This window comes from Cynocephalus volans, chromosome 5 (genome assembly GCF_027409185.1).
Source record: "Cynocephalus volans isolate mCynVol1 chromosome 5, mCynVol1.pri, whole genome shotgun sequence".
Classification (NCBI taxonomy): domain Eukaryota; kingdom Metazoa; phylum Chordata; class Mammalia; order Dermoptera; family Cynocephalidae; genus Cynocephalus; species Cynocephalus volans.
Genome location: NC_084464.1, coordinates 133237064 through 133309152, shown reverse-complemented (window position 1 = coordinate 133309152; position 72089 = coordinate 133237064). Strand labels below are relative to the sequence as shown.

At 38.4% G+C, this 72089-nt stretch overlaps 2 protein-coding genes and 1 long non-coding RNA gene across 4 annotated transcripts; 2 read left to right on the top strand and 1 right to left on the bottom strand.

The window, feature by feature from the left end:
• Window positions 1-17537: 17537 nt before the first annotated feature.
• On the top strand, window positions 17538-29988 carry LOC134378030 (vascular non-inflammatory molecule 3-like). Its single transcript, XM_063096942.1, has 7 exons — window positions 17538-17750; window positions 17864-17994; window positions 21422-21614; window positions 26741-27032; window positions 27802-28175; window positions 29016-29189; window positions 29860-29988. Exons 1-7 carry the CDS (start codon window positions 17538-17540, stop codon window positions 29986-29988), a joined length of 1506 nt encoding a protein of 501 aa, XP_062953012.1.
• Window positions 27207-61983, bottom strand: LOC134378034 (uncharacterized). 2 transcript variants are annotated; one of them, XR_010023603.1, is made up of 3 exons: window positions 61888-61983; window positions 29049-29172; window positions 27207-28025 (listed from the first exon to the last, which is right to left on the bottom strand). It is a non-coding gene; the product is annotated as an uncharacterized LOC134378034 (long non-coding RNA). The 2 variants fall into 2 exon arrangements; XR_010023602.1 differs by lacking the exon at window positions 27207-28025 and having other exon boundaries at window positions 28927-29172.
• On the top strand, window positions 33106-68024 carry LOC134378032 (pantetheinase-like). Its single transcript, XM_063096945.1, has 9 exons — window positions 33106-33643; window positions 35424-35593; window positions 35830-36079; window positions 37401-37531; window positions 55301-55493; window positions 56179-56470; window positions 56924-57285; window positions 66499-66669; window positions 67698-68024. The coding sequence occupies exons 3-9, from the start codon at window positions 35870-35872 to the stop codon at window positions 67803-67805; spliced, it is 1467 nt and encodes a 488-aa protein (XP_062953015.1). The 5' UTR covers window positions 33106-33643; window positions 35424-35593; window positions 35830-35869; the 3' UTR covers window positions 67806-68024.
• The last annotated feature ends 4065 nt before the right edge of the window (window positions 68025-72089 follow it).

Here is a 72089-nt window from a genome sequence, read left to right as displayed (position 1 = left end):
GTGAGAAAACAGGTTGCCTATACTTGTCACAGGCACTTCTGCCTCAGAATGAGTCTTTGCTGCTTTGATTTCCACTTCCCACAATGTCATCTGCCATGCAGCTCCAGGAAGAAATGACTAACTGCTCCTTCTATGGCATGTTTTGTCCCATTCTGGGAAGTAGACCAGCTTGTCCCTTCTCAGACCTCCTAAGCACATATCTGTTTCCCTCTCTAATATACTAATATACTGATTTCTCTCTTCATGTTTAGAATCTGCTCAGTTTCACAACTAACTTTGAAGCTTCTTGAGGGAAGAGTGTGATATATACCTCTCTAATTCCTGATGATTTTGACTTTTCATTAACAGTTACATTCAACTGCTAAAACTCAAATTTTGGGCCCTCTTGAATTGCTCTAATTTTCATTAAATATAAAATAACCTGCCAAGCCTATTCCTCCCTCCCCAAGCAGGAGCAATTTGATCAACCTTTATATCTGGGATGGTTTCAAAATCATTAGTTTGCTTGCAATGTATATTTTAATAAAGCTGACTGTACTTTTCCCTTCTTTTCTTTAGGTGATAAAAGATGGGCGTTTGGTAAACAAAAATGGACCATCTGGGCCTATTCTAACAGTGTCACTGTTTGGGAGGTGGTACACAAAGGACTCGTTTTACAAGTCATGTGGGACCAGCAATTCAGCAGTAACTTACCTACTAATATCCACATTATTAATGGTTGTAACTTGGCAAAATGTTGTAATGGTATAAGACATCTCTTTATCACATTCATTTTTGTATCATATATTTTGCTAAATATGTTTATCAGGTTCCCAAGTTTACTAAGAAACTTTGAAGAGCTATCTCAGTAGTATAGACTGATGATTCCTAAATATATATTTTTCTCATCAAGGATTATTTCAAAGTAGTATAGTAATTTTGTCCTTTTTTTGGCTACTCTGAAATGTTGCAGTGTAGTGTAATGGAAAGAGCATGGGTGTACAAGTAAGATAAATGAGAATCAAACCCCAGCTCCAGCTTTATCTGCTGTAAGACCTCATGTGTGCTTTTTTGTGTGAGAAGACAGAAAGTGAGGAGTTGCAGGGCCATTGTAAAAATAGCCATGCCCATGAAGAGAACAGTGATGATGGAAATTGAGAAGTTTATGACTGAATTTCCTTTCACATTAAAGACAATTTGAACTCACCTAGTTTTCTGTGCTAATGATTAGGTGAAATTTTGCTTTCTAATCAGATGGCAATGTTGAAATTTATCTTAACAATGAAAGTTGTTTGGAGATGTGCTAGAAGAAATGATATATATTCCACATTTATATTGAAAAAGACCTGGCCCAGTGCATTCATAGCCCCACTGGAAGACTATGGTATGATTTAACAGGCACAAATCCCATAACTCAAAGACTATGACTGTTAATGGTAATACTATTTTCAATATCAGGCAGTCTACTTTTTTCAAGACACATATATACCATACTACTTGAAGTATAATAGTGCATCTGCTAGTGATCATTTACTACAGATATTACTAAAATTAAAAAGATGACTTCTAATTTTCAGATTTTTTTTCTGATTTTTATCTCCAAAATTATTTGTAAGTCCAACTTGTGTGTGTGTGTGTGTGTGTGTGTGTGTGTGTGTGTGTGTGTGTGTGTGTGTGTGTGTGTGTGTGTGTGTGGCTGTACATTATGGGGATGCAAATGCTTGACCTTGGTGTTATCAGCACCATGCTCTACCCAACTGAGCTAACCAGCCAGCCTTAAGTCTAACATTCTTACATTAAAAAATCACAATTGAGGCATTTAGGTTTTGTTTTTATATATTGTCATAAATCTACTTATGGATTCAATTTGAATATTCTACTAAAATGCACGAGAAATTAAGACTACTTCTATAATCTAGTGGAACTATTAAGAGAAGGAATATGGAAGTGAAACATGTTTTGTGTTTAATTTTGAGAAGAGCATATGTGGCGTGGTCCATGCCAAGGCGGGGTCTTGAAAAGAATAGCTTGGGCTGCCCTTTCCAAGTTGGCAAGGCCCCGGAGGGAGAGCTGCTGGCAGGGCCACGGCTACCAGCACTTGCTTTCACTGTAAAGATCTCCGCCTTGGTATAGTGGTGCTGCTTTTGCTTTCTCTTTTGATGTTTTGGTCAGTGTGGCAGTTTCCTGAGTTTCCAAAAGATGCAAAAAAGGACACACAAACAGTTGTTGTCATAAAATTAGATTATCCCACAAAAGATCCGGGAAGATTGAACAATTCCAAATTGTCCCTTTCGAGTCAATTTATTACACCAACGGATATTTTAAAAACACCTTATGAATAGCCATGAGCAATTGTTTTTACCAAAGAAATTAATAAACAATAGAAATCCCCATCCTCTACCCACCATCTGGGTAAATGGTTATAAGGATTATAAAATGGGAAAAGGAAAAATTTGGTACCCTCCTAGGGGCCGTCCTAAATATGACTTAAGTTGGCAAACGTCATTTACAGGGGATTACATTAATGGTAAGAGAATGGTTGGAATTAATGGAAAAAGATACTATAGAAAAAATTAAGTTTATGAGAAAGTATGCGTAGAAACCCTGTTACTCATTGGTGTCCTAAGTTAAATAAAAACATCTTAGTAAGATATTGGGATGCACAACTTTCCCTCCTAAAAATAAAGATTATAGATAGAATTTAGAATGCACCTGGTTTTGTGAGAGATGGTGCTGTGCACTTTGACACTTTACATTGGGCCACACAGCCACTATATTAAGTACATGCATGATAAAGCTGTTCAAATATCCTTTATTCCTTTTCCAAATGAACAATAGGTTCATGCCTATAGAAATATGAGAATCATTAAATCAAAGTTAAAAATATATATAAGGTTTGTTTAACATTTTGAAACCGCAATCGCTGCCGTCTCAATTTTGAGTCAGACATATAATTTATGCTTGCTGGTAGTAATAAGTTTAAGGTTAATACGAGGGCAAGAAGAAAAGAAACAAAATGGTGAGAAACGTCAAGAACAGCGAGTCACGGACTAATTGACCACAACAGATACAATCACCAGAAAGAACTGGCTGACCACCGAGTTTTATTTAACCTTGTGGATTATTAGTTTTATGAGAATTGACGTAATTTTAAGAAAAGTTTCCGTTTAACTATTGGTTTAATAATTTTAAAGGTTTATGTAGTTAAAATGCCCACATTAAGCCCCCCGTGTTGTGTAACAAATAAAAATGCTGTTTTCAGTCTGAAGGCTGCTTCAGCTGCTTTAGCTGCTTTGGCTGCGACAGCGCTGACAGCCCGCAGGGTGAGAACGTGCTTCAAAGGAACCGAGGTCTCTGCCTGTGTTTGTTATTTTTGCCGTCTCCTCATCCCTTTTTCAAGGACCCCCAACTCAACTGGAGCTGGTCTCCGGCACATATGTGTTTCCTGTGTCCAACATTGAAACATCAAAGATCATAATTTTAAAGCTGTGATGAATATACATCTATATATATAGTCCAAATAACATAATCACCAAAATGTGTGTTCTTCTGTCTTTTCATAAAATATGGAACATTTCAGATTTGCTGAGTTTTGTTTGAGGAAGTCAGATGTTGTGTAGTTGTTTTGCTGTTCCTGTTGAGACTCTTGAGCAATGATGTTTCACTTGCAGAAGTTTAGGTGTTGACTGGAAGTCTGCAGCTGACCTTAAACCCATTGGTTTGAGTAAGGTACAAGGAAGGAGCTTCTAAAAGAATCTAAGGGACAGTTTTTCCTTTGATTCAAGCTTAGAGCTTTCAGCTGAGCCTCAATTCATTAAAAAACAAAAAATGAAAGCATCAAGTTCCAAAGGAAATAAAGAGCACTTAGGCTCAATTGTAAAATTGCTTGCACCGCAACATTTTAACCCATCTGTCCACAGTTGTTTCACATGCAAATTTTATTTTACCAGACAACCTAAGCATAGTCTGATTTGGTCTTAATTTAGGGAAATGCATCTGAGGGAAAAGCTCTCTAGTTTTTAGTCTAACGTCAAAGTCCGGTTTCACCGATAACCAACCATCTTTTGTCTCACTTTCAAATTTTGTGTTAGTTCTCACATCCCCTGTGGTTCTCTCTGGAGGCAGTAAACAATGCTCTAGATATTATCTGTAATATACTCACAGCCTACCCTGAAATTACCACTGCCCCTACTTTCTGCTCTTATTCTTTCTTTGCATTTTGACCTGTTCTCGTGGTATTAGCTCATTTTGTCTACACATGTGATTTCCAGTGACATTCTTTCTTTTTGACCTCTTTCCTAAATTCTGTTTATTCTGACAATCTCTCCTAGACAGATGATAATATTCTAAAAGAAACTCGAAGGTGGATGTCTGCTTAGGTAAATATGGTTATCACACACACACACATACACACACACATGCATGCACTCTCAGTCGACCACAGCTACTTCTAATAAAGGCATTCCTGCAAAGACAATTGGATGTAGAAACAGTGACAACCATGGAGGATTTCTTGAGCATGCAGCTGGAGACAGAAAGTACTTGGAATGGGAAAGAAGATATTTCACCATCTTCTTAGAAAATTTTCAGGCCACTTGAAGATAAGTCAAAAGAGAAAAATAGTGAGGGTGAAATGGACAATTTCAATGTACTTGTTTTTAAGAGTCTTATGACATCTTATTTTATGTAAAGGTAAATTGAACACATTTATTACATTTATTTTATGTAAATGTGAATTGAACAACCCTGGTGACAGCTTTGATCAGTTATAAGCCTTTGCTTTTCTGCTCCTCTATGCACTTCTCATTTTGCATCTCCAAAAGTTAATTTTTTCCAAAATACTGTACCCTTCATCTATTCCTACTGAACTCTTGAATTTCAGTCCATTAGCTGGAGACTCAGGATTTCTTATACTAAGGTTATTATACATTATAATTGAAATTTTTGATATCATAATTAATAAATAATGAAAACATTCTGGGAAATTGCTAATTATAAGACTCATATGCATTGTTTGATGATAAGGTCCCTAGCAGAGTCACTGATTTTTTTTTTTTTTTTACCATTTATGAACAAAGAAAAAAGAGGCAGAAAAGGAGAACAATACTCTTTTTTATGATAAAGAAAAATGATAACTTTATATGTCTTTTAGAATTAGAAGTACAAATTTCAAATATAGTTATCCATGATGGCTAGTGCGCCAAAAAGTGTTTATATGTTAAAAGAAGACATAACAGACATATCTGAAGTCCAGAAGGCTTAAATGGGGGTTTTCATAGACAACTTTATGAGGACACTCCCTGGTTACCAATTATCGAACAGGATTTTACTTGCAATGTTTTTGGCATCCTACCTTAGTAGATATATTTCAATGGTTTTGTTGTTAGGGTTTTCATCACTTTATTCACCTGTATTTAGCCTGCCCTTACCTATAATTAAGAGGTTGACAATAGCAACTTCACGGTTACAGATAAGGTTCCATTTGCTAGAACTGAATCAGAAAAGGCAGAGCTAAAGAAATCTAAGATTTAATTTAAAATATAGGAAATGGTATATTTTAAAGAAAAACCTAAAATATTTTATTTCTACAAGAATTTATATCCATTATAAATTCTTACAACCCTCATGGCATTGGTATTAGTAACCTTATTTTACAGACAAGGACACTAAAGTTCAGGGATCAATGAGTTCTCGAAGGTCAAAACAACCAATAAGTAGAGAACTACTTACTAACTTATTATTTGACCTCATCCCAACTGACTCAAAACCCCGGCATGCATCTAAGAAACAATACTGCCTACAGACAAGTGGAAAACAGCTGCTTTTGTGCCCTGAGGAGCCCTTACACTTCATTCTTGGAAAAATCATCACATTTGATATATTTACCACTAAACTGAGCTTCTTCAGGACAGAAATCATGTTTACTCATCTTTGATGTATTTCTAATGTATAGCTCAGTGTCTGGAAAAATAGTGCTTGAATGAACTGAAAAAATGGCTAAGAACAGAGAAAAAGAGGCACTGCCCAGAATGGGTGTTGGCTCTGTATTTGGGACATGATAATTCTGTAGATCCTACTGGGTGAAATAAAAATCTTTTATTGTTCAGATCACACCTCCAATATGACCATGGATCGATTTAAATTTAAGCATCTTAGTGATATGTGGAGTATTATTGGTGAATTAGTGAGAGCATTGTCATTTGGAGATGACATGTAAGAAATTGTTACAATCACTCCTGCTGGGAGACGTGTAATATGAACATACAATCAACCATACAAAAAAAGAAGTAGGAAGCATGTAGTTGGAGGTCAGACATGTGCCTTATTGTAAAGTCCCAACTTGTGCCTCATAAACATATCACTGATTTGGAAGGAATCCAGATGTATTGGAAAAGGTGATAGAGTAATAGCATAAGAAGTTAAGTGGAAGAACAAAAGATGTAAGAAGAAATGAAAAAGGTATAAGGACAATAGACATTAAGGAGCCTGAGGATCTTCAAAATGAGAGTTGTTCTGCCTTCATTGAGTTGATTCTCCCAGAAAGAAGGTAAAAATGATCAAGGGAGTCAGGAGTTATACTCAAACTTTTTTTTTTAATGTGCATACCTATGGGGTGCAATGCTGATTTTTGATAATTGTGTAGAATGTGTGGTGGTTAGATCAGTATAGTTAGCTTATTCGTCATTACAATACATAGTCATTCTTTGTCTCTGTTGACCAATTCCTCATTAGTCCCCCTCCCTCCCCGTCCCCTCCCCTTTTCCACTTTGGTTTTCCAAAAGTTCAACGTGTTGCTGTAATTGTTGTTTCTTTCTTTCTCTCTGTCTCTTTTTGTTGTTCATTTGTTTACTTATGGATTCAGCTCCCAGTTATAAGTAAGAACATGTGGTATTTCTCTTTCTGCACCTGGGTTGTTTCACTTAGAATAATTTTCTCCAGTCTCATCCACGTTGCTGCAAATGGTACAATCTCATTCTTTTTTACGGCTGATCGGAAACTTTTATAGCTTCCTGCAGTGTCTGTTGTTTCTCTCTGCCAGGATTCCTCTCCCCTTCTTTCTCAAAGGCAACTCATTACATGTGGTTTGGTTGGGGATCATGCCTCCTGGCTCCAGGGTGTGTGTATGGCCCAGGTCTGCCAATCACAGACCAGACTTGCTGGGCCCAAGAACTGCAGGGCTGAGCACATGTCTGAAGACAGGTCAGTGAGAGTCCTCCCTGGGACTTTCGATTGAACAACTGGAAGAGAAGCATTCTCTTCTGTGAGGGCACAAGAGACGATTAAATCTGGGGCCCCTAGGAGCCAACTTCAAGGCAAATTGGAAAGAGTCTATGTCCAAGGTTTAGGACAAAAGAGATCAGAGCCAGTGAGCAATGAAGACATCATTTAAGCACCTGGATCCAGCCAGGTAAAACCAGTATTCTACTGGACTTTCCAGTTCTGTGAGCCAAGGGGTGTCATTTTGTTTACTCAATTGCTTAGAGTTGGGTTACCGTCACTTGGACATATGCACTTCCTTGTTTATCACCCTGATCCAATTCCACATAGTGAGTTGCTCACAACCTCTAAATGCAAAGGGCCTTCCTGCTTTTCTTCAGGAGGGGGCTGTTTTAAAGGCTTGGTACCACTCCTCTGCTAGTATTGGTCATTATAACCTCAAAAAACGGGGTGGGCAGCAGTAGCTCCATAGAGGACAATGCATAGCTTTTGTCCTACGGAGTTAAAGAGAGGAGGGAAGCTGTACTGGACCAAAAGGAAGAGCCTGACTCAGATTTAGAAATATCAAAGCCTGGTGGAGTTTCCTTATGAAGCATTCCCTTATGAAAAAACAAATGCATATCCCAAGTTATTTTTTAAAAATTAATGCAAATGTTTCTGACACACAGAAACTTATAGGTGATTGCATAACACACTCGCTCACGTACCCACTGCCCAGCTTATGCAATAAGACATCAGGAACAGAGCAGAAGCCTCTTGTGCCCCACTCCCCTCCATTGAATTTTCCCCCTTTCTTTGTCTCCTTCACAGTCAGGACATCACTGTCCTAAGATTTTCATGGATCGTTCCCATGGCTTCTTGGTACTTTACTACATATGTACATGTCCCTATTTAGTGCTATTTTGCATGTTTTTGAAATTTGTATATATGGTAAATTATACATATTCTTCATATTTTCTATGTTTATACTCAGCACTCTGAACTTAACCCACGTGAATAAGCATTGCTCTATATCCTCCATTTTCCCTGTTGTATGGTGCACAGTTTTATGGATGTGCTGATTATTAAGCTCTGGTCCCTCAGCTCCAAACTCACCCTAATCCTTGGGTAAACAAATGATGTTCTAACAAAGAAAATGTAGAAGCATTCCACCGTGATGCGATGTGGACACAGGCATGCTGTAATGGTCTCTCACCCAGCCACCTTCTTTGTGATGCCACCACTGGGACTAGGCAAACATGTTTTTCCTTTGCCGGCTGGATTCCTGTGAAGTTCTGCCAATAGGGTTCACTAGAGGGATACTGAAAGTTGGAAGAAGAAAGGGACCTGCTCCTGTTTGCTCACCTATCGGCATCTTCCTGAAATTAGTTATTGTACTTAGCAGCAGCAGTTTGTTCCAGTAGTAATTACCTCTAGTTTCCATTTTTTTCCCACCCTCTCAGAACCAGGATCATTGCTCTTTTTCAAAAGTACCAGTACCAACCGGTACCTCCTCAAGAAGGGTGCTGGAACCAGCACAGGGATGGGCATGAGAGCGGGGAGGCCAATGGCAGGGAAAGGGGGTGTTCCACAGATCATGCTGTATAATGAACCAGATTAGTCTGACATGTCCAGAGAGACATTGTCAAGATTAGGTGCTGAAAAGGGTGGGTGGATTGGAAGGACTCAAGAGTACTGAAAAGGAAACCTGAAATTTAGCTCCATAGCTATCGCAAGGAGCCTGGCTTCCACAGGCATTGAGTTTGGGGGTCTTAGCCCAGGACAATCCCCTGTGGTATCCCCCTGTCTCTCCTGTCCTGTCCCTGTCAGCCTCTGCCCTGGGTGAATCGGTGTTGGACTCTGGCTGAACACTTTGGTGTCCTCATCCACTGGAAATGAGCCAGTCTCTTTTGCAAGGTCCTTCTGATTGACAGGACATTTTGTTGAAAACAAGCACCTTGGTAACTAAAACCCTTTAAATAGAGATTAAGTTACTGTAAAAGCTTGGGTTTATTTTTGTAGAGTGTAATGGCTAACAATTAGAACACAGCAATGGGGCTTCTCTGTTGGAGTAATGTAAGTTATAATTACAAATAAACATGAAAACCTTTTTTTTACAAAAACAAGCAAACAAACAAAATAGTAGCACCTCAAGAGGTTTGAGTTCCAGCTCCATGGGAGCCCTCTGATGATCTGAGCTGTTGGCAGCAGCTGGAGAGCTCCCTTCCTTTGATGTCTGAGCCTTAGCTCCACAGGGTCCTCTGGCAAGTTTCTAGCTTCTCACACTGTCTTCTTCTTTGTTGGCTGACACTAGAAGTGGTAGCTGCTTCCTGCAGTTACTATCTCTGCATTACTCCAGTGTTCCTTCTTTGCCCTTAATTCATCAAACACTTAGTCAGCCAAATCTTTACATTAAATTTTCTTAAAATAGTTGGTGTGGATTCTGTTTTCCTGGCTTCCTCTTGCCTGAGATAGTGATTAAAGCATTATTTGTTTGTTCAAGCTCCTACTGATGAATGTGGTGAGCATGGGCAGGCCTTCTGTATGGAAATCATGGGTAAACAGATGATGTTCTAACAAAGAAAACATAGAAGCATTCAACCATGACACCCAGGCATGTTGTCGTGATCTCTCAACCAGCCATCAGGTAAAAGGCAGCCTGCCCATTGTGGGACTTTCTCTGAGGCGGTATGTTCTTCACTCCACGATGGCTACAAAAGTCATGAACTTAGCATCTGCCTCTGTGAAAACACAGGTTTGGTGGCCTTTTACATCCGTGAACGCATACCCTGTGGTGCTTATGTGATTTGTCAGTAATGAGCTGAACCAAGAAGCAATCTTCGCTGATTCTGAGTCATCAGTTTTAATGATAATTTGTCCCTGGACCTGGATTTGTGCTTTGGTCCAGTTCAACAGATGTTTAGATTTTCTACTTTTCTGATTATTTGTTTATTATAATTATTGTTACTATTATTTCCTATTATAAATAGAGCTTCTTTGAGCATCTTCGTATGCATTTCTTTGTGCATCTTAAGAAGTTAGAAGACTTCGGGGATGCCTCTTAGATGTCAGGCAAGCCCAGTGCTGGGCAGTGAGGATGAATAAAACAAAAGTTCTGTTTCTTAAAGATCTCAGTATAGAGGAGGAGACCGAGCGTCACCAACACCATCATCATTACCACTCATTGTCATAGAAACCAAATACCGAGCATTTAGAATATGCCTCACACTGTGCTAAGCATTTTCAAGCCTTTCATTTAATATAATAAAGTCATAGATTACGCTAGTGTTGTGATCAATGCAAGGACCAGGAATAGATCAATTCTACCTTGGAAAGCTAGGAAAATGTCATAGGCCAGCTGACTGAATTAATCAAGGCATTCTAGGTGGAGTCAGTCATGAATACAAAGACATAGAAGAACAGCATGCTTCAAGCAGAATCCAACTTATTGGGGAAGAGGAGAATGCAGGGAGGAAGGACAGGACAGACAGTGTAAAAAAAATGAGACTGGAGAGATAGGCAAGGGCCAAATGACTGAAGCACAAGCAAAGTCTGGACTTCATCCTAAAGCTGAGAGAGGGAGACCCATTGAAAAGTTTTAGACTCAAGTAGCCATGAGGGACTAAAGAGTTAAAATAAATAAATAAATTTGACGGTGACTTGGAGGATAGAGTGGAAAGGGAAATTCAAAAGGCAGATGGCCAAGAATAAGATAATTGTAATCATCCTTTCATGGTAGTGGAGACAGGAGAGCCCCTGGGAACATGCTTGAGAAAGAGCAAAAAGGTCAACACACCTGGAGCTGAGTGAACTCAGGGAAGAGTAGCAGGAGTTGTTGTTAGAAGTAATAAGAGGCCAGATCCTAGTGGGCCCTGCAGGCATTGTAAGAACCTGGCCTTTTGACATTGTTGGGGGGGAGGGGGGGAGGGAGAAGGGAGGGAGGTTTTGGTGATGGGGAGCAATAATCAGCCACAATGTATATCGACAAAATAAAACTTAAAAAAAAAAAAAAAAAAAAAAAAAGAAAGGGCTGCTCTATTCTCTTCACTAGAAAAATGAAGAGAATTGACACAATCTGACAAGCTGCAGGAACTTTCAAGCAGTGTGACATTTTAAACCAGATCAGTAAAGAAAATACCTAATTATTCCCATAACTGTCAAATGAGTACAGCAGCCACTCTAAACAGTGGTGAATAAGATCAATCTGAGAGCAAACAGGATCCATTAAACTGCTCGCATAATTCAATGTCCTGTAGAAATTTTTTTTCTTCCTTTTTTACTCTTCTTATGTATTGAAAGAGGTTTACTTTCTATCTTATCACCTCTTATGCACTGCACCTCTCCTTATGTCCAAGCCACTTTTGCCAAGACACTACCGTGCACTAACACATACACATACACGCTCACTCACTCTGGTTTTGATAACTCACAATGATAAAAGTCACAGTTGCTTTCTATTTCATAAGCTAAAGTGTTCTACCTAGATCTGTCATTTTTAATAAAAGCAGCAGGAGAATATTGCAGTCCATAATACATTTCATTTATTTACTTATATTTACTATAGTTATAGTTATTATATTATAGAATTTATGCATTGCTGTGGAGCATTTATTATACCTTTGATTCTACCATCACAATTCTCCTTTTGCTTTTATTCAAATTTGCTTAATGTTGTACTAATTTCTGACTGAAATGTGATATTTCTATAATTTTCTATGAAGTCTGTCAGTTCTTTTTCTCTCAGGTGGTGTCATTTCTTCCAACAAGGACCATTACTTTATTTAACGAGTCTGTTTTTTAAATGGGCATAAATTACTGTGATACCCTAAATCTATTTTTAGCTCTCAGAGTATAAAATTAATGACATATGCCGTGATTGGGTTACATTTTCTACAAGTGAACTCTGGGTGATCCAGCCAACATCTAATTCATTTGGCAGACTCTAGGGTTTTTTCCCCCTTAAAGTCAGCAACCATGTTGTTATCAATGATATTTCTAAAATACAAATATAATCATGTTATTACTGTCTTTATAAATTAAAAATAAACTCTCCATAACCCAGAAAAAAAAAAAAAAGAACTTGGCCTTTTACTCTGAGCACAGTAGGATGCCATTGAGAGGTTTTGAGCAACGACTGACACAATTAGTCTTCCATTTTTACTGGATCTTCTAACTGCTGTTGTGCAATAGTAGAAGAAGTAGTACAAAAACCAGGTGGGAGCATTTTGGAATAATCCAGGCTAGAGATGATGGTGGCTTGGACCACAGTGTAGTCGTGAAAGAACACCTGATTGAATACGCGTAGGGTGAAAGAGAAAGAGCCTGAACACCTAGAAGATTAGAGAAGCCATTAACTGAGATCTGAAAGACTCCAGGTGAAAGAGCATCAGGAGGAGAAGGTCAGAAGTTCCGATTTGTTTGTGTTGGTTTGAGATGCCTTTATATACCTAAGTGGAGATTGTGAGTAGACTGTTGCTGAACACCAGAGTCTGGAGCTCAGGGGAGAGAGGTCTGAGCTAGAGATAGAAATGTGTGAGTCATCATAATGTAGGTGGCATCTAAAGTTGTGAAATGGATGAAATCACCTAGGGAGCCAGTGTAGAAAGGAACAGAAGACTTCCAAGAATTGGGCCCTAGGAGAACTGGATATCGATATGCAGGAGAATGAAACTAGACCCATACCTTTCACCATACACTAAAGTCAACTCAAAATGGATTAAAGAATTAAATATACACCCTGAAACAATAAAACTTCTTAAAGAAAATATAGGAGAAACACTTCAGGAAGTAGGACTAGACACAGACTTCATGAATATGACCCCAAAAGCATGGGCAACCAAAGGAAAAATAAACAAATAGGATTATATCAAACTAAAGAGCTTCTGCACAGCAAAAGAAACAATTAACAGAATTAAAAGACAACCAACAGAGTGGGAGAAAATATTTGCAAAATATACATCTGACAAAGGATTAATATCCAAAATATATAAGGAACTCAAACAACTTTACAAGAAAAAAACAAGCAACCTAATTAAAAAATGGGCAAAAGAGCTAAGTAGGCATTTCTCTAAGGAAGATATACAAATGGCCAACAGATATATGAAAAAATGCTCAACATCACTCAGCATCCGGGAAATGCAAATCAAAACTACACTGAGATACCATCTCACCCCAGTTAGGATGGCTAAAATCCAAAAGACTCTGAACAATAAATGCTGGCGAGGTTGCGGAGAAAAAGGAACTCTCGTACATAGTTGGTGGGACTGCAAAATGGTGCCGCCTCTATGGAAAATGGTATGGAGGTTCCTCAAACAATTGCAGATAGATCTACCATATGACCCAGCTATCCCACTGCTGGGAATATACCCAGAGGAATGAAAATCATCAAGTCGAAGGTATACCTATTCCCCAATGTTCATCGCAGCACTCTTTGCAATAGCCAAGAGTTGGAACCAGCCCAAATGTCCATCATCGGATGAGTGGATACAGAAAATGTGGTATATCTACACAATGGAATACTACTCAGCTATAAAAACGAATGAAATACTGCCATTTGCAACAACATGGATGGACCTTGAGAGAATTATATTAAGTGAAACAAGTCAGGCACAGAAAGAGAAATACCACATGTTCTCACTTATTGGTGGGAGCTAAAAATAAATAAATAAATTCACACACACACACACAAAAAAAAAAAACCGGGGGGGGGGGGAAGACACAACAATTACAATTCCTTGAAGTTGACATGACAAGCGTAACAGAAAGGACATTGTTGGGTGGGAGGGGGGAGAGGGAGGAGGGAGGGAAGTTTCAGTAATGGGCCATGATAGTCAACCACATTGTATATTGACAAAATAAAATTTTTAAAAAATAATAATAATAAATAAAATTTTAAAAAAAAAAGAATTGGGCCCTACGGCATACCGGTGTTTAGAAGTCAGCAATGATGAGAAGGAACCAGGGGAAAATAAAAGAAGCCCACAAAAACAAAACAAATACAAAAACCAAAAAGGAGGAAGGAAAACCAGGGGATTATGGGAAGAAAGTGCATCAAGAATGCGACAGTGGCAGCCATGTCAAATTCTGCTAAGATGTCAAGTAAGGTGGAGCTGAGAATTGACCATTGGATTTAGTCATGTGGAGATCAACGGTAACCTTGACAGGGCAGTGAAGTCAGGGGGTAAAATCCTGTTGAGAGGAAAAGAATTGAGAGAGGGAGTATACACAACCCTGTGTAGGAATTCTGTTGTAAAATGGAGCTGGGAGATGGGAGAGGAACTGGAAGATGATGTCAGACTGTGAGTTTTTTCTTTTCAAGGTAGGAAATATAACAGGATATTTGTAGTTTATTGTATCCAACAGAGAGAGAAGAATTGAAGCACTAAGAGAGAACTTCTAGAGCAATGTCCTCGGGATCCAGCACAGAAGGATAGGGGATAGACTTAGATAGGGGCACGGCAGTCATTTGCAGTAAAGGGAGGGGAGGCTGGCAGGTGGGTTGATGCTTGGTGGGAATGCGTGGAGGTTTCTATCGAGTTGAATAAACAGTCCTGGAGTTCAGGATGGAGGTTGGAGCTAAAGATATAGAATAGTTATCAGTTGGTAGAAAGTAGTTGAACGTATAAAGCAGAAAAGGATCTGCTGTGGGGGAGAGAGGGCAGAGGAAGGATTGGAAGACAATTAACAACAATGTGACTACTGACCATAAGTGTATTAACAGTTCAGAGAAAGGAGTAGAAACAGGACTGGAGAGTTAAGGAACTTGAGCCAGAAGGGTGGGATTTGGTGAGGAATCATTCCAGGATCATGTTAAAATGTGGCAAGGAGAGTGATTTTAGCTAAGAACAGGAATGATGAAAGGCTCTGAGTGTCTGCCTTAATTTGATATACACTTGAATAACATCTTAATTGATGAAACCAATGGTGAAGGAAACTTAAATGGTTTATAGTATTGATTGCAGCTTAGGGTGGGAGGAGTGGGGTCAGAGAAACCAATGGATGGTCTGTAAGACTAATTTTTTCTCACATAGTCAGGACGGGAATGGAGAGGAGGTTTTACAATGAATATAGGAAATAAACACTTGGGGAGAGCCAATAATTCTTAGAGGTTTTCTTCCAGAGTCTTTTCTCCCCTTTAAAAATTTGTCCCTTACATATTTAAAGCAGAATTATATTTATTTTAATGCAAAACATCAGACTCTAAACTTCCTAACCCCACAATAATTTCAAACTGTCATTTAGATTATAAACAAAAATTAAAAACAAAAACAAACAAAAAAGAAAACCAAAAAACCCCACAAATACCATGTTTCAAATAATTTATTTCTGCCATCCTGATTCTTTATACATGTATGAAGCAAAGGCATTACTAACCACATTTGGTAACAAGATATTGAATCCAAGTTTCTTCTGATTTCAACATAATAAAAAATGGGTACATTTTCTGGAATTAAGGACTGGGAGAATGAAGGGGAATTCCCATGTGTTTCCTTCTGATCTATTCAGAAAGTCAAGTGAACCAAGACCAGAGTTAGAATTTCAACTCGAAATATAAAAATATTTTTCTTCTTCTCATCACAAAGCAATACACCTGTCCTTACAAAGTTTTCTTTTTGTCCTCAGATATTTTTTCTGAAGTGAATTTATGTCTGAAGGAAATCATTTCAGGGCATGAAGACACATAAAAACACACCAGGGGATCTGGGAGAAGACATATTTGGATAATAGAAAAGGTTATTGGAACTGAGGGATGTTGAACTGTAGGATTGAACCAAACAAAAAAGACACACATCTTCAAAACCTACAAGTTTCCCTAGATCAGGTGAGAGATAAGAATAAGAAAGAATCCTAAGAGAGAGAGAACCATCATTAATGATTCTAGAACAGAAGATTTAAACCTTAAAATAAACTCTTTACATTTTAAATCAACTTGTATTCAAATAGGGGGCTTCAATTCAAAACTAGGGCAGGAAATTGAGTTTAACAAATCAGAAAACATTTACAGAGCTTAGCACAGTATAAAATTTCATAAGAGCAGCAGAGAATTGTAACGTGGCCCCTGCTCTTAAGGAACTTAGAAGGATGGTATGTCTAAAAAAAAAAAATAAAAGAATTAAGAGAGAATTTAGAGTTCTTTGAATTATCTAATAGTCATATGGAAGCAGGATTGGAGTTACTGTTTTACGCTGTAGAAGATAAACAAAGTAAACTGCATGTCAACACAAAAAAAGAATGTTAGATTTGCAATGTTCAAACATGGAACTAGGTAATTTATAAGGAAACAATATCTATTGCTTACATTTTTGGAGTCTGGGAAGTCCAAAGTCCAGGGAACACATTTGGTGAGGGCCTTGTCCTGGTGGTGACTACAGAAACTCCGGTTATCACATGGTGAATTTAGTGAAGCAAAAAGATAGAGACTCTCACTTGCTCTCATTTTAAAACCTTCAGAACCTTGCATATGAACTAGGACATGGCCTTACAATGTGATCGCCTCTTCAAGGCCCCACCTTTCAATGATCATAGTAGGATTTCCCACCCTCTAAATACAGCCACAGTGGAGGCCAAGTTTCTAATACCTGGAACTTTGGAGGACACAATTTAAGCTTTAATGAGATTGGCGGGGGCAGGGGGAAGGCAGGGAGCATTCAGTCCATAGCACATGTTATAATCTGTCTATGTATTATGAAGTGTTCAGCTAAAGTTTCAATATTTCAGACCATTAGGCAGTTTTTCCAAGAGAAATTGTCAACCATGGTTTCTGCCAATATCCTCTAATACTGCAAAAATTGTGCCCAATCTTTAGCAAGTATATATCTTTCATGAACAATTGTGCCCAATCTTTAGCATATGTATATATATCCCCTCCTGTGTCATTTTGCGACCTCAGTTAAAACTAAGGCTTGTCTTACTCTCTGTTTTGTGTCTGTCACAGCCATGTATATAAATTCTCAACAAATTGTTGCTGTTGTGGCTCCCTTTTAGAACAGTTCAATATTGGCCCTATTAATGGAAGTATGGGCTTACCAAGAATATATATTTTATTAAAGGAATAGAGTTCAACTGCCAGCGTGTTTTGGATGGAAGTGGATTCATCTGGTAGGCTGGTTAATTCTGCTTTTAGAGTTGGCTTTTCCTCTGAACAGTGTCAACAATAGCACTGCACATTTGAGTCAATGCAGTTATGCACTTCTGGCTGTCAGTTTTCTTGCACAACATCCTTTCTCAGTGCTGTGTTGTGCAATACATTCATGAGAAAATATAAACAGCAGTCTCTGGCAGGGATTTAATGTAAAAGTTTTTCCAGTTATACAAAATATAAGAATCTGAGTTTGTTTTTCAAAGATCACTAAATTTTAGTAATGATTATATCACATTTTCCAAAATGTGTGGCCATTTCTGCCCTCTTTGTCCTGAGTGTTGGTGCACTGGATACTTTTATTGCTGCAGTGTATGAGCATGCTGTTATCTTACCAAACAGAACAGAAACACCTGTTTCAAAAGAAGAAGCTTTATTCCTGATGAACAAGAATATAGATGTTTTGGAGAAAGCAGTCAAGCTGGCAGCCAAGCAGGTATTGCCTTTTATGTACTGGCTGGGACATTAAAAAGGAGATTTGCAACTTGGTAAAAGTGTGGGTATTTGGAATTTTCAAGAAACTTTCTCGCTCCTATTTCTTTTGAGCAGGGTGCACATATCATTGTGACACCAGAAGATGGAATCTATGGTTGGGTATTCACCAGGGAGAGCATTTACCCTTATCTGGAGGATATACCAGACTCTGAAGTGAACTGGATTCCATGTAGAGATCCTCAAAGGTAATGTCTTTAATTCTTGAACAAAACATTGTGATATAGAAAAATACCAGTAGCAAGTTCACTAAGCCTGAGTAGTAATTTTGATGACAAATAGTCTATGGCATTGGACTTAGATGCTTCTAAAGTTTCATGATGTGTGTCATCTGGCATGTCTCTTGCTTGACAAGTGCCTTGAGATAATAATGACTGTTTAGTTATTTGTTGCAGTTTTCTTTAAAGAATTGCCTGTTTATATACAAAATTTATATTAAATGTATTTCATTGGCTTTCAATAATGTGGTAAAGTTGTAATATCTAGGACCGATGTTCCCAAATACAAGTAAGTCGGTTCATCCATAAATACCTGCCTCCTCATAGGAATGTTAAAAAAGATGAGAGAGTCTATGTTTCCAAAGAGTTTTGCTATCACTGTCATTTACAATGTAATCAATATGGTGAATGGAAATTACACAGGACTTGAAAAAGTACGCATTGTTTCTGAAACCACATTTTACCAACTCCTAGCTGATTGATGTGGGGCATGTAACCTAAATGCTTGACATTTCTGTTTATTTATCTGTAAAATAGAGTGTGTTAGTCTATTTTTATGTCACTATAACAGAATACTTGAAACTGGGTAATTTATAAAGAACAGAAGTTTATTTGGCTTAAGATTCTGGGACAGCTGCATCTGGCACAGGCCTCAGGCTGCTATTACTTGTGGTGGAAAATGGCAGAGCAGCCTGCAGGTGCAAGATCACAAGGCGAGAGGAAGCAAGAGAGAGAGGGGGGAGATGCCAGGGTCCTTTAAACAACCAGCTCTCACAGGAACTAAAAAAATGAGAACTCGCTCACTGCCTGCTCCTCCCAAGGGAGGGTATTAATGTATTCATAAGGGATCCATCACCTATGACCCAAACAGCTCCAAACGCTGATACATTGGGGATCAGAGTTCAACATGAGCTTTGTGGGGGACACCGTACCCAAACTCTGTCACAGAGATAACAAAATTTTCTCTCACAGAGTAGACATAAGTGTCTTACAGAGTAGACATAAAAGTCAAATACACATGGAATCTGTGCACTGTAGTGCTCTCTCCAATGTTAGCTGTCACTACTACCTTTTTTTTTTTTTTTAACAGAAGGATCTGAGTCTGAACTTTGGTTTCTGTCCCTAGAGAAATTTTAGTAATTATTAGTAGCTGTAGCTTAGGCATAACTTTCTTAAAGGAAATATGTATAATAAATAAGATAGATCTATGAAATAGATTACTTTAGGTGCAGGTAACTGTAAAAAAAAAGTACATACTTTTTAAAAGTTCATATGTAATTCCTTAAGTTAAATGATGAAACTGATGCATTAAAGAAGTAATTTAATTTGCAAATTTAGATTTGCATGCACCTGTTTAGAACTACATGCATTGTGCAAAAAGAGGAGCTTCTTTAATAATTCTGACCAGATGATATTGACTGGAAAGGCAAGTCCAATGCTACAACATTCGAGTTTTGCTATGTGAATCAAGCCTTATCCTGGGATTTTCACCGCTGGCAAAATATTCTCTAAATGTTGCATGGTCTGTGTTTACAGAAACCGTGTAACTATGACTCAACATCTACTTGCTTATAAGGCTTTTTCCAGAATAGAAAAGAATCATTATTTGCTGTAATTCGAGAGGCTTATACTAAAATATACTCTGTTTGGCAGGGCTGATAAAATTGATTTTCCTAGGGAAAAGATATTCATAAACCTGATAATTAGCCTTAGATGAATTACTTTAAATTGAAGGTAAGTGATTGGTGAAACTTTTACATTATGCAGTCTTACAGACACTTATTCAAATGGCAAACTTTCTGTGTTATAGAAAGGAGATAATCCAGTATTTAATATAATGGTAATATTGGATAGAAAGTCACAGTTTCTTCCCTAGTCACATTTATCCCTGAAAGAAATAACAGAGGGCCATGTAGTCATCCTTGTGTGTTTAAATACTATTTAGAATGCTAAAATGTCAAGCACTTCCATGGGCTTTTTTCATGAGAAACTAATAAGAAAAACTGAAGAACCTGAATTACTTGGCCAAGAAAAGAAAAACTAAACAAAGTACATGATAGACTTGTTGAAGATCTTAATGAATATGAATATTGATAGTATTTCCCTGTTTTTCCGAAGGAAAAAAAGATCTAAATCAGTAGATTATTAATCTGTCCTTTTTATTCAAAGATTAGCTCAACATCAGAGCAGAGGGGCTGAAAGATATGGAGAGAATCTGAACAACCTCTGAAAGCAATAAAGCCGTCACTACCTTGGGTTGCCTTTGTATAAGTACAAAACCCAAAATAACCATTTTTTAATTTATCAAGCACTCACTTGGTCCCAGGAGCTGTACCTGGTATACTATGCACATTATCTCACTCACTTTACGTAGTAAGTGTCACTATTTGCATTTTAAATATGAGGCAGAAGAAAGGAGTTTTTAGGTCTCATAATTGGTAATTAGATGGCTGAAATTAAAATAACCATTTCCAATAAGCCATGCTAACTGAATGGACTCTGAGGACTTGGATGTGCTGTATTACACTGATATTTTCGGTGACTAGTGAATCCATTTATTTGACAGTCTGGGCTGGTTGGTTAAAAGTTTTTATCTTATTTTCTGCTGAAATCTTCCTGCTTATGACTTCCTTTCATCTATATTCCGTACTCTATAGAACGTTCACATACATGATCCATCTCCTTCTAATTAAACCCTTGAAATCTTTGAAGCCAGCTGTCATCTTGTCACATTCCCTTCTTATTTCTAGGATAAATATCCCCAACGTGGATGGATTTGGCATTACATTGAAAACAATTTCATGTCTGTACGTATCTCAGGATTTTTCATGAAGGCCCGTGAGGCAGAAAGGAAGCTGTTACGTGCATCTGACAGATGAGGAGAGTAAGCCTGCCATCAAAGTGCTTGTTTGTTTGTTTCTATTCCCACTACATAATGTCACATTTGTTCTCTAGAGAGGATGATCTACATGGGACCAACTGTTTACTGCCACCTGGCATTTGTGCTTCCAGCCACACATCATATCAGCAAATTTGTAAGATTACGGCTTGAATTACAGAAACAGTCCTCCCCATTAGAAGATTCTGCCAAATTTCGAGCCCTTCATTGACCTTCCTGGGAGTTCTTTATAAGAGAAAACATTGCTTCTTCCCCTCCTCCTCTTCCCCTTCCCTCTTTTCTGTGCTTCTGTCTTGCACTGCTGTTTGGAGCCTGGCATATTTCAATAGGTCAGCTTTCATAAAGATGAGCACTCTGCTGCACGTTGAGTTTTTGGCCCTTTTCTGTTGATTCTTGACCTAGGGGTTATTGTGTTACAGGTAACAGCCAAATAAAATATCTCTTTGGTATTTTAGAAATCACTAAAATATAAGTTTGAGGCAATATCTGTTAAATTAGGTTTGGCTACACACCAGTGCAAGAAAGACTCAGCTGCCTGGCCAAGGACAACTCCATCTATGTTGTGGCAAATATTGGGGACAAGAAGCCATGCAATGCCAGTGACCCTCAATGTCCTCCCGATGGTCGTTACCAATACAACACGGATGTGGTGTTTGATTCTGAGGGTAGGCTGGTGGCACGCTACCATAAGGTGAGAATTACATGTGCTTTAGTTAAATTTGATTTACTTCTTCTGCTTGTTTGTAGTATGTATGTATGTTTGTTTGTTGAACACTAGGGAGAGAACTGTTGTAACTGTGTCTCTTAATTGTTATATTCTAGTTGAAAAGGGAATTTACTTTAATCCCATGAAAGAGTTCTGAGTTTGATTTAGTTATAAAACAGAATATGGCAGAATATTAAAATGAATGTGATAATAACTTCACAAAGACTTTAGTATTCTCTGAGAAAGGAGACATGCTTTGTTTCATCTATAATTTAATACCAGAGTTAGTTTTTTGGCCCAATTTGTTAACATTTCATACTAAGCCACCAATTATTCCATGAAGATTTTTTTTGATTGCAATGAAACAAAGCCCTAACTGAAATTGGCTTTTTAAAAAGGTGGGGGGATTCCCTTGCTTATGTACCTGAAAAAATATATATCCTAGAACGAATAGGTCTTGTTTCAAATGCCGTCTGTCCCTGAGAGGTTCAAAAGGTTCATCTATCCTTCCAGCTCTCATAGACCTTTGTTATAGCTTTTTCTCAAGGAAACTCTACTTTGGGTAGTATGGACATTTTCACAATGTTAATTCTTCCAATCCAAGAGCATGGGGTATCTTTCCATCTTCTTGTGTTCTCTTTAATTTCTCTCAACAGTGGTTTATAGTTCTCTTCGTAGAGATTTTTCACATCCTTGGTCAGCTTTATTCCTAAGCATTTTTTTTTTTTTTTTGGTGGCTATTGTAAATGGGTTAGCTTTCTTGATTTCTTTTTATGCATGTTCAGTGTTGGAGTATAGAAATGCTACTGATTTTGGGGTGTTGATTTTGTATCCTGCAACTTTGCTGAAATCATTTATGAACTCTAGGAGTTTTTTTTTTTATAGAAGCTTTAGGCTGTTCAATATATAGGATCATATCATCCACAAAAAGGGACAGCGTGACTTCATCCTTTCCAATCTGGATGCCCTTTATTTCCTTCTCTTCTCTGATTGCTCTGGCTAGTAATTCCAATACTATGTTGAATAGGAGTGGTGAGAGTGGGCATCCTTGTATAGTTCCTGTTTTTTAAGGGAAAAGCTTTTAGCTTTTGCCCATTCAGGATGATATTGGCAGTGGACTTAACATATATGACTTTAATAATGCTGAGATACTTTCCATCTATTCCTAACTTGTAGAGAGTCTTTATCATGAAATGATGTTGAATTTTGTTAAATGCTTTTTCAGCATCAATAGAGATGATCATGTGGTTTTGTCTTTGCTTTTATTAATGTGGTGTATCACATTTATTGATTTGCATATGTTGAACCAATCTTGCATCCCTAGGATGAATCGCACTTAATCGTGGTGTATAATTTTCTGTATGTGTTGCTGTATTCTGTTAGCTAGTATTTTATTGAGGATTTTTGCATCTATATTCATCAACGATATTGGGCTGTAGTTTTCTATTTTTGATGTATCTTTTTCTGGTTTTGGTATCAGGGTAATGTTTGCCTCATAGAATGAATTTGGGAGAATGGTCTCTGTTTCAATCTTTTGAAACAGTTTGTAGAGAATTGGTATCAGTTCTTCTTTGAAGATTTGGTAGAACTCTGCAGTGAACCCACCCGGTCCTGTGCTTTTCTTTGTTGGGAACCTTCTGATAAAAGCTTCAGTCTCTTTTATTGCTATTGATCTGTTCAGATATTCTATATCTTCTTGGTTCAGTTTTGGTAATTTGTATGCATCCAGAAATTTATCCATTTCCTCCAGATTTTCAAATTTGCTGGCATATAGATGTTTATAGTAGTCTCAAATGATTCCTTGCATTTCTGAGGTCTCAGTTGTAATGTCACCTTTTTCATTTCTAATTTTTGTTATTTGGGTCTTCTCTCTTCTTTTCTTAGTTAATCTTGCTAAAGGTTTGTCGATTTAATTTATCTTTTCAAAAAACCAACCTTTTGTTTCATTGATCTTTGGTATTGTTTTTCGAGATATAGCTTTTGCAGTATCCCACAGGGTTTGGTAAGATGTGTCATTATTTTCATTAGTTTCAAGAAATTTTTTGATTTTCTGTTTAATTTCTTCTTGGACCCACATGTCATTAAGTAGAATGTTGTTTAATTTCCATGTGTTTGTATAATTTTCAGAGTTTTGTTTATTATTGATTTCTAATTTTAACCCAATGTGATCAGAAAAAAATACATGGAATAATTCCAATTTTTTTGAATTTGTTAAGACTTGCTTTGTGACCTAACATGTGGTTTATCCTGGAGAATGTTCCATGTGCTGATGAGAAGAATGACGTTGTTGGATGGAGTGTTCTGTAGATATCTGCCAAGTCCATCTGGCTTAAAGTATTGTTTAGATCTTGTGTTTCTCTGCTTATTTTTGCCTAGATGATCTGTCCAATATTGAGAGTGAGTGTTCAGGTCCCCTGCTATTATGGTATTAGTGTCTATCTCATTCTTTAGGTCTATAGCATTTGCTTTATAAATCTGGCTGTTCTGATGTTGGGTGTGTATATATTTATGATTGTTATGTCTTCTAGTTGAATAAATCCTTTTATCATTATATAATGGCCTTCTTTATCTCTTTTTATGGTTTTTGGTTTAAAGTCTATTTTATCTGATATAAGAATAGCTACTCCAGCTTGTTTTTCATTTCTATTTTCACGATATATCTTTTTCCATCCTTTCACTCTTAGTCTATGTGTGTCTTTACGGGCCAAGTGAGTCTCTTGAAGACAGCATATTGTTGGGTCCATCTTTTTAATCCAGTCAGTCAGTCTGTGTCTTTTGAGTGGAGAATTTAATCCCTTTACATTTAGAGTTATTATCGAAAGGTGTTGAGTTACTCTAGCATTTTACTGATTTTTGTTTAGATGTCTTAAGTATCTTTTGTTCCTTTCTTTCTAATTTTCTGTTTGTCTTCTGTATTTGTTGGTTTCTTTGGCTGATAAACTATTTTTTTTCTCTTTTGTTAGCATTTTTGTTTTGCTGGTAGGTATTGTTCTTTCTTGCATATTCATGGCAGTGATGATTGCTTTTGTGGTATCAAACCCAGTACTTCCTTGAGAATTTCTTGTAGGCTGGTCGTGTGGTAATGAACTCCCATAGTTTTTGTTTGAGAAATATACTATTTGTCCTTTATTTCAGAAGGATAGCCCTGCTGGGTAAAGTATTCTTGGCTGGCAATTTTTGTCCTTCAGTGTTGTGAATATATCATCCCATTCTTTTCTGGCTTTTAGGGTTTCTGATGAAAAGTCTGATGTTATTCTGATTGGGGCTCCCTTTTAGGTGGCTTGCTGCTTCTCTCTTGCAGCTTTTAAGATTCTCCCTTTGTCTTTGAGTTTTGTCAGTTTGATTATCTCATGTCTTGGAGAGGACCTTTTTGGGTTGAATGTGTTTGGTGATCTTTGGGCTTTCTGAATCTGGAGATCTGTGACTTTCCCTATACCTGGAAAATTTTCTGCTATTATTTCATTGAATATGTTTTCAGTGCCACTTCCTTTTTACTCCCCTTCTGGAATACCCATGATTTGGATATTTGAGCACTTAAGGTTGTCAGTTGTCTCTCTTAGATTCTCTTCAATTTTTTGGACTCTTTTTTCTTTTATCTGGTCTACCTGTGATAATTCAAACAGCCTCTCTACAAGGTCAGAAATTCTCTCTTCTGCTTGTTCAAGTCTGCTGGTTAAACTCTCTGTTGTGCTTTTTATTTCACTGAATGAATTCTTCAGCTCTACAATCTCAGTTACATTCTTTTTCCAGGCATTGATTTCTTTGTACATTTCTTCTTTCAGATCCTGTGTATTTTTTCTCATTTCATTGTGTTGTTTAACTGAGTTTTCTTGTATCTCATCTAGTTTCCTTGCAATAGTTACTCTAAATTCCTTGTCTGTCATTTCAAAGACTTCCTGTTCTATAGGATCTAGTGCTTGAGAGTTATTAATTTCCTTTGGTGGTGATGTACTTTCTTGATTTTTCATATTGCTGGTATCTTTCCTTTGGTGTTTTGTTATTGTGGCCAGGGGTATCACAGTCCACTTGTTTCACCCTGATGTCTGGCTTGGATCCTGAAGAGACTGCTGCTTCTGGGCAGCAGAAACCAGCCTGGGCCAGAAGTCCCACTCAGCCTGCTTTCTCTGGATGGGCTGGCTCAAGGTATGGGAGGCTTGAGGCTAAGTCTCTCCCAGTGGCAGGACTGCCTGGGCCAGAAGTCCCACTCAGCCTGCCTTCTCTGGATGGGCTGGCTCAAGGTATGGGAGGCTTGAGGCTAAGTCTCTCCCAGTGGCAGGACTGCCTGGGCCAGAAGTCCCACTTGGCCTGCCTTCTCTGGATGGGCTGGCTCAAGGTGTGGGAGGCTTGAAGCTAAGTCTCTCCCAGTGGCAGGACAGCCTGGGCCAGAAGTTCTGCCCCACCTGCCTTCTCTGGCTCAGCTGGCTCCGGGTGTGGCGGCTCAGAGCCTGTTAAGTCACTCTCAGAGGTGGGGATGGACTGACTGGACCAGAAGTCCCACCCTGCCTGCCTTCTCTGGCCTGGCAGGCTTGAGGTGTGTGCGCCCAGAAGCTCTAAAGTCTCTCTCCAGAATGGGGAACAACCTGATTTGGCACCCCACAGCCGGCGGCTCCCGTCTGATCCAGTGCAGATCTCGGGTCCTCTGTCACTGCTCCTCAATAGCTGCAAATTGGTCGCTCTGTGGGAGAGAGCGACACCAGGAACCGACTACTCCGCCATCTTGACTGGAACCAACAAAGTTTATTTTATGAAGATATGTTAGAGGTCACATGGGCAGTGCTGTTGATTTTTAAAGAATACAGGGAAAAAAAGTCTGAAAATTTTAAGATTCGAGATTTCAACCTGTGATTTCAAGATAGAAATATTCACATTTTAATTATCATTTGTAGATATGATTTCATTAATTGGTTGTGGAAAAATGAAGTTTATTGATTAATGTCACAGTAAGAAAACTCATACATAATGCCATAGTGAGCACAATTTATGCAAATTTATGTGTAACAGTTTTAAACACACTTGTCAATGCACATAGGAGGAAAGATTTTATGGGGATTGATCACATCTCTTTAGCACTTTTCTTATTAATTTTCCCTTTCTTTGCTTTTTGTTAACAGTACAATCTTTTTGCACCTGAAATTCAATTTGATTTCCCCAAAACATCAGAAGTTGAGACTTTTGACACTCCCTTTGGGAAGTTTGGAATTTTCACTTGCTTTGACATTTTTTCTCATGACCCAGCTGTGGTGGTGGTGGACAAGTTTCAAGTCGACAGTGTTATCTACCCCACAGCGTGGTACAACACGCTGCCCCTTCTCTCGGCTGTTCCATTCCATTCTGCATGGGCCAGAGCCATGGGAGTCAATCTGCTTGCTGCAAATACCCACAACACCAGCATGCACATGACAGGTAACTCATGCTGGTCATGCACCAATTGGCAGTGACAGTCTGAGGAAGTCTTCATTGATTTTCAAGCCATATTTTTCTTTAATGATTTTCTTATTAATGCTAATATCACAAAATTAATAGTAGCATGAGTTTCTGCTTGAGAAACATCATCCTTGTGAGCAAAGGAGGTGAAAGTTATTATCTCAGTTTTACATGAAGGGAAATTGGAGATAGAGAGAAGTCAAGTCACATAAAAATCAAAGCCAGATCTAAGGAACTTCTCAGCCAGCATCCATCAGTAATATTGAAGTATATCTTGTTGTTGAGATGAGAAAATCACTTCAGACTTAATCAGGTTTTCAGAGTTTATCCTTTATCATATCCATGTTCAAAGTAATGCAAGCTCCCCTCCTTACTGCTTTGTAAATCATTGATGCAGGTGAAGAATCTCAAACACAAATAAATTCAGTAGGTCAGTGGAGAGCTAAAATTATTCTTCATGTTTGGGGAATTTTCTCATTTGTTGTTAAGTTGGCTTAAAAATGATTAAAGTAAAAAAAGAAAAGAAAAAAAAGAGAAGCCCTTCACATCTAATGATAATTTCAGTACAAACAATACTTTATGGAGGACACGGAGTCAAATCAGACCTTATAGCAATGTAACAGCTGTCTCTTAAACTATTTTGAAAATGCTTATGCTTTAATAACTTTAATTTCACACGGGAATAAATCTATTGGTTTGTCACCATAAAAAAGTTGAAACCAATGTTTGTGTTTCTTGTTGCCTGTAGGGAGTGGTATCTATGCCCCAGAAGCAGTCAAGGTATATCACTATGACATGGAAACAGAGAGTGGTCAGCTGATGCTCTCAGAATTGAAGTCTCGGCCTCGCCGTGAACCCACCTATCCTGCAGTTGTTGACTGGGGTGCATATGCTGAAAGTATGAAGCCATTCTCGTCTGAGCAGTCACATTTTCCAGGGCTGATTTATTTTGATGAGTTCACCTTCACCGAGCTTAAGAGAAACACAGGAAATTACACAGTGTGCCAGAAAGACCTGTGTTGTCACTTGACTTACAAGATGTCTGAGAAGCGAACAGATGAGGTCTATGCACTAGGTGCTTTTGATGGACTGCACACAGTAGAAGGCCAATATTACTTACAGGTAGAAATGCTTAAATGTGTTAGAATGATCTTATTATTAGTTTTTCTTTTAGGTCAGCATTGCTTTTCTTTAAAAATTGTGTTGGATTCTGTTAATTGGTATAATGTTATGTTTATCATTGAATTCCTTGCCCCTCCCCAAGCACTTTATTTGTTCAGTCCCAGAAAGAACAGAATTAGTTCTCTTGGATGTAAGGTAAAAATATAAAGCACTTTTGTTAACTCTCAGCAGGCCAGGGTCAAGTTTAAAAAGATGCAACTTCTGTGTATTCTCTTTTTTCATAAGGTTACTTTATAGCAGTGTTTTTCTTTTTTTTTTTTTTTTTTTTTTTTTGGTCTTTTTCGTGACCAGCACTCAGCCAGTGAGTGCACCGGCCAGTCCCATATAGGATCCGAACCCGCGACGGGAGTGTCGCCGCGCTCCCAGCGCTGCACTCTCCCGAGTGCGCCACGGGATCGGCCTATAGCAGTGTTTTTCAAACCATCTTCAACTGAAGTCCAGAGTAAGAAGGATATTTTACCTCATGACAATATACCTAAGTGGATGTGAGACTGAGTTATTTAACTGAAACAGTTTATGAAATCATTCAAATTAGAATTAGAAATAGCTACAATCATACGCAATGCATTCTGATTTTTAAAATTCTAGTCTATTCCATTTGGCTTTATTTTTTAAAAAAGAGCAAATCCTAACCCACTAAATTGATTTTATGAATCATTAATAAGTTGTAACCTGCAGTTTGAAAAAAAAGTTTGAGGCAACTTAAATATTCCTTTATTCTTTGAAATTGTATTATTTAGCTGAGTTTTCTGACTACTTCTCTTTTCTTTTCCTACGTAGGTGTGCACATTACTGAAGTGTCAAACCACTGACCTGAGAACTTGTGGGCAGCCAGTGGGGTCAGTTTTTACCAAGTTTGAAGAATTCTCCCTCAGTGGCACATTTGGAACCAGTTATGTTTTCCCGCAGCTCATTCTAAGTGGGAGTCAGCTTGCCCCTGAAAGACATTATGAGGTAGGAGGTTTTCAGGATGATAAAGTTATTTGAACAGATGTGGTAGAGTGGCATAGAGAGAATTTTTTAAACAATGAGACAGTATTGCAAGGTCGTGGCTCACATTCTACAAGAGATGCTTTAAAAACATGCGGAAACTATGACATGAAACACAAGTTGTGGTTCTAGATTGTCTTGAGGCAGTGATGGAGAATTTTCCTACATAAATGTGATGTTGAGATCCAAGGCAACAGTGAACACATTGAGAAATTAAGATAAAGATATTGACTGCTGATTAGGGCAACTCATGTTCCTTTCCTTTGCAAGGTATGGAAGATTCAAGTAAAGTATATTAAATAATGCATCCACAAATTATTTTATGGGTATGTTATTTTGAGAAGTTAGTGTAATGACAGTATAAATTAATACTTTGTATAGTGTTTCCCTAGTTTAAAGAACACTTTCTTATACACTATCTTATTTGTACATCTGTGCAATAGATTTATTTGCTGCACTTTCACCCAAAGTCCCTCTGTGATTAGACCTGAAACATGAATCTGGGTCTTTTGACACCGTATACTATGTGCTTTTTGCTATTCTGCACTGCTTTAGGAGTGATGTTGCTGGAGCAGACCTCTGTGCTGGAGACCAGGCTCTGCATTGGAATTAATTCTTTGCTTTCTTTGATCAGGTTTCAAGAGATGGACGTCTAAGGGGCCGAAGTGGAGCCCCTTTGCCTGTCTTAGTTATGGCTCTGTATGGAAGAGTGTTTGAGAAGGACCCTCCACGCTTAGGGCAGGGACCTGGGAAATTGCAATGATCTTCTTCACCAGGGTCCTTTCGGGATTAGCCTGGCACAGAGAGGGAGAAAAAAAAAGAAAGCCCTTGTTGTCTGTTTAGAAGAGATGTCATAAAGTTAGTGAAACAATGATTAAATTTAAGAAAATTTGAAAAGCAATGGGTGTGTCTGCAAATTTTACATTTTGCATATGTGGTATAGCACAAAGTCATTTGTGGAAGCTGCATTCGTCTTCCATGTATGTGCATTTAAGTATATATAAGTATGTATATGTATAGTGGAACTTATATTTAAATGGGAGGAGGGCTTAGAAAAATTTTTTTGCAGTAACTACTCTAAGAAATGCAAATGTTGTTTCCAAAATGTGATGGTTTATTTTATGTCAGTTTGACTGAGCCCTGGGATGCCCTGATAGTTGGTTAAACATTGTTTCTGTGTGTATCTGTGAGAGTATTTCTGGAAGAGATTAGCAGTTGAATTAGTGAACTGAATAAAGGAGATGGCCCTCCCCAACATCTGTGGGTATCACCCAATCCCTTGAGGGCCTGATTGAAACAAAAAAGCAGAGGAAGGTTGAATTCATTTTCTGCCTGATTGCTTGAGCTGGGACATAAATCTCCTGTCCTCAGTGCTCCTGGTTCTCAGGTCTTCATACCTGGATTGTTATCCACACCACCAGCTCACTGGTTCTCAGGCCTTCGAATTACCTCACTGGCTTTCCTGCATCTATAGCTTGCAGATGGCAGATTGTAGGATTTCTCAGCCTCCATAATTGTGTGATCTTATAATATATATTATATATGTATATGTGTACATATATATATATGCCATTGGTTCTGTTTCTCTGGAGGACCCTAATAACTAATATACTTCATTTGTAAATATAGGGAGAACTTGAATATGCAGAAAGTATTTGATTCCAGTCAATTATGATACAGGAAGTCAGAGCACAAGGGCATCTTCTTCAGTAATTATGTTTTTTAGGGGGGCAGCCGGTCGGTAAAGTAATTGTGAATAACTTTTTAGCTAATTAAAATTATTACATTATCTCCTTATCATAACCTATTTGACTCTTGCAGTCTATTTGTATGGAAGTTTGATACTTGGAATGAAAATAAAAAAGAATTTTCTCCTTTAGATCACACCTCGTTTCTTTCTGAAATTATTCTACCCTAAAACCTACCCAATCCTGGTTAAGCCACCTTGCAGTACTCAGAGATTTGTTGCAATCTGTGTTAGGGTGGGTGTTTCCTTAGAAAGGGCTGCCCTGTCACCTTTCACCCAGCTACCTTTGGTCCATTTGCCTGGCTCTCGGAGTACTTTTTCTGACTGGTCACTGATTAACTCTGGGAAGAGACACTCATGAGCGCAGGTGGGTTCTCTGGGATCAGGGGGGGGGGGGTGAGTTGAGGATCGCCGAGTTTGGAGACACCTCTTATCTCCACAAAAATAATGACAACTGCATTTCTAGATTTTTCCTAGATGTTTACTCCCACCCAGTATAATTCAAGCCCATACCAGAATGCAGAGACATTTGGGGCAGCAGAAAATGCCTTTAGTCTCCCCACACCCATTTTTCCTGGATTCTTTTCCAGGGGTTATGACACTCAGATCCTAGAATTGTACCTGTGCCCTGGATTTCTCTGTGTGGGAAGTGGGCAGAGCCCCTCTTTATTGCCTAGTATTGGTTCCTGCTAGTCTTCTTTCTTTCTCTCCCTAGACAGTTGTTTGGAGGCTGTGTTATGCACCCTGGTGGCCCTGGCAATGTTGCAACCTCTCACCTCATGCACTCTTATGTAAGCCAACCTCTGTCCCCTCTCTCTATTAGAACGAACTTCAAAAGCAAGCCATATGGTCATTTCTCAGCTCTTATTCTACATGACAAAACAAATGAGCTGCCCCTTTAAAGTTGTTCAACCCCTCATCTTTTCAAACCCCATGCTTTTTATTATCTTTGACCTCTTGCCTCTCCTCCCCCCACCCCACTTCTGATTTTACATATATGATCTATGAATGAGGATCTCTGCTAGACTCTGCTCACACAGCTGTGTCTTCCTTATCTAAACTCTTTCTTTGGAGAGAGAAGCCTCTATTATGGCTTCAATTAGTATTTCTGATACAGCAGAGATCAACTCACAGTGAGAAAAAAAAAAAAATTCATGAGTGCCAGTTAAGGACACATGGTAACGTATAGGGGCTACATTATAAGTGAGAAAATACTTTTGTTAAGTCCTATGGCAAAAATAATATATTTTTACAATGTAAACAACTTTATCAGCTAGATTAATGTCAATAATAGAATTGACATGGTGTTGAAACCATTAAATATAATCTAAAGGCATATATATACAGTATTTAGTAGTAACACAGATTCAAATTTGTAATCTTTTTTATTTTTCTTTTTAAAAGATGACTGGTAAGGAGATCTTAACCCTTGACTTGGTGTTGTCAGCACCACGCTCTCCCAAGTGAGCCAAGTAATCTTTTATCACACCCTCACGTGTGCACACACAGATACACATATGTGTGCACAAGGCTCTTCAGAGCTCACCAAGGGAAGGGTGAGAGGCTGTGCCCAGCCCACTCAGTCCTTGTTTTCCCCTCCTTTCCCCTTGTTTCTGGTTCTGTCTGCTTGAGCCAGGCAGGACATGCTCCCAAGTTCCTTTTGGGGAAAACGCCTGTATTTGTGTCATCACTGCTCTGTCAGCAAAGTTCAGACTATTGTGGGTCTTGTCCCTACCGTAGGCAGTGGGATGTCACATTTTCCTGTCAAGATGAAATCTGCTCCATCCATGCAGGTTGGGTTGGAGGGGTCTGGAGGTATTACTTCAGGCTTTTTTCTACATTCAAAGTCATGTTGCTAGGTACAATTCCTCAGTCTCTACTGTCTACGAGCAGAAGGGTTTAGTTTGTGGAACTTGGCAGGCTGCAGGTAGCTTATCAAAGGTGACGTGGCATTAGGGATCAGGAGACCCAGCTCAGGGACTGTGGTAGAGCTGTTGGTGCCTCCTAGCTCTAGAGCCAACTGATGATACTGCACGGCCAGAGCTGCAATATTTCGTCTCTACACTCGCTCATGGCTGGTATGTGCAAGGTAATCCAGGCGTGCCAGATTCATGTCGTGGTAATGTAGGGGGAGGGAAAGAGTTATATAGTCCTATTCTTTAGTCTCAGGCGTTTAGTGAGCCTGTACTCCTGCGCTGTGACCTTGACAAGTGCTTCTCAGCCTTTTTTATCCACCCTTTTCTCCCACCCTAAATTGGGACAAGCCTAAACTAGAGCTGGGATTTTCCCCTCCCCCCACGTCAAAGATGACAGGCGCCGCAGAAGGAGCTTTCCGGAAGGGAGGTTAGGCTCTGATATCTCTTGAGGACAGGCTTTTTTTAAAAAAAAAAAAAAGGAATAGAATTGAATGCTCTGGGCATATTTCAAAATGAGTGTATTTCACCTCTCCCTGCAAGAAGCACGAGGGGGATTTTTGCCCTGATTTTTGTCCATTTGCCCTGGGAAACTGGTAGCGCTCCTGGCAATAAAAAGCACAAAAGTGGGAGGGCTCCGCTCCTCCCCCTAGAGTTTTAACTCTCCAGGTTGTCTACACTGAGCCTCCAGCCACTCATCAATCAGTTTAAGTGATCCTACTGGTACTGGCTCCAGCAGTGAGTGGACTCTGCTCCCGGTAAGCTTTTGTCCTCCGTATTTGCCTGTCTCTCCAATCTGGGGGGCAGCAGTTTGTCCTGTGACTCAATTCTCTGACGCATCTAAGAAAAGTTGTTGATTTTTAATTGTTCAATTGTTTTTTTCTTCTTGTGAGGATGTGATAGACGACTGCCAAGCTCTTTACAAGTTGCACTTGAAAACTCAGTGGGAGGTTCTTATATAATATTTCCAACCTAGGAAGGTTAAAGAAGTGATTTTCTAACCCCTTAGGAATTCATTCCAGTTTTAACTTCTATGTCAGAGCTTCCTTTTAGAAAGTGTTATGTAACAATTAGAACTTGCAAGGCATGCAGTTTCCCCACCCACTCGGCGTGGAATGTCCCTCAGGGCCAGCAAGCAGCCCGAGGGAGCTGGTGTTTACTCAGGAGGTCCGGGCAACCGCCACCTCTAGGTTATTTTGGTAATCCCAGAATAAATTTATTACTATCACTGAAGTAAAAAAGCCCAGACATGCTCATTTGCAAATTGAATTATAAAAACACCATTCAAAATCAAATATACCTAAAAATAAAATAGCTAATCATAAACACTAATTCTGTAAATATTATACTTATTCACAACTGAAACAAAATTTGCCTACTTATTCCATATCAAAACCTATAAGCTCTTTCTCCATTTTATATTATTTTTCTTTCACTCCATCTTTAGCTATTGTTTTCGTTACTGGCTGGCTGTTAAGGGGATCGCTATTGTTTTCGTTATTGGCTGGCTGTTAAGGGGATCCGAACCTTTGATCTTGGTGTTATAACACCACGCTCTAACCCACTGAGCTAACCGGCCAGCCTGTCTCTAGCTGTTCTTCATACTTCCTCTCGCTCTTTATACTTCCCTCTCATTGCCTCTGTTGTAAGCAGCCTCTAAGGCAGTCCTCGATGATTCCTGCTTCATTAATGCCCTTGTGTAATCCCCGCCCGTGGAGTGTGGGCTGGACCTACTACTGACTATGCTTTTAATGGGTAGAATACAACAAAAGCTATGAGGTGTCACTTTCCAGATTAGATTACAAAGAGAATGTCGCTTCCATCTTGGGGGGGTTCTCTTGCTCCCTGGCTCAGAGAGAATCCAGATACCATATGAGCTCCCCTGTGGTGATGCTAGGAACGCCAGTCTCTGGGTAGCAGGTAAGGAGGTCCTGAGGCCTGCCATCAGTCATGTGAAGGAGTCTGGAGCTTGGAAATGAATCCTCCTTGAGTCAAGACTTGCGATAACTGTAGCCCTGGTAGCAGCTCAGTTGCAGCCTTTGAAAGAGACCCTGGGCCAGAGGCACCCAGCTAAGTTGCCTCTAGATTCCTGACTCACAGAATATGTGAGATAATGTATGTTTGCTTTTTGGAGCCACTAAATTTTGGGATAATTCGTTATATTGCAATAGATAATGAGTAACTCATTTGTATTCCTCTTTATCCTGGCTTCCTTATTTTGAGGAAACTAAAGTCAGTGAAAGTGTGGAGCTCAAATGTTTACATGATGATAGTAATAATAATTTCAAAATTGTAAAGCTACTTATTCTTCAAATTACATGTACTGCTATATGTTGAAGTTCTAACATATGAATTCCATAAATTCATATGTTGAAGTCCTAACCACCAGTACCTCAATATGTGACTTTATTTGGAAATGGGCTCGTTTCAGAGCTAATTAGTTAAGATCAGGTCATAATGGAGATCTAATTAGTTAAGATGAGGTCATACTGGAGTAGGGTGGACACTAAATTTAATGACTGGTGTTCTTATCAAAAGGGGAAATTTGGACACAGACGCACAACCAGGGAGAACATTGTCTGAAGAGGAGGGAGAAGACGGCCGTCTACAAGCCAAGGAGAGAAGTCTGGAACAGACCCTCCCCTCACAGCCCTCAGGAGTAACCAGCCCTGCTGACACTTCATCTGGGACTTCTATCTTCCAGAACTGTGAGACAATACATTTTTGTTGCTTACACCACCCAGTCTGTGATTCTTTGTTAGGCAACCTTAGCAAACTAATACCCACACAATTCCTGCTGGATCCCCACAAATCTCTACAGTAAGGGAGGGTGTTTGTTGTCTAAGAATGGTGTGAAGCCATATGTTTCTTTTGTAATTTATTTTTAAGGTATTAAGTTCTGAGAACCACGTGATTTATTGTGCTTTCTCTCTATAAATTTTAGGGCAGGCTCTGTTTTGCAGCAGTCACTGGACTTTGGAACAATGACTTCTCAGTTGCTGGCTTATGTGGCAATTTCAGCTTTCTGTGTCTTAAAAGCCAGCTCCCTGGATACTTTCATTGCAGCTGTTTATGAGCATGCAGTGATATTGCCCAATGCCACCCTAACACCAGTGTCTCGTGAAGAGGCGTTCGAATTAATGAGCCAGAATCTAGATGTCTTGGAAGGAGCAATCACGGCCGCAGCAAAGCAGGTACTATCTCTGCCATCTCTGCAGTGTGCTGGGTTCTGTGAAAAAGGATGGGGTCTGAGGAGACAACCTCACTGTCCAGATGGATTACACTTTTGGATGACATATATTTCAGGGTAGCTAAGAACCTTTGTTTTACAATTAGAATCCTACTTTCCTCTTGATTTTTAGTACAAGGACACTATTACACTTCCCAGACAGTGAGAACAAAGTGAAGAAAAGAACGGTTCAGTCATCATGAAGAAGCAATAGACCTTTGAGGAACTTGCTTTAAATTCAACAATTTTGTTCTTCTTTTCTGCTACAGATGGAGAACAGAGGATAATTGGGTCAGGAACCAGGTGCTATTCTTAGAGCATGAGTGGCCTTGGTGTACTCTTGTTCTTTCAAGAGTTTGCACGTTTTAAGATAAGTTTGTAGCTGAAGACAATTAAACTTAAGTTGCAAATTACTTACCAGTGTGTATTGCGTACTTTGTACTTTGTTTTAATTAAAAGATAGAAGGGTATATGTGAATGCATAGTAAGTCCTTGAGTTGAATAAAGGGTTAAGTTTAAAGCTAATCACACACTATAAACGTGTGGTTTGAATGAATATGGCTTAAATAAGACATGCACAGGTTAGGTATAAACCAAGATATATGAAGTGTGATGAAAGTCATGGATACATACACATTACATGTATCTATCAATATATAGTATTATATATACTAAAGTTGGAAAGGTTATCAGGAGTTCTGATGTTCTTTTTCATTCTTAGTACAACTATTTTCTAAAAGACCATAGCAGAGGTGCCCAGGTTAGCTCAGGGAGTGCTTCTAGGCTTGGCATAGCTCGGGTAACCAGTGGGTGACCTCCTCGCCCCCCTTCTGAGGAGCAGGAATCATGCTTGCAGGGTATGGTGAAAGGAAGGCTGGAACGGAGGAGGAGGTAAACAGAGAATTTGATTTATAAATCAATCCTGACAGTGTCAGGCACAGCCATCTCCCAAAGTTCAGGGAGAGGGGTGATTTTGGGAAGAGCTGGGTTTATAGTTAATAATTGCCACAGGTGGCAGAGCTGTGAGTGACCTGAAAATTTATATTAATGTTTATGAAAGAATGAAAACATTATATAGAGATGATGATGGCAGGATGAGAAAATTAAAGTGCTTGGGAAAAGAAAATAAATTATAACAATATAGAAAACAAAGGAATAAGAGTAAAAGGGGGGTGGGAAAGCCCAGGTGGTTGTTACTCAGCCACTCAGTTCCTCCGTTCCTTTTGCAGGTTCTGTCTTTATTTTCCCATTTGAGAAATATTTTACTTAAACTACATTTTTAACAGGGTGCACATATTATTGTGACTCCAGAAGATGGTATTTACGGCTGGAACTTCTCCAGGGAAACTCTCTACCCATACTTGGAGGATATCCCAGACCCTCAAGTAAACTGGATCCCCTGTAATGATCCTAACAGGTAAAGAGACAGATTGTGAAAAATTCAGTCATGAACCTCAACTTGTTTTACCTGGGAAAGCTTTGTTGAGGATCATTGCATAGATGCACTATCAACTCTATTTTAAAACAGTTTATTTTTCATCTACTATGGATATATATATTAGGAAAGTGAATATGAATAATGAAATCCCAGAAATCAGTGCTGAAAGGTAGCTTAGATATCATCCCATTCAATGTGAATATCTCTCCATGGAGAGAATGCATCTGGAAAGCTGACAGCATAATTTGCACAGGGTCACAGGGGTGGTTAGTTAGTAGAGAACAAGATCTAAACTCTTGTCTTTGATTTCTTGCCACTGAACAGAAAAATACCTGCCTGTGTAACTCTGTAATTTGAAAACTGTGAGCAAATGGCAAAATTGAGTCTCATGTCAGTTTAGGATTAGTAATTTTCCTTTCCCATTGATAAAATATCTGATGAAGTTAATGTACTAAAATCCTTAAAGTTTAAGCTGATAACCGAGGAAGTGATAGAGCAGAACTGGGTAAGTTCAAATCAGGTTTAGACTAAAGAGACATGAAGTACGATGAAGGCAGCACTGTTAATCTTAACGTAAGCAAACCAGTGTCTTATACACCTAAAAAATATCTCGTCGGTTAACACACTACTTTCCCAATGCACCATGGCTAAAAGGAGTCATCTTTTAGAAATGTTCTCAACACCACACCAACTAACTACTGTAACTGCTTATAGAGATAGCCTAATTTTGACAAAATTTAATATTATTTATCTTAATTGTTGCTTTGCGTTGCTTCGCCCCCCACAGATTTGTCACCCCACTTCCCCTGGGTGACGGAGATGCAAAGGATTACTCAAAGCCCATCTCTACTGAGCAGTGAGAGGCCCTGAAGTGGTTAATCTCCCTGGCAATGCCCAAGCAAGAGCCAACCCTTCCATTTGGGAAACTAATGCCAAATTGGGGTTCTCTTCCTGCATTTATTTTCCGGACCAGGAAGTTACAGGAAGAGAACAAAGGTGGGGTTATAGTTTAACAATATAGGCTGGTAACTTTCAGTGAAACAAGCCAGATGACATTCCAGTAGACAATTAAGTGATCTTACAGCAATCTCTCAGTATCTTTACAAAACAACCAGTAACTAGTCTGTCTTTGAGCCAGCAACCTGCTGTGCGACAATCCTTATCTTGCAACAGAGACTTATAGCCTGAGGGAAATTTCCAGTCCTTGCAAGGTCAATATTTGAAACTGCAAGGCTTTGGAAAACCAGGCCCTGTTAAGTACATAGGCTTTTTAGTATATTCCACACTTAATCATTTCCCTTTGTTCACGTTTCATTGTATCATAAGTATTCCTCATATCTCCCATGCCAGAGCTTCAGTTTCTAAAATGTAAGAACTCTATTGTCACTTCCATTGTGAATTGAATTGATTTGTTTCTGAATGGCCTTCCCTAGAACCAAATTTCCAAGGTTCTTCTGAATATCTCCACAAAGATGTCCCATCAGTTCCGTTTTGAGGAGCCTGGTTGCACCTTCATGTTTTATATCAACTAATGACATCTCTATTTCTTGTCTTAATTCATTCATTTCTATAATTTTTTTAAGTACCTATTTTATCCAGGCACTGTTCTGGGCAGGAGAGTGAACCAAATAGATTAAAAATCTCTGTCTCCCTGAGGTTTATATTCTAGTGTGGGGAGATGGTAAATTTTAAATTTTTATTGGTTTATTTACTTCTTGGCAGCTGGCTGGTACAGGTATTGAATCCCAGACCTTGGTGTTATCAGCACTTTATTAACCAACTGAGCTAGATGGCCAGCCTGGCACATTTTTTAAAAAAGATAATCATCTAGCTATCTAGCTGTTTATCTTTATCTATGTATCTATCATCTATCTATGATATGAGATGGAGATAAGTATTTTGGAGAAAAATAAAGCAGAGAAGGTGACTCTGGTGGCAAGCATGGGGCTGAGATTTTTAACAGGTTATCAGAGGGCTTCACAGTGACATTTCAGAAAAAACCTGAAGGAAGTGAGGGACTAGGTCATATGGGTTTTTGAGAAAAGAATATCCCAGGCCAAGGGAATTCCAAGTTCCAAGATCCTGTAGTCAGAGTCTGTGTCTGGCATATTAGGAACAATGAGTAGGTAAGTGAGGTTGAAGTAACAAGAGGGAGGGGAGCAAAGTCTGTGGTGGAGGCAGATAGGTGGGAGGAACTTGATTGCAAAGGCTTCATGGAGTGTAATGACTTTTTGCTTGAGGGAGAAGGTAGCCACTGGGGAGTTTTGAGCAGAGAAGTGACATACCCTGACTTAAGTTTTATGAGGGTCACTCTGGCAGCTATGTAGAAAATAGACTCTAGGGGTTAGGTCAACAAAAGACGGGACAGGCAGAGAGATGATGTCTTAGCCCAGGATGGTAGAAGTTTAGGTACTGAGAAGTGGCCAGATTCTGAATCAAGTTTGAAGGTCTCATGGACAGGTTTTGCGGAAAGATTAGATGTAGGATGTTAAGGGAAAGAGAGGAGTCAAGCTCTTTTCCTCCTCACAGACAGTCCAATATCACATCTTGTTCAGTATGTTTGATATATCCACAAAGTCAATTGCATTCTTTTCTTAGTCACCCACCTTTTTGGCCCTACATTTCTCTTTTTAATTTAATTTTTTTATTTAGCATTTATACTTCACATGGTTCTAGAAGGATTTGAAGTTCTTTATTATATATAATATAATTAAAAAATAGGACAGTTTAGTTATAAAGACAAACTAGAAGCCGTATGAATAAAGTAGAGGAAGTAGTTGTTACAAGGCATCATGGTAGTGAGCTGATCATTACAATTTGACATGAAGTATAGCTCTGAGAGTTTCCGGGAGGCTAAGAGAGAAATAATTTAGCTCAGAAGATTTCATTGACCCATAGAAGAAAGCTCACAGATTTCTTGAGAGACAATCTATGTCCAATAATCTAACTCAATGATGAATCTATTTATTCAACATTTTTTTCATTAACTACTTCTTGTACCAGGCACTCTACTTTGTGAGTGTGTAGGTAGCATCTTTTACTACAGTGAATGCCTGCACCTATGATCAAGGTGATCTGGTTTACAGATTAAAAGAGTCATTCATTCGTTTAATAAGTTAAAAAAAGGCTTGTCCAATTAGCTAGCCCATATGGAAAAGTATTTTGATATTTGAGCACATATTAATTTATACTATTGTTTTAGGGGTTTGTGTGCATACATTGTTTCTCCAGCAAGACTAAATGCTTTTTAAGCACAGCAGCCGTGTCTGGTACTTCTGTGTTTCCTACATTCTGTATTTGGACAGCTCTGCCTGGAATGTCCTTTCCCCAGATGGTCACATGCCTAGCATGGTCATATGCCCAGTGCATGTTGAATATTTAAGGTATACTTATTTTAAGTTGGTAATGTCTTCTTCAATAACTGATGATTTTTGTTATACCTAGTGATTGAACATTTTGAAAGCAGTCTTAGAAAATGCATTTTTTTTTAAAGATGACTGGTAAGAGGATCTTAACCCTTGACTTGGTGTTGTTAGCACCACACTCTCCCAAGTGAGCTAACCAGTCATCCCTATATAGGGATCCGAACTCATGGCCTTGGTGTTATCAGCACCACACTCTCCCAAGTGAGCCACGGGTCGGCCCTAGAAAATGCATTTTAATTATTCTGTTTCACCTCCTTATTCTGTTCCCAGGTCAAAGCGCTTCTGTCTCCTACTACATTAAGGACTTAGCAAATATATGGATGAAACCACAAGCAGATTTCAGGCTCACATAAGTCAACTGCAGTTTAAAACTCCACATCAGGACATGTAATCTAACAAAGAATTTTGGAGCATTTTCTGTGTCTAGAAAACAGTCTGAGAAATGTAGCTTAAGTAGAAATATATTAAAAAATATAGTGCACTTTCAAGATTAATAAAGACAATAGGAAAGTATGTTTGTAATCAGAACTGTCTCAGAAATCCAAAACACTAGGCTTCTATTTTATATATCTACTTGAGATAACTAAGAAGTCTTGGGGTAAATATGTTTCAAATGGTTCAGTGTGTTGTATTTAAATCTGTGCATTTCAGATTTTAATCAAAACAAATGTGGGAAAAACTATCAAGTGGCCATTCTTTATTATAAATATGTTAAAATAATGATTTTCTAGATGTGTTATCCTATCTCTCTTGATCTTTTTCAAGGATATGTTTTGTAGGTGATTGCTATGATTTTGCTTATATTAATTGTATAAATTTGTTTGTAGATCTAATGGCCAAGATTTGATATTTAAAGAGAGCTTTTCATTACTATTTGCCAGAAGATAGCACCAAATTTTCATTCATCTAACAGATATCTCAGCCTTCTTAGGTAGTTTTCAATGACCTAGAGTACACCATTTCTCATCTCAGAGTTGTACAATAGAGATAACTATGGCTGTATATTAAATATTCTAAGGTCTCACTTTTCTTTTTTAATAATATATATATATTTATTAATTTCAATGTCAATTGATAAGGAACAAATTTAACACAAAGATTAATGTCCTTAATGAAAAAAAAAAAAACTCTTAAAAGTGAATTAGAAAAATCTAAGCAGAAACTTGATGAAGGACATGAGCAGATAAGTTGCACGCCCCGTAGAAACACTCATGTCTACAAGTATACTCTAAGATGTTGTTGGTGGGGAGTGAGAAAGGGGGGTGGGGCTAAGGCCCTGGGACCCCCATCTCAGGGCCCCTGGGGCTTTTGGTTCCAGCTCCATGATCAGCCTGGTTGTGCTATGGTGGCAGTGGGTAGGGCTGAGGCCCTTGGCTACCGCTTTCATTTTCAGGGCCCAAGGGGTGAATGACATGGCTCCCGCGTGCTCACTGGACTTGGATCACTCTCACTTTTCAAAATTGTATTTTAATTTCTTTATTGGGGCAACTACTGGAAACTGATAAAGAATATAGAAATCAAACATTAGCAAATCTTCTAGTATTTTCACTATTCCATATTGGCTGGCACTGCCCTAGCCAACACTTGCTGCCTCTTATCTGAACTATGGCAACAGCTTCCCAATTAGTCCTCTACATTTAGTCACTCACCATTCTAGTACATTCTACACTTAGTGCTCTATTAATCTTTACAAAGAAAATTCCAATCATGTTACTTCTGTCCTCAAAGCCTTTCATAGTATCTCTTCATTTACTAAATTTGTAATAGGTATCTTAACTTCTTGTGCAAAATTCTATATCCTATGACCCCAAATACATCTTTTAAATTCTCCTTTTCCATTTTCTTCCCTAAGGGAACCTCAGCTCTGACCAGACCAAGTAGTTGCCTGACAACACTTCCATTTTGCTACCTCCAACTTCTTTTTCCCCTAAACTTTGACTACCTACATACCTCATGTAAGTCCACTCATACAGTTGTCTTTTGGGAATTGGCTTATTTCACTTTGCATAATGTCCTCAAGGTTCATCCATGTTGTAGCATGTGTTAGTATTTCCTTCCTATTTCTGTGAAGAATGTCATTGGTATTTTTATGGGGATTGCATTGAACCTATAGATAGCTTTGGGATGTATGGACATTTTTACAATGTTAATTCTTCCAATCCATGAACATGGAATGTCTTTCTATCTTTTCAAGTCCTCTTTAGTTTCCTTCATCAGTGATTAATAGTCTGATTGTAGCAAACTTTCACCTCCTTGATTAAATTGATTCCTAGGTATTTTATTTTTTTGGTGACTATTGTAAATGGGCTTGCTTTCTTGATTTCTTTTTCTGCTAGTTCATTGTTGAAGTATAAAAACACTGCCTGATTTTTACATGTTGATTTTGTACACTGCAACTTTACTGAAATCACTTATCAGCTCTGAGAGTTTTTTGGTAGAGTCTTTAGGTTTTTCTATATATAGGATCATGTCATCTGCAAAAAGGGACAGTTTGATTTCATCTTTTCCAATCTGCATGCTCTCTATTTCTTTCTCTTGCCTAATTGCTCTGGCCAGTACTTCCAATACTATGTTAAATAGGAGGGGTGAGAGTGAGCATGTTTGTCTTGTTCCTGTTCTTAAGGGAAAGGTTTTCAGCTTTTCTCCATTCAAGATGATATTGGTGGTGGATTTGTCTTATATGGCTTTTATTGTGTTGAGATATTTTCCTTCTGTACCTAATTTGCTGAGAGTCTTTACCATGAAGGGATTTAAAATTTGTCAAATGCTTTTGCTGCATCTATTGAGATAATCATATGGTTTTTGTCCTTGATTTTTTTGATGTGGTGTATCACATTTATTGACTTGCATATGATGAACCATCCTTGCATCCCTGCGATGAATCCCATCTGATCATGGTGTATAATTTTTTTAAGTGTTGCTGCTTTCTGTTTGCTAATATTTTGTTGAGGATTTTTGTGTCAATGTTCATCAGATATATTGGCCTGTAGTTTTCTTTCTTTGCTGTGTCTTTGTCTGGTTTTGGTATCAGAGTGATGCTGGCTTCATGGAATGAGTTTGGGAGATTGGCCTCTGTTTCAATTTTTTGGAATAGTTTGAAGAGAACTGGTATTAATTCCTTTTTAATGGATTTGGTAGAATTCAGCAGTAAAGGCATCCAGTCCTGGGCTTTTCTCTGTTGGGAGACTGCTGATTACTGTTTCAATCTTGTTTCTTGTTATTGGTCTGTTCAGGTTTTTTATGTCTTCTTGCTTAAGTCCTGGTAGTTTGTATGTGTCTAGAAATTTGTTCATTTCCTCCAGGTTTTCAGGTTTGTTAGTGTATAGTTGTTCATATTAGTCTCTAATGATTCTTTGTATTTCTGAAGATCAGTGGTAATGTCTCCTTTTTCATTTCTGATTTTTGTTATTTGTGTCTTCTCTCTTCTTTTTTTCAGTTAGCCTAGCTAAATGGTTTGTCTCTCTTGTTTATCTTCTCAAAAAATTAATTTTTTGTTTCATTTATATTTTGTATCAGTTTGGGGGTCTCTATTTCATTTAATTCTGATGTTACCTTAATTATTTCTTTCCATTTATTAATTTTGGGATTTGATTCTTGTTTTCCTACTTCTTTGTGGCATAGAGTTAGGTTGTTTATTTGAAATCTTTCTATTCTTTTGATGTGAGCATTTATTGCAATAAAATTTCCTCTTAGTACTGTTTTTGCTATATCCCACAGGTTTTGGTATGATGTGACTTTACTTTCATTAGGTCCAAGAAATTTTTTGATTTACTGTTTAATTTCTTCTTGGACTCCTTTTAAAGGCTGAAAAATATTCCATTGTATTTTGTTTATCCATCATCCTTAGATGAACAGTTGAGTTGCTTTTACCTTTTAGTTATTGTGAATAATGCTGCTATGAACATGGGTATGAGACCCTGCTTTTCACTTCTTTGGATATAGACTCCACATCCTTGCTCACACTTGCTATTTTGTTTTTTGTTTTTGTTATTGCTTTTGTTTTTATAGTATCCAACCTAATGTAAGGTGGTAGTCATTGTGGTTTTGCTTTGTGTTTATCTAATGATTAATGATGTTGAACATCTTTTTATGTCCTTTCTGGCCATTTGCATACCTTTAAAGAAATGTCTATTTAAGTCTTTTGTGCATTTTATGAGACTGACATACTACCTACTGTGCTAAGATGGCAATAACTCTTTTGCCCATTTTAAGTCAGATTGTTTTGTTAAGTTTTAGGAGCTCTCTATGTATTCTAGGTATTTATATTAATATTTAATGTCCTTTTGTGTCTCTTGTAAACTTCTTTGATTTAAAGTCTATCGTGACTGATATTAGTATAGCCACCCCTACTCTCTTTTGATTACTATTTGCATAGAATATCTTTTTCTTTCCTTTCATGTTCACCCTATTTATGTATTTGGATCTAAAGGGAGTCTATTTTTTTTTGCTGGCTGGCTAGTATGGGAATCAGAACCCTCGACTTTGGTATTACAACACCCCACTCTGACCAATAAAGGGAGTCTCCTGTAGGCAGCATATAGTTAAATTACATTGTTTTCTTCCCCTAAGTGCATCAGAACTTGAATGGATTATGTTTTTTAATCCTTCTGCCAATCTTTCTCTTTTGATCGGAGAATTTAATCCATTTACATTTAAACTAATTACTGGTAAGGAGGGACTTTCTTGTGTCATTTTGCTATATGTTTTCTATATGGCTTATAGCTTCTTTTTCTCTCATTTTCTGCATTACTCTCTTTTGTATTTAGTTGACTTTTCATAATGAAAAATTTTAAGGGTTTTTCAAGATGGCGGCGGCTGCGGCGGCTGGCGCGGAGTAGCTGAGGTGGAAAAGGTGGCCACTGGGCCTCAGGCAGCCGGGAAACTTGTGGACCTTCCTCTGGCCATCTCTTAAGGGAGGACTGCTGCTGCTGGCCGGTCGTGGGGGCTCAACGCCACTTTGCCCCCGGCAGGAGAGGCTGCCTCATTTACAGGCAACAGCTTTGAAGTGTGGAGCAGGAAAAGAACTGATTCTTAGCTGCAAAAGTGAGTCTTGAAACAGGGAACACGGCGCCAGGGCTGCTGTGGATGCAGCCAGGATCCCGGAGGCTGGGGCCGCACTGAAGGCGGCCAGCTGCCCTATCCAGGATTCGAGGTTTCAGGCCAGCATTAAAGAAGACTCCTGGGAGCGCCCGAGCGGCGCCGCGACTGAACAGCCCGAGACGGCAGCGCCGAGAACACGGAAGGCAACAAACCAGAGACAGAGCGAGCGCCCGACCTGGCACAGCACTGTGAGTGATCCCTGGCACAGCTCTGTTCGGGGGGTGGATGCCCACGCGGCTCCCCGCCTGCACCACCAGGCCACTCACTACCCCGGTGCTGCCTCCATTTTCCCAGGTGCGGGCAGCTCCGCCCTGCTCGGCCATCACTGAGCCCATTTGCTTGGCCTGGCGCGGGGCTTTCCGGACCCTGCGGGCCTACCTCCTCTCCCACTCTCTCCACGGTTCTCTAGCAGGGCTGGGGGTGTGGGGCGTCCCGACCAGTTTTGGGAGGGCTAGGAAGTACGGGCGGGCCGACTGTCACTCCACCACACCCTGGACTCCGGCCCCGGTAAACTTCCTGTTACTGGGAGGCAGATACCATCTCTGCGACCACCAGTTTGGAAAAAAGCCTAACGAATTTCTGGTTGGGAATAGTGTGGTAGGAGAGTTCCCAGGTCCGCTTGAACCTGCCGGAGAGCAGGCTGCAGGCGGGCACTAGACTCGGTTTATACCGGGGGGATACAAAGGTGAACAAGACCCGAGAAAGATCTACACAGTGCTACAAAGGCACCCAGAGAGACCGGTCGTCTGTGCCTAGCAGAAACCTGGTAGACTTCCTGGGCGAGGCGGTGCTGAGCAGGGTCTTGAAGGCCCAGCTGATAGGCGAGGGGTGCAGAAGACACGCCCCAACCCAGCACAGTGTGCACAGAGGGGGGAGACGTGCGGCCAGGGAGGCGGAGACTCGACAGAAACCACACACCCGGTGGGGTCGCCACTGCACGATCTAACAGCCTGGGCCAGAGCACACGGAACGGGGAGAAGTCCTGTACAGAAAGTGAAAGCTCAACAGAGATCACACACCCTGTGGTACGTGATCCACCAGCCCAGCAAAGTACAAGCTGACCAGAAAGGTGGATCCCCGGAGAAGCCCAAGACCCGAGGCAACCACACACACAAGACACTAGAGGCCAACTGAGCAGTCACGGTGGGAGCCATACCAAATTGGCAACCACAGCAACATCCTAGTTAGTCATTAGTCTTAAACCGGTGGACTGTGAAACCCCCTGCCACAATGAATACACACCAAAAAAAAGACACCAGAAATACAAAAAATCAAGAAAGTACACCACCAAAAGTTAATAAATCTCATACTCTAGATCCTATAGCACAAGAAGCCCTTGAAATAACTGACAAGGAATTTCGAGTGATAATTCTAAGGAAACTGAATGAGATACAAGAAAAGTCAGCTAGACATCATGATGAAATGAGGAAAAGTATACAGGATCTGAAAGAGGAAATATACAAGGAAATCAATGTCCTGAAAAAAAATGTAGCAGAACTTGCTGAACTGAAGAAGTTATTCAGCGAAATAAAAAACACAACGGAGAGTTTAACCAGCAGGCTTGTCGAAGTTGAAGAGAGAACCTCTGAACTGGAAGATGGGCTGTTTGAAATAACACAAGCAGACAAAAAGAAAGAAAAAAGAATCAAGGACATTGAAGAAAATCTGAGAGAGATATCAGACAACCTCAAGCGCTCAAATATCCGAGTCATGGGTATTCCAGAAGGGGAGGAAAATGGAGATTCCATTGAAAACATATTCAACAAAATAGTGGCAGAAAACTTCCCAGGTATAGGAAAAATCACAGATCTTCAGATCCAGGAAGCTCAACGATCTCCAAACGTATTCAACCCAAAAAGGCCTTCTCCAAGACATGTCATAGTCAAATTGGCAAAACTCAGAGACAAAGAGAGAATCTTAAAAGCTGCAAGAGAGAAGCGTCAAATCACCTATAAGGGAGCCCCAATCAGGTTAACATCAGACTTTTCATCACAAACCCTAAAAGCTAGAAAGGAATGGGATGATATTTTCAAAATACTAAAAGACAAAGGTTGCCAGCCAAGAATACTCTACCCTGCAAGGCTATCCTTCCGAAATGAGGGGCAAATAGTATATTTCTCAGACAAACAAAAACTGCGGGAGTTCACTACCACAAGACCACCCTTACAAGAAATCCTCAAGGGAGTACTGGGTTTGGTTCCTGAAAAATAACTACCACTGCCATAAAAACCTAAGAAAAATCTAAACCCGCTAGTACAATAAAAATGGCATTCATGAAGAGAAAACAAGCTAACAAAAACACTATCTACAACCTAAGGAACCAACAAACAAAGAAACCAAACAGTAAATCAGAAAGCAAGGAACAAAAGACACCTAAGACAACCAAACAACCAATAAAATGCTAAGAATAAATCAACACCTTTCAATAACAACTCTTAATGTTAAAGGCTTAAATTCCCCAATTAAAAGACACAGACTGGCTGACTGGATCAAAAAGCAGGACCCAACTATATGCTGCCTACAAGAGACCCACCTCACCCATATAGATTCACACAGACTAAGAGTGAAAGGATGGAAAAAGATTTACCATGCAAACAGAAAAGAAAAACGAGCTGGAGTGGCTATGCTTACATCTGACAAAATAGACTTTAAACTAAAAACCATAAAAAGAGACAATGAGGGACACTACTTAATGATAAAAGGACTGATCCATCAAGAAGACATAACAATCATAAATATGTACGCACCCAATGTTGGAGCAGCCAGATTTATAAAACAAACTCTATTAGACCTAAAGAAGGAAATAGAAACTAATACCATAATAGCAGGGGACCTGAACACTCCACTGTCAATATTAGACAGATCATCTAGGCAAAGAATCAGTAGAGAAACACAAGATCTAAACAAGACTCTAGACCAATTGGAATTGGCAGATATCTACAGAACATTCCACCCAACAACCTCAGAATATTCATTCTTCTCATCAGCACATGGATCATTCTCCAAGATAGATCACATATTAGGTCACAAATCAAGTCTCAATAAATTCAAAAAAATTGGAATTATCCCATGTATCTTCTCAGACCACAATGGATTAAAACTAGAAATTAATAACAAACAAAACTCTGGAAACTATACAAACACATGGAAATTAAACAGCATTCTACTTAATGACATATGGGTCCAAGAAGAAATCAAGCAGGAAATCAAAAAGTTTATTGAAACTAATGAAAACAATGATACATCATACCAAAACCTGTGGGATACTGCAAAAGCAGTATTGAGGGGAAAATTTATTGCATTAAATGCTCACTTCAGAAGAATGGAAAGATGGCAAGTGAACAACCTAACACTTCACCTTAAAGAACTAGAAAAACAAGAACAATCCAAACCTAAAGTTAGCAGACGGAAAGAAATCATTAAGATCAGAGCAGAACTTAATGAAATTGAAAACCAAAAAACAATTCAAAAGATCAACGAATCAAAAAGTTGGTTTTTTGAAAAGATAAATAAAATTGACAAACCATTAGCATGGCTAACAAAAAAAAGAAGAGAGAAGACTCAAATAACAAAAATTAGAAATGAAAAAGGCGATATTACAACTGATTCATCTGAAATACAAGGAATCATTCGAGACTACTATAAACAACTATACGCCAACAAATTTGAAAATCTGGAGGAAATGGATAAATTTCTGGACACACACAAGCTCCCAAAACTGAACCGTGAAGACGTAGAAAATTTGAACAGACCAATAACAATAAAGGAGATTGAAGCTGTTATCAGAAGGCTCCCAACAAAGAAAAGCCCAGGACCAGATGGATTCACAGCAGAATTTTACCAAACATTCAAAGAGGAATTGACACCGACTCTTTACAAACTATTCCAAAAGATTGAAACGGACGCAAATCTCCCAAACTCATTCTATGAAGCAAACATCATCCTGATACCAAAACCAGGTAAAGATATAACCAAAAAAGAAAACTACAGGCCGATATCCTTGATGAATATAGATGCAAAAATCCTCACTAAAATACTAGCAAACAGAATACAGCAACACATAGGAAAAATTATTCATCACGATCAAGTGGGATTCATCCCAGGGATGCAAGGTTGGTTCAACATACGCAAATCAATAAATGTGATACACCATATTAATAAACTCAAACACAAGGACCATATGATCATCTCTATAGATGCTGAAAAAGCATTTGATAAAGTTCAGCACTCATTCATGACAAAGACCCTCTATAAGTTAGGTATAGAGGGAAAGTATCTCAACATAATTAAAGCCATATATGCCAAACCCACTGCCAATATCATCCTGAATGGGGAAAAGCTGAAAGCTTTTCCTTTAAGAACAGGCACTAGACAAGGATGCCCACTCTCACCACTCCTATTCAACATAGTGTTGGAAGTACTAGCCAGAGCAATCAGAGAAGAGAAGGAAATAAAGGGCATCCAGATTGGAAAAGATGAAGTCAAACTGTCCCTGTTTGCAGATGACATGATCCTATATATCGAACAGCCTAAAACCTCTACAAAAAAACTGTTGGAATTGATAAATGATTTCAGCACAGTAGCAGGATACAAAATCAACACACAAAAATCAGTAGCATTTCTTTTCTCCAATAGTGAACATGCAGAAGGAGAAATCAAGAAAGCCTGCCCATTTACAATAGCCACCAAAAAAATAAAATACTTAGGAATTGAGTTAACCAAGGAGGTGAAAAATCTCTATAATGAGAACTACAAACCACTGCTGAGAGAAATTAGAGAGGATACAAGAAGATGGAAAGATATTCCATGCTCTTGGATTGGAAGAATCAACATAGTGAAAATGTCCATACTACCCAAAGTGATATACAAATTCAATGCAATCCCCATCAAAATTCCAAAGACATTTTTCTCAGAAATGGAAAAAACTATTCAGACATTTATATGGAACAACAAAAGACCACGAATAGCCAAAGCAATGCTCAGCAAAAAAAATAAAGCTGGAGGCATAACACTACCTGACTTTAAGCTATACTACAAAGCTATAATAACCAAAACAGTATGGTACTGGCATAAAAACAGACACACTGACCAATGGAATAGAATAGAGAATCCAGAAATCAACCCTCACACTTACTGCCATCTGATCTTTGACAAAGGCACCAAGCCTATTCACTGGGGAAGGGACTGCCTCTTCAGCAAGTGGTGCTGGGATAACTGGATATCGATATGCAGGAGAATGAAACTAGATCCATACCTCTCACCGTATACTAAAATCAACTCAAAATGGATTAAGGATTTAAATATACACCCTGAGACAATAAAACTTCTTAAAGAAAACATAGGGGAAACACTTCAGGAAATAGGACTGGGCACAGACTTCATGAATATGACCCCAAAAGCACGGGCAACCAAAGGAAAAATAAACAAATGGGATTATATCAAACTAAAAAGCTTCTGCACAGCAAAAGAAACAATTAAAAGAGTTAAAAGACAACCAACAGAGTGGGAGAAAATATTTGCAAAATATACATCTGACAAAGGATTAATATCCAGAATATATAAGGAACTCAAAGAACTTTACAAGAAGAAAACAAGCAACCCAATTAAAAAATGGGCAAAAGAGCTAAGTAGGCATTTCTCTAAGGAAGATATCCAAATGGCCAACAGACATATGAAAAAATGCTCAACATCACTCAGCATCCGGGAAATGCAAATCAAAACCACATTGAGATACCATCTAACCCCAGTTAGGATGGCTAAAATCCAAAAGACTATGAACGATAAATGCTGGCGAGGCTGCGGAGAAAAAGGAACTCTCATACATTGTTGGTGGGACTGCAAAATGGTGCAGCCTCTATGGAAAATGGTATGGAGGTTCCTTAAACAATTGCAAATAGATCTACCATACGACCCAGCCATCCCACTGTTGGGAATATACCCAGAGGAATGGAAATCATCAAGTCGAAGGTATACCTGTTCCCCAATGTTCATCGCAGCACTCTTTACAATAGCCAAGAGTTGGAACCAGCCCAAATGCCCATCATCAGATGAGTGGATACGGAAAATGTGGTACATCTACACAATGGAATACTACTCAGCTATAAAAACGAATGAAATACTGCCATTTGCAACAACATGGATGGACCTCGAGAGAATTATATTAAGTGAAACAAGTCAGGCACAGAAAGAGAAATACCACATGTTCTCACTTATTGGTGGGAGCTAAAAATTAATATATAAATTCACACACACACATACACACATACACACACAAACCGGGGAGGGGGGGAAGAAGATATAACAACCACAATTATTTGAAGTTGATACAACAAACAAACAGAAAGGACATGGTTGGGGGGGAGGGGGGGAGGGAGAAGGGAGGGAGGTTTTGGTGATGGGGAGCATTAATCAGCTACAATGTATATCGACAAAATAAAATTTAAAAAAAAAAAAAAAAAGAAAAATTTTAATTCCCTTCTCATTTCTTTTAGTGTATATTCAATAGCTATTTTCTTTGTGGTTACCATGGGAATTATATTTAACATCCTAAAATTATAACACTCTAATTTGAATTTATACCAGTTTAACTTTAACAACATACAAAACTCTGCTCCTGTTCTTCTCTGATCCCAATCTCTTTCAGTTATTGATATCACAAATTTACTTTTTCTTACATCGTGTGCCCCAAAACATAGACTAATAAATTTTTTTATGAGTCAGTCTCTTAAATTATGTAGAAAACAAAATATGGATTTACAAACCAAAGCTATAGCAACACTAGCTTTAAAACTAATAATTGCTTTTTTTAAATGCACTAGTCTCTTAAATCATGTAGAAAACAAAAAGTGAAGTTCTAAACTGAAGTTGCAATAATGCTAGACTTTATATTTGCTGATGTATTTACCTTTACTGAGATCTTTATTTCATCATTTCCTTTTATTTCACCTTGCAGGACTCCCTTGAACATTTCTTGCCAGGCAAATCTAATGGTAACAAATTCCCTCAGCTTTTGCTTAACTAGGAATATCTTAAAATTTCTCCCTCACTTTTGAAGGACAGTTCTGCTGCACATAGGATTCTTGGTTGACAGTTTTTTGTTTTTCTTTCATCTGTCTAGTATATCAGCCCAATGCTTTCTGGCCTTCAAAGTTTATGATGAAAAATCTGCTGATAATCTTATTGGGGATCACTTGTATGTTATGAGACACTTTTGTCTTACGACTTTCAAGATTCTTATTTAGTCTTTGGCTTTCAACAATTTGATTATATGTGTCTTGGTGTGGGTCTCTCTGAGTTTTACTTATTTGGAGTTTGTTGAGCTTCTTGGATGTTCTTATCTATGTCTTTCTTCAAATTTGGGAAATTTTCAGCTATTATTTCTTCAAATAATCTTTCTCTCTTCTAGGACTCCCGCAATGCATATGTTGGTCCACTTGGTGGTATCGCACAGGTCCCTAAGGCTCTGTTAACTTTTCTTCAGTCTTTTTTCTTTCTCTTCCCCAGTCTAGATAATTTTAATGGTCCTATCTTCAAGTTCACTGATTTCTTCTTCTGCCTGCTCAAATTTCTTTTCTTTTCTTTTTTTAGGTTTTTCTATCTCTTTATTGATATTTCCAGTTTCTTCATAAATTGTTTTTTTGACTTTCTCCATAGTTTCGTTTATTTCCTTGAATATCTTTAAGACCATTGTTTTAAAGTCTGTGTCTAGTAGGTCTGTCATTTGGTCTTTCTCAGGAACCATTTCTTTTCTTTTTAAATTCAAAATATTTTAACATTTACTCATACATATTTGTGGGGTATATAGTGTGTTGTTTCAATACATGCATATACGACACAATGATTCATTTAGGGTAGACAACACAGTTTTGTATCCAGGAATGGTTTCTGTTGGTTTATTTTTGTCCCTTTGAATGTGCCATATTTTTCCTGTTTCTTTGTATGCCTTGTGATTTTTTTGCTTATAACTGAGTGCTTAAATCTTATTATGTGGTAATTCTGGAAATTAGATTCTCCTCCTTTCCCAGGGTTTGCTGTGTTTATTTATTTGTTTTTCTTTTTTGACTGTTGTAGGCTTTTTCTGTGTTGGAAATCAGCTTGAGGTATAAACTTAAGGTCTTCTCAGATCTTTTTGAGCCTACACCTTTTCCTGGGCATGTGTGGTAACTTTCTAATTTTTCTAGTATATTTGGTTTCTTTTGTATGTCTTAGTCCTTAAGTGTCTGGCTCCCCAAAGGAGAAAGAAAAGAAAAAGAAAAAAGCACTGGCCCTTTAAGTCCCCTGGAAGTCACTTCAGTCATAGAGAGAGGTGGGAGGGCTTACCACAATAGGGTGTGTGTGGGTGTGTGTGTGTGTGTGTGCGTGCGTGCACACGCACACACACACACACACACACACACACACACACACACACACACACACACACAACAATAGCTGCCTGGCTCTGTGTCTGTACCTCCATGATCAGAAACAGCAATCAGCTATCAGGACACAGATCCCTGATATTTAGAAGATAGGGTCTTTGTTGCTCATCCTTGCTCACAAGCTGTCTGCAAACTGCTCCAGGAAATATACATGGCTACCTGCCACAAGGCTGGGGTGTGGGAGATAGGTAGCCACTGCTGAGCTAAGACCTGAAATTGGCTGAAATTAACCACAATTTAGTTCCCAAGCCTTTTCCTGGAAGTTGCAAACCTTTGGATATACTCTAGAGTTCCAAAACAGTTACATGAGACAGATTCTGCCAGTGCAATTGTTTAGGCGGGGGTTACTGGTACTTCCTGCTCTGCCATCTTCTCAGGATCCTCCTACATCCACATTTTGGTTCACTCATTGAAAATATTTTTTAATGTCTCTTTTCTGTGAGTCATGGGTTCAGTAAACCAGATATATGGGTCTTTGCCCCATAATATCTATAGGATGCTGCAGGCATTATAAGATATATACATAAGTGAATATATGATTATAGATTATGATAAATGCTATGAAGAAAAAAAAATACACGGCCTGAAATCTTATCCTAGAGTAGTTTTCTATAACCAAATACCCACAAGCACAGGCTTCCTCTCAATTCCCTTCTAATCTTAATCCTTCTATCTACATATTGTTATTTAGAATTTATTTTTGTGTATACTAAATAATGGGTTCAGGTGACTATCATTCTGAATTTCATTAAAAGCTAAGCTTGATTTAAAAATTTTTTTCTCTTTTATTGAATATATACCAGATTTGGCCACACCCCAGTACAAGAAAGACTCAGCTGCCTGGCCAAGAACAACTCTATCTACGTTGTAGCAAATATTGGGGACAAGAAGTCCTGCAACACCAGTGACCCACAGTGTCCCCCTGATGGCCGTTACCAATACAACACTGATGTGGTATTTGATTCTCAGGGAAAACTTGTGGCACGCTACCATAAGGTAAAATTAATTTGTAAATAATTATTGAATGCTTAATGAATTAAAGTGGCAAGAAGGAAAAAATTTGTTATCATTGATAATAATGTGTACCTTAGAAGCAGAGTAGAGACAAAGCATAGAAAGTAATGATCATGTGTGGTAAGTTCCTATAAAGAGACTCAAGGAGTTTCCTGCACACTTAGGAACACAGGAATGTGTTGTTGGGAGTGTGTGAGATTCACCAAGAGCTACCTGCATTGAAATATACTTTTGCCTTTTGGATTGTGTCCTTTTAAAGACATGCCCTAGCAATGGGTCAACACTAGAATAAAGAACTCCTTACCAAATAGGGCTGGTCTTGAGGAAAAAGGAGTAAACAAAGTTCTTAGCTTACAGGAAAGAGCTAACTGTTACTGGCAAACAAAAGTTATCTATTTCACTTCTATGTCTTGTAAGATTCAAGAGGGTCTTAATATATAAGGATACCTGTGTACATATCTATAAAATATGGAGATTGAACCCCAAATTTTTTTCAGCTGGAGTAGTCTCTGATTCTCTAATGCACCACTCTTCCTCTGTGAAGACAGTGGTCATAAATGAAATCGGATCTATCTAGTAAGTGTGAGCGGGTACTTTTTCAGACTCAGTGATGTCCAGGCCAACTTCATAAAAGCGTTTTTTTTCCTTCATCTTCTGTTTATCACAGCAAAATCTTTTCATGGGAGAAGATCAATTCAATTTACCCAAGGAGCCTGAGGTTGTGACTTTCAACACCACCTTTGGAAGGTTTGGCATTTTCACGTGCTTCGATATACTCTTCCATGATCCTGCTGTTACCCTGGTAAAAGATTTCCATGTGGACACCATACTCTTCCCAACAGCTTGGATGAATGTTTTGCCACTTTTGTCAGCTATTGAATTCCACTCAGCGTGGGCTATGGGCATGGGTGTCAATTTTCTTGCATCAAACATACATTATCCCTCAAAGAGCATGACAGGTAATATGTCATGTTAAGATTTACAGGCTTGTTGTAAATAAAAAAGAAAAAAAAAAAACCATTTTTTTCTAGCTAACATGTACTACTCCTTTATATAATGTTTTCCAGCTCCTAACTTTTTAAATATCTAGTTGGTGACACTCTGTAGAATCATCTCAATCTAAATTGTTTTGTAAATTTATTTCGTTTTATTCAACTTCAATGTACACTTTTTCTTTTCTTTTTTTTAAATTCATCACTTCTTACATGAAACTCTCCCTTTCTGTTGTTTATATCATACTTTATTGGATATCCTCTTACCTCTCTGTCCTTATCAACATATTTTACTGAAATTAATGAAATACATAGCTGAGAGGGAGTGAAATGTTTATATGAATATAAATAACAGTAAGAACAATGAAATCCCTTTTCACCTTCCTATTTCAAATGGTATCTCCAACTTATTACTTCCAGGAAGTGGCATCTATGCACCTGATTCTCCAAGAGCATTTCATTATGATATGAAGACAGAGAAGGGAAAACTCCTTCTTGCACAACTGGATTCCCACCCTTACCACCCTGTAGTGGCAAATTGGACTGCTTATGCCAGCAGTATAGAAGCACTCTCAAGGGGAAACAAGGAATTTAAGAACATTCTCTTTTTTGATGAATACACCTTCGTGGAGCTCACAGGAGCCATGGGAAATTACACCGTTTGTCAGAAAGATCTCTGCTGTCATCTAAGCTACAAGATGTCTGAGAAGAGATCAGATGAAGTTTATGCCCTAGGGGCATTTGATGGACTGCATATTGTTGAAGGACGCTATTACCTACAGGTAATGTTTTGGTGTCAGAAGACTTATCAGGTGAAATATGGACAACCAGTTAAATTTAAATTTCAGATAAACAATAAATTATTTTTTAGCATAACTGTGTCTCACTTTTTGAGATATATATATATACACTAAAATAATTGTTTATTTGAAATTCAAATTTAGCTGGGCAGACTAAATTTATCTGCTACATCTTGCAATCCTAGATGTCAGTCCAATTTTAAACTGTTTGGAAAAGGCAGAACATCTATTTGCAGTACCAGTATTTAACATTATCCAAATTATAGATAATTTGAATGGATAATGGAATACCTGTGCTATCTCCTCTCTGAACAAACATAGCCATTTCCCCTATATATTCACTAATGCCAATCTTACTTAATACAGAGCTTGACACTAAGTACATACTGAGATAGTTGGAGTTGACCTTTGGGATTGTTCAGTTGAATTGCTACAAAGATTCAAATATCTCATAGCCCTCAACATAAAGGGGTGCTGTGATAGCATGGTGAGATGGAACCCCTAAGAATAAGCAGGCTCCATCTTCCTCTTTTTCTGCTCTCCTCTTCCTTGGTCTGGCCCCCATCCTACTACATCCAGATTATTGTAATATCTTTTTAACAGGGATTCCTGTTGACATGTCAGCTTTATCCTGTCCGTTCCCTATACTATAATTATAATACTCACATAAAGCCATTAGTGATTATGTCACTCTCTTGCTTAAAATTCCTCACTGATTCCTAATCGACAAATCAAATTTCTTAACATAAAAGGCTCACAAGATCTTGGTGTGTGGTCACTTCCTCCTCTCTTTCCTCTTCTCTCACCTCTACTCACATGTGCTCTGGGCTTCTGCAATACTGAGACGTTTTCCCACCTCCAATTTGCTAGCCTTTGTAGAACCTCTGGGTATGTCGCACAGGTTCTCTCCTCTGTCTGTGGTGAGCTCCACCTACTCATCTTTCACAGAACTTTTTGGATGTTATCTTTACCAAGAAGGCTACCTGACCCTTCCTGCCGCACCACTCCCACCTTTCCAGCTGGGTTAGGTACCTCTTTTATGTGCTCCCAGAGCATCCTATGCTTAACTTTATCAAAGACACATTATGTCATATCATTCACACACTTGTTTGAGACTGAGAGCCCCTTGAGTGCTGGAAATATGCCCATCACATAATATTTTGTTTGTTCTATGATAATTACTCTTCCAGTACTTGTTCATTTTAACAAACATTTATTGAGTACCGAATATACGCCAGGTAAATATTCAGTGCTAGTGATAAGAACATGAATAAGTATAGACCTTCCTTATGAGGAATTTAGTCTCTAGTAGGGGAGAAAGACATTTGAACAGATAATTTTGGTACAGGCTGGCATGTGATAGAACATAAAAGGCACATTTTTCTGTAGGAGTACTAAGGAGCTGAACTTAGCCTAATTTGGGGATACAGGGAAGTTTCGAGAACTGATGCTGTCATTCCCTCAGTGGGAGGGAATTCCAGGTGGAGTGGAGGCATGATCAAGGGTGTGGAAGCGTGGAAGAGCAGGGCATGGAGGGAAAAGCAAGCAGGTCAGGGCTACTAAGGCATAACCTGAGAAGCAGGGATTGCTGGGGGATAAACCTGGAAGCAGCATCGTATCCTGCAGGATCTTACCTGGCGTACTTAAGATTGGGAATTTATTCTGGCAGTGATGGTCAGCTAGTGGAAGGTGTTCAGCAAGGGAATGATGCGGTCAGATCTGCTTTGGAGTAGATCATTTTGGCTACATTGTGATAATGAAACAAAGGTCAAAAAGATTACTTAAATTATCAAAATAGTCTTATTGGGGCCTGGACCAAGATTTTGCTTGTAGGAATAAAGGTAGGGTATGGAGTCAAGATATATTTAGAAAATTGATCTCAGTGGCTAATTGGATATGGAACCAGAAAGTGGAATGAAGGGTCTCAAGTATACCAGGTTTCTGGCAAGAGGGGCTGGGTGGATGAGATGCCTCTGACAGATTAGGATACAAGAGGAGGAGCAGATTGGGTGGCAGGGGGGAGATGGTGAGTTCAGTTTTGGATGTGCTGGTTGTGAAGTGCTTGTGGGACATTCTGCTGATGCCATCAATAGGCTGTTGACTAGGTGGTTCTGATGCTTAAGGGAGATTGGATTTAGAAATACTGTTTGGATAATCAACAGGACACAGGTGGTGATTAAAACTGCAAGAGTGAATGACATTGCAAAGGAGACTGTACAGACAATAAAAAACAGTGAACTAAAAGCAGAACCTTTTAGAGCTCCAGTGTTTGGGGCAGGAAATGGACAGAAGAATAGGAACCTGCAAATACGATTGAGAAATAAAAAGGAAATTTAAGAAGAGAACTCTTGAGGGTGCTGAGAGAGTCGAGACTCTCAGAAGGAAGAAATTGTCAGACATATTTATGCAATACATTTACCATTATTGGCATTAATGAGTACAATTTTGGTGTTAATTTCCTGGTCTCAGAATGGTGGGGTGAAAGACAGGTTCTAGTGGGTTGGGAAGTCAAAGGGAAAGGAAGTTATTGAGAGAATGAATGAATATTTTTTCTTCAAAAATCTTGTCTGTGGCAGGAAGAACAAAAACAAGACAGGTACCAGACAGACCCATGGTCAGGAAAAGGGTTTATTTTTATTTTTGTTTTTCCAACAGATGGGAGAGCCTTGATTATCTTTGTAGGCCTCAGAGAAAGAGAAACACAAGAAGAAAGGGATAAAAATATATACAGTTGGAATCAGTACTCCTAATCAGTCCTCCAAGGTGCTGGAGGAAGGGGGAAAAAATGGTATCATGAATACAGGTACAAAATGTCCAACAATTGGTAATTAGTTAAATAAACTATGTTGTAGGAGAATATTTATTGCTATATAAATATTGCCATATATTATGTCCTATTAACATATATTGCATTTAGATATGTGGCATAGATATGTGGCATGTATATATACATGATATTATATTGCCACATAAGAATTTTAAATTTTAAAAAATTTGTGATATATTTTTTATATATCACAACTTATTTGTGATATATATATATATATATATATATATATATATGTGAGAAATATAAGTGTATGTTTATTTTTGTGATAAATTTTTAAGTAAAACATGTTGGCCATAACACAAAATACCAATATCTTCGCTTTTTCTCCTTTTTTCCCCCTTCCTCCCCCACTCAGTCTTGTCCTACCTTTCTCTCTCCCCCAGAGTCTAGGTCCACCTAAAAGAGTAGTGGGAGGTCCCTTCTTAGTGTTTGGAGACAGATTAGCTCTGTCAAGTAAAATCAAACTCTCTGCTGTTATTGCTGGGCTGTGCCCCCTTATCCAAACCACTGGTACCACACGTGTTGTAGAAGTTAGAATTTTCCAGTTTAAAAAGGAAATAACACATATTGCCTGACATTACTCAACAGAGTCTGGGTCAACATCCAGAATCAAGTATATTAATATATCTACTGTAAAACATGGGAATATTCACCCAAAATAGTTTAAATAAATATGTTATAGCCTTATGTTAATTCATGCTAGGTTTTAATGCCAAATGTTTTACAAAAATCCTTTGTTTTCAGAGAATTTTGGATTTTGGTATTGAGGATAATGGTATCATATTATATCAATAATCTTTCATAGTCTAACTGTGATGACATATTGTGCTAGAAAAAAAATCTCTGTTATCACCGGAAGCTACTTGCTAACCAAGAGACAGAAGTGAAAGAAAAAGAGGTAAAGATAAAATAAACCCCCATCTTGCCACACAGGTTTGCCAAGCATCCGATAGTGAATATGCATACTTTGCAAGACTTTGAAGGAAGTGGGGAGAGAAGGACATTGTGGCATTTTATAAAGTGGGGGGTAGTAAAAGTTTGAGCAAAACAACTTGAAGAGCTTGAAGAAGATAAAGATTTGGAGCAGTTGCTGTAGGGGAGTGGGACAGGAAGAAGCCTAAGTATTTTAAAGAATTATTGAGTAAATCCATGAATAAATGAAAGAAGTTCATGCCCTTTCCCCATGCACATAGGAGTTTTTCTCTTTAGATTACTCTCTGCACCCTCTGTCCTCTCCATATTCTCCTACTGAGATGAGAATTATCTAAATCACCAGCCTTTTGGTCTTTTAAAATGTTAAACCTATTCGCCAACAATGGAAGGAATTAGGGATAAGAACTCTGCTATAAACCAGAAATTAAACTCAGGAGCTTGAAGTAACGTGTTGACAACATGATTCTGCAGTCAGAAATCCTGAGTGAATCTCTGCTTCCCCACACAGCAGCTGCCTGGCCTCGGGCCACCCCCTCAGCCTCTTTAAATCTCTAGCTGTCCTCATCTATCACGTGTGGCTTCATTTTCATTCACTAAGTATTTCTGTAATGCTTGCTGTGTTCAGGCATTTGCAAGAGCCTGGGGAGATTACAATGAAAAAGACAAATCTAGTCACTGCCTTCCTAGAACTTAAGTTTAATGGGGACACAGGCACAGAACAGAAAACTGAGAAAGTTGCTGTTTTAGTCCGTTTAGTGTTGCTATAACAGAATTACCTGAGACTGGGTAATTTATAAGGAAAAGACGTTTATTTGGCTTACGATTCTGGGACAGCTGCATCTGGCACGGGCCTCAGACTGCTTCTACTCATGGCAGAAAGTGGCAGGCAGCCAGCGGGTACAAGCAGATCCCATGGGGAGAGGAAGCAAGAGAGAGAGAGAGGAGGTGCCAAGGTCTTTTTAAGCAACGAGCTCTCGTGGGAACTAATAGAGCGAGAACTCACTCATTAATCCCCCTCCCCCAGGGAGAGCATTATTAATCCATTCATGAGAGATCCGCCCCCATGACTCAATCAGTTTCCAACACTGCCACGTTGGGGATCAAATTTCCACATGAGTTTTGGAGGGGACAACACATCCAAACTCCATCAGTTGGTGTTTAATTTTAGTTGTGACAAATGCTGCAAAGGAAAGTACTGTGCACAATTAGAGCATATTACTGGAGGACCTAACCTAGAACTGGGAGAAAAGATAATAATGATAAAAATAGTAATATATTCTTTACAGGGTTTTGGGGAAGTTTGATTTAATAAATAAATGTATTCAAACACAAATGTGTTTGGTATGTAGAAAGTCCTAAATAAATGTTAACTTATTATTATTATTAATAAAGATAAGTATAACCTTTTCTTTTAATCACCAGATCTACACCACCAGGTTTTACTCACATAGACACAGATCTATTACAAACAGCTCCTTATTCAATTCCTTTATTCCTTCAGTACTTCTCATGCACCGGGTATTCTGCCTTATCACCTGGGTTGGTTCTATTGCTTCATTCCTCATTAATTTTAATCAAAGTAATGCATGGATATATTAAGAAGGCAAACAGGATTAGAGGCTTATGAAACACTCGTTCCCTCCCTAATCTGCCCAGTCCACCTTTCTGGAGGCAAAATCTTTCAGCTATTTCTTCTGAAATTTACTCATCATATTACTGAATAACACTGCAATGTTTTATTCAAAAATTTTCATCCTAATTCAATTTCTTTATCCTTTTATTTCTTCTCATATTGTAAGACTTTCTATCCCTTCTTATTGCCTCAATTAATTCTTTCCTTTCTCTTTTCATTTATCTTCATCAAAACTGTACACAGTTAAGCAGATAAATAGCACTAAAAATATTATAAAAGAGTTGTGCCTTCCATAATCTACCTAGTGCTCCTTCCCAGTGGCAATTTTGACTTCTCGTTTTTTCAATTACAATACAATTCATATTTCCTAATAATATTTCTATGTATAAAAATTCAGCAGTTTTAATCATCTTTTATTTTCTACTCTGGTAGATGAACATTTAGCTTTGCTATATCATCCTGCCTGTGTCCTGTTTACCATCCTTCCAATATGACTTTTATGTATATCGGTATTTATGTATATCAATTATGTTGTTATGACTATGCAAACGTCATTCAGAGTACAGCATTGATTGCATATTTTTTCTTGAAGTTATTCATTGTCTTGCTTTTTAAAATTTACTTTATTTTCTTTGACTTTTTTTTTTTTTTTTTTTTTTTTTTTTTTTTCTTTTTCGTGACCGGCACTCAGCCAGTGAGTGCACCGGCCATTCCTATGTAGGATCCGAACCCGCGGCCACTGGGAGCGTCGCCGCGCTCCCAGCGCTGCACCCTCCCGAGTGTGCCACAGGCTCGGCCCTTCTTTGACTTTTTTATTAAAACTCTCCATACCTTCCAACAGCATCTCAGAACAATTTCCCTAAGGAAAGGTTATTTTCATCTGGTAATCCTAGTTAAAAATAACCTTTCTCTGTACTGGTTTTCCTCTGGTTGTTCTGCACAGCTGTCATCATGAGACTTCCTTTACTGTCATCCTAGGAATTCTCTGTCTTTGCTTTTGTCTTGTTTTTGATTCCCTGTCATTCTCCTGTCTTTATTTGCTCCTTTGTTACGTTGGAGCCAACCCTCCAACATGACTATTTCTTGAGTCACACTGCTCTCACCTGAACTGGCTTTCCTCCATGGCCTATTCAATATAGATGTCATCCTGGAGTCTCCTTTGATCATCATCATGATTTCTTCTATCACTCCTCTGGGTGGATTTCCTGTTTTCTGTTCCTCATCTTTCTTGATTTTGGTTTATGCCTTTTTTGTTGTTGTTAGTGGGAGAGTTAAATTTTGAGATTTACATGTCTTAAAAAATGCCTCTTCTCTTAGATTTGGTTAAGTATTTTCTGAGTAAAGAATTCAAAGGTGGTTATAATTTTCTTTCAGAATTGTGAAGGTATTATTTTCTCTTTTTGCATTGCCACTGAGAATTCTAAAGTTATTTTGATTCCTGATTCCCTGTGTGACCAGAATCCTTAAAGATTTTCTTCCTTTCCATTTTCTTTTTCTCTCTTTATCCCTACTATTGGGATCCTGAGTCTCTTGGATTGGTCCTCTAAGTTTTAAAATATTTTTTCTGCTATTTTCCATCTCTTTCTTTTTACTCTCTACTTTCTGGGAGGTTTCCTCCTCTTGATTTTCTAACTCTTGCATTGAGTCTTTTATTTTTGCTAATATGTTTTAAATTTCCCAGAGGTCTTTTTTCCCTCTTTTTATATTTTTTCCTTTTGTTGTTGGTTTTGTTGATGGTATTGTTTCAGACTTGCAGTATCTTCTCTTATCTCTCTGAGGTGATTAAGGTAAAATTTTCTTGAAGCATCTTCCCCCTGAATATTCTCTGTTTTCTTTAAGTTGCTTTTATCTGCTTGCTTTGGTCTCTTTCCTTTTATATGTTTTCCTTACGTATCTATTTTATGTTTCCTAATGTATCTGGGAACGCTTGGAGATTACCAAAAATTAAAACTTCTGAGCACATGGGTGATACTTGCTAACTTTGAGCTTCACGGTGGAGAGCTCTAGCTGGACCTTTTGTTAAGGAAACCCCTGAAGTAAGTATCTTTAGAGACTTCCTCTTGGGATGGTCAGTTTTCCCAGGTTTCAAGGTTCTTCTAATTTCCTTCTTGAATATAGTTGCCTAATTTAGCAAATAAAAATACAGGATGCTTGGATAATTTGAAGTTCAAATATACATATATATATTTTTAGTATAACTATGTCTCATAGTATATATATTAATATTTGGGATGTAGTTACACTAGAAATTTATTCATTGTTTATATGAACTTCAAATTTAAACAGGAGTCCTGTTGTGTATTTTATCTGGTAACGTTATTCCTAAAGAATAAATCTCTTGCTGACAGCATTTAGAGAACTATCTGAGGGAAATGGCCTTGCAGGGAGTGGTGGTGGGGTGGAGGGAGATGTTTCTAATATTCAGTTTGCTTCATTCATGTAATCCCCTTCAACCATGCCTTTCAGACTTCCATCTAAAGAACATTGCTTTAACCTCTGTGGAAGTAAGTTATGAGTCTTTTACTGGAGTAGTAAGGGAGAGTCAGTTGCCCATCTCTGCTGGGTACTTAGTTACCTAAAGCATTCTTCACAGTTTTTCAACAGTTTTCCTTACTTTAGCCACCACAACCTTACTCCCAGCTCTGCGGTACCTAGTGGTGCTCTGCAGTGTAAGGGAGCATTGATTCTTGGCTTTCCCCACTGCCAGTTTAGGACGTGGCTTTCTTAGGTCTGCTAAATAGGTTACGACCTTTTGCATCAACTAGCTTCTAAAGCCATGCTGTGTTCTATTCTCCTGTTCACCTTTCCTTGTGAGTTTATGTCTTATTTTAAAAATCAGTATTGATTTTTGTAGGATTTCAAGGGAACAAAACAGAAGCATATGTTCATTCTACCTTTACCTGAAAGTTATAACACACTTGCCCTAAAGTGTTTGCCTTCCATCTGCAAAAATGGGAGCAGGGAGATCAGTAAGAGGCTAATGCTTTAGTCATGCAAGAAATGAAGGTGGCTTTGAAGAGGTACAAATGGAGTTAAGTGAATATGGATCTTCCTTTTGAGAATTTTCCATCTGCATGGTGAGATGACTCATATACTTTATATTCAAATAGCTAGGTTATATAGTGGAAGAAAAATCTAATTGAGAACTGTTTAGTCCATGTTCAGATGTAAAATAACTTTTCCAGATCACAGGGGTTGCCTCTAGATCAATTCTAGGGCTCGTTACAACTCTAAAGGTCTTTTATTGTGTGAAAAAGGCAGTAAGAGAGAGAGTACACTAGTGTCTAAATTTTAAACTTTTTAAAAATTTGAACATTCTTGATAATAAAAAGCATTGCTAACTTGACAGCAATGATGGTATAGTTGTTCATGGCTATAGGCCAAAGATCTGATTGCTTCTGTACGTGGTTAATCTGTTTAACAGTGAATTGCAAGAAGTACTGGAGTCTGAAGTCTTTATTTTTATTACTAGTTGCATTAGTTATTCAGCAATAAACTGGATTAATCTAATAAAAAAATAATATTATTTACCATACAAAGTGGCACGGCATTTTTCTAGGTCAGGAGAGTATTTCAATTAACTTTCTTATGACTTTTTTTTTCCTAAGAGCAGCTAGCATTTTATTTATTTTATTTTTTATTTTTAAATCCCCTCCCAGCTTTATTACGGTATAATTGACAAATAAAAATCATATATATATTTACAGTGTACAAGGTGATGTTTTGATATAGTATACAGGTGAATTAACACATCCCTTGCGACTTTCTTATGACTAACTGATTTGTGTCACTCCCCTAGATTTGCACTCTGTTGAAGTGTGCAACGACTGACTTAAACACTTGTGGTGACCCAGTTGAAACTGCTTCCACCACATTTGAGATGTTCTCCCTCAGTGGCACTTTTGAAACCCAGCATGTGTTCCCTGAGGTGTTGCTGAGTGAAATTCAGCTTGCACCTGGAGAATTTCAGGTGAGAATCTTTACATGCTATTGCCAATTTTAAGAAGAAGCACTTTCTGAGATCAAAATCTACATGAGTACTTACAAATATAAAAATCTCCACTTGGAGAGGGTGAAATTATCCTTGGGGATTGTGAAGGACACTGAGCAGGCTGAATTTCTTGCCTGAGAATTCTTACTGTAATAACTATCGTGTTCTTGAGAATAAAGAAATATATCTTATTTAAGGAGCTATAGGGAAGGAGCTGGGCTGTTCAAGGTATGTTGAACAGGAAGTAGATTCAACAAGAATAATTTCAGGACAGTCCCACCAGAGGAAGCCCCTGAAAATCACTGGGGAGTGACAGCCTAAGGAAGTTGAAAGGACACTCTGTCATTGTGTAGGTCAAAGCCTGGTGTGGCCATAGGAGAAAAGGAGAAAAGGAAAAGCTGAAGGAGAGAGAATTCGACAGCTGCTGATGTTGGCAAAGAAGCAATAACTGTTTTGGGGTTTTTTTTTAAGAGTCCAGAAATAATTTCTTGCTGTGCATGTGCTCTGCCCAGCCACAGGCTTCCCCTGGTTTTTCCTGGCACTCTCTCCCCTTTCCTGGCAGAAACAACAGTGGGGTGAGGGAACAGAATGAGATGGTTAGGAGACTGTGGGGGCTGAGTGACCGGGGACGATAGGTGCTTATTTCAACCCCCCTTAGTCTATCGTTTCTGATCATTTGGGGGAGTTTTTATCTTACCTGAAAGGACTAGATTTCTCTCTTACATACTACCAGGTCTATTGTTTTATGTTTATAAACATGGGATGCTGTCTCAGCTAAGGAAATTATAAGATATTGATTGCAAGCATTCTAGTAGTAAATGAATTGGTACCAGTTAAATAGCTCCAATTTTTCTTGTACTCTGCAATATTTCAAATATATCTAATAGAACGGAATTTGGCCAGTATTTTTATTGTTTTTTCATCCAGTTATACTGAATTTTAAAAGTGTCTTGTGGGATTATATAACTTAAAGGAACACCCTGTCTGCTTTTCTGTCTTGTAAATAGGTATCAAGTGATGGACGCTTGTTCAGCCTGAAGCCAATATCTGCACCTGTATTAACAGCAACTCTGTTTGGGAGGTGGTATGAGAAGGATGGAGCATTAAATGTTTGATCAGCCCTCACGGCACAGGCACTAATAATAATGCTTATAGTTATAACACCTATTGTATATTCAGTATATTGGTAAAATATTTATATTTCCCATTTTATTTTGGATAATTTAAAAAATGACGGATGAGAAAAGGATTGGTCTGGATTTTTGCTAATTGCGGTCTCTGGTGTAAATGAATTACTAATATACATTTATGTAGCCAAACACACATAACATAATATAAGCTTAATATATAGCTATTAAAGTAGATTTTTTTAAAAGAAACCTGCATTTGAGCATTGGTCTTTCTTAGATTTGGGCTGTTTGTATCAAACGAGTATCACAAATGTTTTGCACAGAAGAAATAAAAATTACAGTTAAAAAAAGCACATCAAAACTATCATAAAATACACTTATAAGAAGTCTAAATCCATTGTTGCTATTACAACAAATATCTCTTATTCAGTTCTGCTTAAGATTTTCAATGATTTAATCTTTTTTCTCTGTTAGTTATCTACCTAAACAATATATTTTACTTCTCTTGTGGGCTAAATAGTGCCCCCACAAAATTCATACTGGGGGTACTAAACCTTTGTACCTCAGAACATGACTATATTTGCACATAGGCTCTTTATAAAGGTAAAATGAGGTCATTAGGGTGGATCCTAATGTAATATGACTATTCATATAAGAAGAGGCAATTAGGACACAGACACGCATAGAGGGGAGACCATGTGAAGACACAGAGAAAGACAACTATCTATGAGCCAAGGAGAGAGGCCCTCAGAAAACCAATCCTGCAGTCATCTTGATCTAGGACTTCCAGCCTCCAGAATCATGAGAAAACAAATTTCTGTTGTTGAAATCACCCAGTCTGTGGTACTTTGTTATGGCAGCCGTAGAAAACAATGTCTAATCTCCCCTCCCTTTCCTGTCCCCTCTATTTTCCACCATTATCTGAAGCTTGAGGCAAAATCATTTCCTAGTAAAATGGTTTCCTCTCCAGCTAGCCTGGGTCCACAGATTCCAGTAGACACTCTTAGAGAAGAATTGCTGATGGATTGATAGTGAAGCCACCAGATCATTGAATATCCTCTGGAATTAGGAAACTAGAAAGTCACAGTTTTGAAATTATATATTTAATCTAGCATTAAATGTTCTGTTTCAATAACAGTAGAATCTCTTGACATTGCACAAATTAGTGAAACAAAGAACATCTTTTGAGTCAAAAACCTCTCTTACCTGATAGACTATCCACATGCACTAATATGCATCTCATACTGTGCAAAACATGCCCTTCTGCAAAGAGATCAGGGCACTTGCAGCGGTGATCCATGCCAGCAACACAGCACTTTGAAATAAAAGTTTTTTGTGGCAGATCTTTTTCCTAAAAACTACTACATCATCCAAAAAATATTTGAGTAAAAGTAATCTCATGCTTTTGGGTGACATTAACTGATCCTTTTTCAAGACCTAATAGAAAATAAGAAAGCTCCTCATGTATCTAGGAACAGGAATCATCAGGGCAAGCCTCAATACTGTCATATAATTTTAATTTAAAGCAGAAAACTTGCTGATGTGTCAGTGATAGGCTTGAAATATTAAAGACTTCAAAAAAATCCTACTTTTTTTTTTTTTTCTGTTTAACATTGACAACTTTATTAGTTACCCATGGTGGTATAACAAATTACTCCAAAACGAACATCTTAAAATAATAAACCTTTATTCTCTTACCAAGTTTCTGGGGATCAGGATCCAGGAGTGGCTTAGCAGGGTTGTTCTAGCTCAGGGTCTATCCTGTACTTGTAGCTAACCTGTCCCCAGGGTTGCAGTCATCTCAAGGCTCTGGTGGGGCTAGGAAATCTGCTTCTAAGCTCACTCACATGGTTGTTGACAGGTGTCAGTTTCTTGCTGGCAGCTGGCTGAAGGCCTCTGTTCCTCACCCCATGGGCCTCTCTGTAGGACGCCTGAAATTGTCACAAAATGGCAACTGGCTTCTCCCAGAGTAATCATTTTGAGAGAGAAAGAACATGAGAGACAGAGACAGAGAACCTAGGATGGAAGCTGAGTTCTTTTATAACCTAATTACAGAGGTGGCATCACTTCTGCCATGTGCAATTGGTCACACAGACCAACACTGGTACAATGTGGGAGGGAATCACACAAAAGTGAGACTATCAAGAGGTGGGAATCATTATGGGTCATTTTGGATGCTGGCTATTGAAGTGAATATGTGTATTTATATTTATATATATGTGTGTTTGCTATAGAATTTTAAAAAGTGGGATTTTTTTTTCTTTTTGCTATATGTGATATGTCTTTCAGAATACACTACCGATATTTATATTTGAAAATTACTATGCCAAGGAACTCTATAATTACTTTGTATAATTACATTGTTATTTAATAACCTCTACTTTTGGTCTCTTGTAAAATTCAAGTTGATTGATTGGCTTAATTACACTTTGTGGCAAAATCAATTCCTCTTGATATACACCAGCGACTTTTGCATTTATTTTTGAGAAGTATACTTTATAAGGGAATACACACCAAAAAGTAATAGAGAACAAGCAGCGTAAGTTCCAGGATCATTACTTCATGAAGTGACACCACTAAGGAAAAGGATCTTAAAAACATCACCATAGGGCCAAGCCCGTGGCGCACTCGGGAGAGTGCGGCACTGGGAACGCAGCGACGCTCCTGCCGCGGGTTCAGATCCTATATAGGAATGGCCGGTGCACTTACTGGCTGAGTACCGGGCACAAAGAAGACCAAAAAAAACACCTCACCATATTTAATTAACTGACTTTTTTTTTAAAGCAAGGGTTTTTCCCCCTTATAATCTACAAAAATATATATTACACAAGAGGGAAAAACTGACTCAAATAATCAGTGTTCTGAATATCAAGAGGAATACTGAAAAAAGTCACCTGGAAAGTCGCGTAGATGTCTAAGCTGTTCTAAAACACATCATTTGGCTCTTATACTGAAAACTGTCTTCTTACTCCTCCCATACTGTCCCCAAAATACAGTAAAAGTTTAGATGAGGAAAGTATCTTAAGTCCACTAGTAATACTTAGTCAGCATGCTGTAGTGCACAATAGAATTACTGCTTTAAATATAGACAGTGCAAAAGCAAATCTGTGTTCTAATATTATTCTTACTTATTTGGTGTTGGCATGATTAATATGAAACTTAGTAGATAAAAATAGTAAGTAAATATGGGACCTAATAAATCTAAAGAGCACTTTAAATATGAAGACAATTATCACCAAAACTTAAAATATGAGGAAAGCAATCTATACATTAATAGTGCTGCAGTGTAGTGCTGCTATTGTGTATATCATTTTTATTATGATAAATTATAGATTAAACTTAAACAAAAGCTTGTATTCTTGACAATCAAGATGTACTATTTTGCCAAAGTTCTTAATGAATCCAAGGAGCGGGACATGACAAAGTAAATAAGGTCTAACATGAATCAGAGCTGAAAGGGAAAGAGTAAAGAAGAGGGGAAGGGAGGAAAATCCATGAGAGTTCTCTATAATCTAATGAAAACATGACACTTATTTTTTTGGACAAAGTTTCTTACATGGGAATGCAAAAGAACACGTGCTCACTCACACATGTGCATACACACACATATTTTCACACACTGGTGACTGCAGACACAGGCCAAAGCACATTTGGAGACCTATATTTGGACACAGATGCAGATTTAAATGTGAGTCACCTGTATTTATAGTTCTAGAAAAGTGCTTATGACAGAAAGGTTTGTTTGGGTGTGGTGCTATCAGACAGGAAACAAACTGTGCATCCCTTCAAAAGCCAGTCCTCAAAAATGCCATCCTACAAGGAAATGCACCTGGCTTGTACGTGGAGGGCTGACTTCTGCTCAACAAATGAAGCCCAGGTGGCAATCTCCTTTTCCTCCAGCCTCCCGGCATCTCAGGAGCACTTGGCCATTGCATTGTTCTTTCTTCTTGCTCAATATTTGTCCGATTTCAATGGCCAGGTGTGAAGGCATGGGGAGCTTTGGTTTCAACCTCAGAGAACTTGCATTTATTAGAGTTGAACCTGTCCTGAGTATGAATGCTGGTGAGAGCAAGACTTCTCTGGTCTCGCTCCTACCTCACAGGGAACTGAATGGTGTCAGGTTCAAGGGGACCTGGTGTCTGGTAGTTTGCTGATAACTGCTAACCTGAACTGATGGGGGCCCTGCATGCAGTTCTGAGACAGGCCTCTGGAGTGAGTGGAGCCCAGATACTAGGACAAGGACAGAAGGCCAGCTGAGCAGCTTTGCAG

Bases quoted from the DNA above. Each gene is read 5' to 3' on its own strand.
- LOC134378030 (XM_063096942.1), top strand. From the start codon at position 17,538: ATGATTATATCACATTTTCCAAAATGTGTGGCCATTTCTGCCCTCTTT. The intron at 27,033-27,801 runs GTAACTCATGCT...TGTTGCCTGTAG, and splicing joins CACCAGCATGCACATGACAG to GGAGTGGTATCTATGCCCCA. The intron at 28,176-29,015 runs GTAGAAATGCTT...TTTCCTACGTAG, and splicing joins AAGGCCAATATTACTTACAG to GTGTGCACATTACTGAAGTG.
- LOC134378032 (XM_063096945.1), top strand. From the start codon at position 35,870: ATGACTTCTCAGTTGCTGGCTTATGTGGCAATTTCAGCTTTCTGTGTC. The intron at 37,532-55,300 runs GTAAAGAGACAG...AATATATACCAG, and splicing joins CCCTGTAATGATCCTAACAG to ATTTGGCCACACCCCAGTAC. The intron at 57,286-66,498 runs GTAATGTTTTGG...TCACTCCCCTAG, and splicing joins AAGGACGCTATTACCTACAG to ATTTGCACTCTGTTGAAGTG.